Source organism: Pinus tabuliformis, chromosome 2_2 (genome assembly GCF_031772625.1).
Source record: "Pinus tabuliformis cultivar Carrire ecotype Pingquan chromosome 2_2, CPIR1, whole genome shotgun sequence".
NCBI lineage: Eukaryota > Viridiplantae > Streptophyta > Pinopsida > Pinales > Pinaceae > Pinus > Pinus tabuliformis.
Window position 1 is genome coordinate 1,227,521,203 of NC_142300.1, and position 72,089 is coordinate 1,227,593,291.

The following is a 72,089-nucleotide window of genomic DNA, read 5'->3' on the forward strand; positions in this document are numbered from 1 at the left end:
TGCAGGAGAATATTACTGCAGATGATGAGACAAGGATAGCTCTGGAAGAAGAGTTACAGAGGAGGAAAGAGCAAATGATGAATGCTCAACTGAAGGAAGAATTACTTAGAATAAGTGGAACATGTAAGGAAGGAAAATTTGCTGACATTGTCATCAAGGAGGAAGGAGACATGCAAAATCTAAACTCTGTTCTGAAAGAAGTTGGGATAGCTAGGTCTCATATAAATGTTCATACACAGTTGGGGAAAAGTATTGCTTTTCAGCATATTGTAAGGGGTAAGAGTAAAGAAAGTTTGGCTTATGGTAATGGCCAAAAGAAATAAGAAGTGGAGAAGGATATGAAGCAGCAAGTGGAAGTTGCAGAAGAAGAAGTTCACTATTGTGAACCAGAGCGAGGAGACATCCTTGGAACAGATGGTATGGAGGAGAGACTAACTCGCAGTCTCATGAATTCTTTTGAGAATTCAAATCAGCAGACTGATATGCTGATAGAGGAGGAGAAAATAGAGTAGCATACTAATGTGTTGCCAAAGGAAGAAGAGGCACTAAGGCCTTATGTTTTCTATTTTAATAATTATTTTGTGAGTGCAGGTATGGTTGCAGATGCTGGAGGAAATTTGGCATAGATGAGTAGCCAAATAAAAATGAAAGAATAATATTCTATGGAAGAATTTAATCCATGGAACAGAGGTGTTCAATTGCTGGAGAGAATGCTAGAAAGTTGGAATTTAGTGCAGACAGAGATAACTATGAAAGAGGGTAAGGATGAAAGGGAGGCATCAAGAACAAGTGAGGAACAAGTAAGGAACCAAGAACTACATGGTGGAAGTAACCAACAACAATTTGAAGAGTTAGTGGACAGCAGCAACAACCTAAAGCAGAGAGAAAGAGGTAACAGTGAATGGCAGAATATGGACCAGCCCAAAGATATGCTAGAGATGGAGATTGAAGAGTTATGACAGTTAATGATGAAGCATTCCATATGGAGGAGGTTGACAGCAACAGGAAGGATGATCAATCAGAGCATGAACCTGATTGACAAGGAGAGAAAGATAAAGCAAAAGATAGTAGACATGCAGTAGCAACAAAGGAGCAAAGCATTTGGGCGGTTGCAAACTAAAGTTTGGGACCTTGGAGGTTTTTCTAACAACATATGAAGAAACATGATCATGAGATCATGAATATTTTCTACCTTGGGAGTCTGATGCAGGAGCATTCAGCCCAACAATATCATTGTATTTTAGTAGACATTGGGGGTTTTGTGTTTTAGGGAAGTTGGTTTCGTAAGTATTGAATTAATGTAAAAATTTAGGCCTTTGAGCGCTTTTCAATGAGAATAGGAATTAATTAGATATTGTGAGACATATTTGTAAATTTTCTTGAATGTAGGAGAGCATGAGAGGATTAGGATTAGTTAGGAACTAGTTTGAAGAAACTATTGAGCAACTGAAAAGTAACTGAGGAACAGTTCCTCAACTGTAAGGAAACTGCTAATAATGTATTGAAAAGAAAAAAAGAGAGAGGTTGGATAGGGGAGCGAGCCAGCCATCCAGCCAGTTAGAGTGTGATTGTAAGCCTACGGGAAAGGGAGTAACATAGGCCACTGATATTGAAGATTAGGCCTGAGATATAGAGAGTCTCAATATGTAATCAGTTGTTCATATTTATATATATAAAGGGTTTATTCGAGAACTGTATAGATGTGTGAAATGAATATTGAATGATTGAATTACGTGAACATTGTGTATTTTGTAACAGAGGTTGCAGGAAAAGTTCTGTAGAACTACACAGAAGTGAAGAATGATTCGGAGGAATCATAATGGATCATCGAATCCAATTGAAGGATCAGAGTGGAGCTCTGGAGAGGTAGCGAAGTGAGAATTCACAGAGTTAAGCTTAGAGAGAGTTGAGCAGTGGAAGAGCGGAACCTGAAGAAACCCAAAACCATAGGAAAACATTGAAGAAATAGTGAAATCAAGAAAAGGGACGAACGAAGAAGTGAGCTATCAGTACACAGGAACCATTGGATCTCGGAGATCAACGGACGAGGTTGTCAGATGATAAGCGGTTAAGATTAAATCACATAGATTGGAATCAAGGAATGAACGGTGGAGATTAACCAGAAATGATGGTGGAAGAGGAATCTAGAGGAACCACAGTCGTAGATGGTCGAAGATCTATGGTCATCGAGCGTGAACAAGTCCAGACGTTAACTAAGAAGAAAGGTAGGTCTATAAGTAGAAGTGGTATTTTCGGGCGAGGTAGAAACCATAAGTGGTAAAAAGGAGCATTCACCTGATTCCACTAACCTAGTGACACGTAGTAGCGAAGGAGAGAAAGAAAACTGCTTTTTCGGGTGGGTATTCTCCATGCTTGTTCTCTACTCGAAATCAATGTCAACTGTTGGATCAAAAGGAGTTGATCGACGGTGGAGGAATGTCGCACAAGCTTGATTGAGCAAGATAAGGTACAATCATCGAATCGAGCGCCAAATCAACAATCCTGATTTGATCGAAGATCGAAGAAAGGAAGGAGCAGCACTGCGGAAATGGCTTGGGAGTGCAAACCTGACGATAATTATAGCTGTGGATGAATGTTTATTGATGTCCGGTTATTGCATATCATATGTGGAGGAGGAGTGTGTAGTGTGACCGTGGAGAACCCTGATGGCGATTGGCGATAAAGGCCTACATCGAAAAATGAGTAAAGACCATATAAAAGTAGAAAGGCATGTTTACAAAGGATTTCTATTATAAATGGTTTGTAATAGAATAAAGTGTGATATGAGGTTGTTTAAGGGTATGTCCAACATTATCAAAGTAAAGTGTGGGCTTTTAGTTATATATGCAGGCTTAAGGGTTAATTAAGGATTAATGAAGGGTTAAGAGGAGTTATAGAGTCTCGATGGAAAGAAGGATTAATTAAGGGAAATATTAGGCTATTATAATGAATCTTTCCAAAGAGATATTAATAAAGGGGGCTTTAATCATTCCTTAAATAATGAAGGTTTAACTCGGTAGAGAGTTAACAATTCCTGGGAAGAATGTGATTATGCATTGTACATGCATACTATGGGTATACGCGGGGTCGCCCTTGTGTTAGTAAACATAGTTTTCATTAAAAATAAATGGTGCATCCTAATATCTATGGTTTTCAATTCGAGACAAAGAAACGAGGTTTTTTGAAGTTCCTTCATGAAAGCCCAGTTAATTTTCCTTGACTAGCGGAGGTATTACCTCTCAACACTTGTCTGAGGGTTTGGTTAAATTTTTTCAACACAAGAAACTATCCCATATGTCTCCCAATTGATTGATCCTAAATTCAAGCAACATGTGAAGCAAGAAATAATGAAAGAGATTGCACTCAAGGTTTTTCAAACGCCTCTCATAGAATTTAGCTATTTTTGTGAGGCTCTTGTGAAAGTAAAAGGGAAAATGGAGCTTATAGCCTAAGAACATCATTAAAAATCTAAAGTGATAAAAAAACACTTAGCCATATCAGCCTTTTCATGTCACATATATTTTAACAAACAATAATAAATCACATCACTTAGGTTTGAGTAGGCTTAAAAGAGTATCTTTTATGTTATATGTTGTTTTCTTTGACAAAAGGAACTTATCCCACATGAAATCCTTCACTATGCAATTATTTAACCAACGTTCACCCTCGACAGAAAAAATTTGTAACCTCCACAATGAAGACTTCATTCATTGCAAACTCAATATCTCCAATCTACACAATTTTCCCATTAAAATAATGTGCAAATTATTTTTCTACTTCTAACTTTGGTGCCCTAAATGACTGAATGAAATCCCATCAACTAACTTTCTTGAATAGCGCAAGGTACTCTTTGTATTCCTCAACAATTTTCCCTCAAATTGGCTCAATTCCCAAAATGGGAGACATGAAAAATGCATCAAATTATTTGTAGGGGAATGGAAATGGTTCGAAATAGGATATTAGCAACAAAGCCATAGAAAACTTAGTTAGGGTTTAATTGAATGTAATTTGGAAGGAAAACATACCAAGAGCCTCAACTAAACAAGAAGGGTTTCAAAATAAATGACAATAAACAATCTCTTATAGGTTTTTGTGAAATGATTTTAGATGACTAGATGGAATGGTGCGCATGGAACATGGTAACCATTCAAAAACAAAAAAGAAATAGAAGAGAAAGTAAATTGCAACTAGGAATCGACCTTGATGTTTAGAAAAATCCAAAGGTAAGAAGGTTGAATTATTACTACGTGAGAAGAAAAGGGAGTGGGACCAACAAGACAATTTACTTACAATGATGGAAAAGGAAGAATTTCATCTATGTTGAATTCCTCCTCAATTTACATATTGGATGTAGGTTGAATACCTAACTTCCAAAAATGTTTATGAGTCATTTTGAAGTCAATTAACCTTTTAGAGCATCTTTGAGCCATTATTCATGGTAATATTGTAATGGTGTAATAATCACTTCTTGCTTTACTAGGGCATCAAGTAATTCATCTTGAGTCTCCTTTAAATCATAGTTCTCCTAGTGTACTATTTCGGATTAGACTTCACTTCTATTTATGAAATGAATTAACCATTTATTAATTTCTTCTTTGGAAGAATCAACAAGCCCATTCAAGTCATTTTCCCATGTGATATTTAGTACATTAACACATTCTTGCATTTTATCTTAGGTTAATAACATTCTATCCATAATTAAATTGGGACCTTTCATCTAGGCTTATCCGCCTCAATTAACTTAAAAATAGGTCACTCCTTCTTGTCATAATGTTGTGGCATTTGGAAATTAATTCTCAAAGAGTATTAAAATTTTCCTTTCATCAATCCTTTAATTACTTCATTCTACTTTGGGATGGAAAATAGTGTTTTTTTATTTGGGCTTCATTCATATCTGACACTTTGATAATAAATGTAGTTAAATCCTTCTTATATAACATATAATCATTCTCTAAGACATTTTGCAAATATTCAATGAGATAATTAATTATGATAGACAAGTTGGATGAACTCATAGCCACTTTTCACACTTCTAAGATTATGTCAATCCTTCCATTTCTATTATTTTCTATGTATTCCCTTATTTCAATTAACAGAATTGAAGTTATTATGAACAAATATTTGGGGTCGCAATGGGTTCCCCTGTATCACCAATTGTTGCCAATTTATACATGGGGTATTTTGAGAAAAAGGCCCATGACTCATACCCTTTGAAACCAGCATGGTGGAAGAAATTTGTTGATGATACCAACTTAAAATGGACCCATGGTAGGATTGAACTTGAGAATTTTTTTAATCATCTTAACTCTATCTCATCAAAAATTATGTTTACTATGGAGCTTGAAGAAAAAGGTAAAATTTCATTTTTAGATGTCCTTGTTATCTAAAAATAGGATGGTACTTTGGGACACCAGGTCTTCAGGAAGGAAACACACACTGAAAGCTATCTTCATTCTTATTCATACCATCATCCATCCCAAAAATTTGGGGTCCTTAACACTCTTGCTACTAGTCCCCTTAAATCCGATGCTGATCACCTTAATGAGAAAATTAAGCACTCAACTTCTATTTTTAACGATATGGGATACAAGGAAAAGGATATTAAGAAAGCGAGAAAAGAGTTGAAGGAAAGGTCCTCTCCAAGCGCCCTCAAGAGAATTGCAGAAAAGTTTACCTCCCATTCATTCAAGGAGTCACGGATAAGATCACCAATATTTTAAGAAAGAAAGACATATTCACTCAATTTACGACATGTGGAATAATTAAACAAAGAATTAGGTCTGTTAAGGATAGCATCAATCATCAATAGCTTTAAGGAATTTATAAGGTTGATTGGTCTTGCAAAAAAAGTTATAGTGGAGAGATAGTGCACTCTTTAAAAACAAGACTTAAAGAGCATGGAGTACATATCAAGAATGGGAGATCGTGCACTTCAGCCCTTGCAGAGAACTCGAAGACCAAGCATCATGTTTGTCTAGATAACACCAAAATTATCGCCAAGGAAGATCATTATCAAAAGAGGAAAATCAGAGAGGTGCTTGAGATTAGGAAATATCTGCATAACCTCAACAGGGATGGTGAGAATGAGATCAGTGGAAACTCGCTTCCCCTGATTAAGCATATCAACACTTCCAAGTCTTCTGAGGTATAGTATCCCAAGTATAACCCTCTCTCCTTACCTTGTATCTCTTAAAGTTTATAAAATTTATGAATTATATATAAGCTTTTTTAACTAACATCCATTAATAAATTGATTAAATTATTAATTATTAATGAATAATAATTAATTTTTAATGATTATTTATTTATTCATTAAGAATAAATAAATTATTATTATTAATAAATATTAGTAATTATTTTTTAAATTAACATTATTAATTATTTTTTTATTTATAAAATAAAAATAAATAAATTTACTATTACAAATTAAAGGAAATATTAGGTCCCTAAATTTTTTCATAAAAAATTATAAATGAACTTTTTATAAATAAATAAATTTCTCATTATTAATTGACATTGATATTAATATCAATTTATTAATAGTAATAAAAAAATTATATATTTCAATAATAAAAATAGAATTTATTAATTTTATTTAATGAACTAGGTTTTAGCTTTTTTATTAAAATTTTTATAAATCATTATTAATTTTATTTATAAATAAAATTATTAATTACTTATATAAAAATAAAATATTTAATTAATTATTAAATATTAATTATTTTATATTCATTTTATTAATGTAGGCTTAGTTTTACTTTGGAATCAGTTGGCTTTTTTATTTTTGTTCATGCATTAGGTTTTTATTTATTTATTTTGGTCGGATAACTCTTCCTTCAATCTATCTCTCAAATTTCTGTCTTGAAGATGGATCCCCTTTGGGGTTCGAAACGTCGATAAGATGTACATAATATTGTGGATAATCTGAATCACAATTTTCCAAAACAAGGTCACAGAAGCTTAAAATCTAACAAAATTGAAGTTGATCTAATCCTTGAACTACTTTCTATTTTAGAAAATCTACCTTTTATTGATCGTGGATATTTGTTTAATGATCTATAAACTATCATGGATATTCCACTTGACAATTTGTCACAATAGATCTATTAATATAAACCAGTATTTATACTATGAAGAGTTAATTCCTTTACATTGCATATTTATTATTACTATTGTGTTTTTTATGAGCGCAATAGGTAATATGTGGAAAATAGAGAACCAGTAACTACAATAACTCACAAGCCATGATGAACACCAAGATATGCTCTCGGAAACCATTACTAGAATGTGAGGCTACTTCACTCTCTTTTATCCATAATGAAAATGATGCAAGTATAGAGAATAAGGCACTCTCTATAGAGTTACATGAGACCTATGGCCTATGAGTTGCTATGGAATGCAAGCCCCATCTAGTACGATATTTTTTTTTCTACACTTAGCTACTTTGCTTTGTTTTTTTTCTTCTCGTTAAGACTATGCTATTCTATTATATACATTAAAAGGAAAACAATTACAGTCATGAGGTCATGTTGCCAGAGGCCGAGGATGGCACTCTAGACTGACAGTTATCAAAAAAAACCACCCATACAGGGTCCACACCACTAAGACCGATTACCCGCGCAGGGGCCCTATCATGGAGACAAGTCACCCGCACAGGGGCAGCATCACTAAGACAAAACACCCACGCAGGGGCGCCACCACTGAGACAGATAACCCACGCAGGGGCTTTAAACCATTGAGGAACAGTGAGAGCAAAAATAGTCATCCCACGCAGGGGCATAGAAGAGAAAAAGAGAACCTTCATCAAGATCCCTCGTAGGGGCGTAGACAGACATTGAACTATATAATTCTCGAACCAAACAAAGACATTCAAAACATACAGTAAGCCATTGTAGCGGACGTAGCGATTCATAAAAAAACCTGAGCATCGTCTGAAGGGTAGAGTCTGAGCGAGCGGACGATTATTCGTCCGGCTCCTCTTCATAGATCCAGCACATACCTTCCGGGGGGTTCCCCAATCGACCTTGGCTTTCTCTGACGAAGGCGCTTCCTGAGTCGAAGGTGGGACGAAGTCCAGATTTGGGCGATCCTCTGGCAGACCCTCAGCAGCCCTGGAGCTTTCAGCCTGATGAAACTGAGTGCGGGGTTGCTCCCTGACTTCCTCCTTCGGTTCTTCCAAAAAAAGGACCGAGACATGGGCGTTAATACGAGAATTGCCCTGGCCATTGCTGAAGGAGAAGACCGTGGTTCCAAACGCAGGAAGTGGTTTCGAGCCCGAATCAGGATTACCGGAATCCATGAACTGGATCGACTGGATGGGATGAGCCTCTGCAACTTGGTGGCATAGACAACGGCAGCAACGAGAGGGGGGATTAGCGACTGAGGGGCGTGAGGATCCACCTCTACCAGAGCCTCGACGGCTGATGAGGCGCTGTCGAGGCTTGACCATGATGTCCCTGAAAGCAGGAAAGCAGAACAGAGCAGGGTAGGAGGAGATGGAAGGCGTGAAACAACCGTCGCCCACCCTTGCAGACCTAATACCACCTTCAATTGCCAAAGGGGCGACTTGAACCTTAGCTCTGAGAGCCGACGACCATGATCCCAGTTCCAATATCTGAACTCGACCCAATGCATGACTTTCCATACCCTCATCATTCTTATGCTCCTCTACTCTTTCTCGATCCTCGTATGCCATAACTGCACACTGAAATCGTGATTGAAGCCCGGACAAGGCAATGAATTGTCGTCCCTTCTCGCACCAGCACCCACGCTTGCAATCCCTGACGGCCGATCGCAGTAAATGCTCTTCTTATGCTTGGGGCCGCCCATGGTAACCAGGTGGCATTCCACTCTCCGCGGTCGTGTCACCCGCATCCGGGGAGCTACTTTGCTTTGTTATGGAACAAAATGAAAGCAAATATATTGTAACCCATTTTCATCCTAGTGGTTCGATTATAACATAGCCTAATACATAACTAGGTGTTAAGTTTGACCCATTTAACCCTCAACACGAGTTATAACCAAGCCTTCATAGATTCTTCTTCATATTCCACGTGTGGCTATCTAATATTCCATGAGTAATAAGGGTTGACATTGCATCCTTTCGAACTCTTATGGTAAATAATGATAGGTCAACTTCAGAGATGCATAAATTTTTCATTTGAACTTCGATTAACACATTTATTGCAACATTGTAAATATTTTTAACTGTAGAATAGTGCCATGGGATTCAACACCTAAAATAGAAATCATTAGCCCCAAAAAATGTCATTTAAGAACTAAAACTAGCTCCAAAATGTTTCAGACCCACATTCTCTAAACTGGGTCCCATAGATAAAAATTATCCTCTAAGATAATTCCTCATATTTTCCAGATCAAAAGCATTGATATGGATGGAAAATTATATGTTGATCCAATATAGGTCATACCTCCCCATTTTGTGAGGATATTTGTCCCTAAAATCTTTACTGAATGAGGTGAGGAGATTTTTCCTTTTCCTTCTCCATGGAGTACCATTTAGCACTCCCTGGAAGCTTTCCTTTCAATTCATTTTACCATTATTTATGATGCCTCTGTCTTGTAGTTGTATACATCCTTTGAAAATTGTATCCTTTGTTAACTATGCCTAAGCATTTGGTGCTAAATCATTTATGTAGGGTTGGACCTTCCACTCTTCTTAGTCTAACATGGAGGATCATATAATTTTTCATTTCCACATTCACCATTGAGTAAATGTACATATATAGGTAGATTGAGTATGTAGGAATTATCTCCCTCCTTTTCTAGTATCTCAAAAGGACCATATCATATTTCCTTTACTTTATTAATAGGACCCTATAACCTTTCATTTTTAAACTATATACATACTATGTGTCCCATACTAAATGACTCACTATCTTGTGTTGATTATGCATGGCCTTGTATATTTCTTATGACCTCTTGAGATCCTCTTGTACCTATAAATGGATTTGTCTAATCTTATAAACATTTGTTTCTACTCTTAAATAATCCCCTATGAGATCCTCTCTTATTCCTCCTTAATTTACATGTAACACATCCAAAGGTGAAGATGGAAAAGGTCTAAAACAAGTCTCAAATGGTGACCTACCAGTTGAAGTGTGAATTTCTCTATTGTAGGAATGATGTAAATAAACCATATTTTCATCACAGATCTTGATATACTTTTGAGTTTAACCCCTCAAAATACACATCAATCTTGTTGACTACTATGTTTTCCCATCTTTCCATGTATGGAGTGTTTTACACTTCTTCAATTTCATGTCTATATTATCCCATAATGCATTCCAAAATGCACAAATAAATCTAGTGTCCCAATATGAATTGATGCTCCTTAGCATCCCAAAATGCACCCAAACCTATCGAAAAAATAAGTTTGTTATTTCTTTCCCCTAATACTCTTTTTACAAGGCATGCAAATGCACATCTTAATGAACCTATAACCTACTATAAACAAGTAGTCATGTCCCTTCCTCTATGTTGCTAAACCTCTCATAAAGTCCATGGAAATTATCTCCTATGGATGAGTGGGCATAGGTAATGGGTGATATAGACCCTATTTCCTATTTTTTTCCTTGATGGTATAATAGAGTATACATCTGCTAGTGAACATAACTACATATTATTGCATCTAAGGCTAATACACATACCTCTCCAATTTGGAAAAAATATTCCCAGTGCCAAAATTCCCTAGAGCCATGAAGTTGTGGTCCTCCCTGTTTAGCTACAGTCACTAACATTTAGGAACACATAGCTTGGTGAGCTTGAAGAGTCACCCATTTTGGAGATGGAATTTAACTATGTTATCAACATTATTCACATGAATATAGCCTTATAGTTTTTGATAAACCTCCCAAAGTCCTCATATTCTATATACGCCTCTCTATATCCATCATGGGTGGAAGGATCCATATGCACTAGAGTTCCCAAAAACATGAATTTTGATGTGGGTGGCCATTAAATCATGTTACTCAACTTGTTTGTGCTTCCATCCTTATACTTGATCACTAAATTATTTTTTTGTAAAGCCCCCATCAACTTGTCATTCCTGGTATGTTGTAACTTACTCTAGGCCTATAGGTACTATAGGAACTAGTGATCATTATGGATGGCTATCTCCTTTCCCATATGATAGTGTTATTATTTTTCATAGCATCCATCGGGGCATATATCTCCTTGTTGTAAGCAGGGTAATTTTGATTGACCCCATAAAATACTTAAGAATGGTAACACACAAGCCTTCCTCCTTACATCAATACCTCTTCGATGTCATTACCCATTCACAATTTTCTCTACGTCGAAGAGATGCTACAAGTTCAATAAGGGTTTTTGCCATATTTCATGGACTCATGTGGTTAATATGCAGACAAAAGAAGAGTTTTGTGAGATATTTACTATGCAGAGGCACGTTGGAGGCATCTAGAGAGAATATAGGAGTCTTGACCACTACATTAACTCTCCAACTCGTCTCGAGTCCCAAGATTCCTCACCAACAGCTCAAATACCACTTGAAGCCAAGGAACCCAAGTGCATGTGAAGATCCAAGGGAACCGGATCCACAAATTTCAAGATTTTGGGGGGAAGCAATCCTCCTCTCAAGGGAGCTACCGCTCAGTCACTTTTTGTATAAATAAGCAAGCCTAAGGGCTCATTAGGATTCAAAATTTTCTTGGATGTAGGGATAGATATTGAGAGACAAGAGCTTAACATTGTTATTATCATCTTTCATATGATGTATGTGACTCTTATTTTTTGTTTATGGAAAGCTTATTGTTGGTCTAAATTTGAGTTAACTTTGGAGTGTTGAAACCCTTAGGTTTGCGACCAACCCAGAGGCTTTTGTCCCTCTCATGCATTATTTCCTTGTTCTTGTTCAATTTATTGTGTTTCTTTCCTTGTTTAGGTAGGAATTGTATTGCAAAAATTGTAGTTTCAAGTTGGACCACCACCTCTTTTGCGGGAAGTGCGGTTGAATAATCTACAACAACAAGCCAAAAACATGTGTTTATGATTTCTTGGAAATTACTAAGTTTTGGATTGAGATTCATTTGCATGCTTGGTTTCTAAAACTTATAAATTAGAAGCATTGATTTGAAAATTAGATTAGATGCATGTTGTAGGACAGAATAGATCTTGAAGAAATAAAATTAAACTCATCCTTTCCACTTTGATTAATTTCACTACAATATTGATGTATGTCCTTAATTGCTAATCTACAGGTGTTTTTAGTGATTTTCAGGGGTTGGTACACTCATTCACATTCACTTATACAATCCCATCTTCCTCCTGGAAACCTTATCATGCTCTCAAGTCTACCACCGAAATCATCTTTTCAAGGTTAATGAGGGACACCGTGGGCATGAAAGTTTGTGCAAGATAGGCCTCTGAGGGGTGCTAGGCTTGGAAAAATTCCTCACACATCCTTCATAAATATTCATCCACCTTCGTCCAACCTTCCCCACCTTCATAACACCATACTTTCCCTTAAAAAGCTCTCTGATCTAGTCCTATAACAAAACAGGGTTTCCTGTTGCAATCATGTAGCACTAGCTAAATTTAACCAAATTCACCCTAGGACACTAACTCTTTCATTATGAAGTTGAATAATAGCCCCCATGAATCAATTCCATGATTAGGGAGACTCCAGGACCACTCCAAACCTATCCTTCATCCTCTGCAAACATAAAATAACAAGTAGATTAGACTTAGTTTTGTAATTCCATAGTTGTGTTGAAGATTGAATTCCTTCTTCTCAAGCAAGTTTCAATTAGATTAATGATTCCTGCAAGTAGAACATTGATTTAATTAGTGTGAAAATAGAATAGCATATGTTTACTTATGCAAAGTTGTATAGTGTGTCCCTTTCATGAAGTTACAATTAATCTTTACATTTAATGAATGGTATTTTTATCTCGACAAATATAATAATATTCATTCCCTTGCAAACATGATATGCTTTAATATAAATTCTCTTTGTAGTTAGTTGAGGTAGTGGTATTTGTATGCCTTGATCTGATCTAATGACTAAGGGTGACATGAGTAGAACCTAACCTATTATGGATATAGCATTGTCACCTCTAAGTTTTTACAAACCTTGGGTTGATAATTTAAGTTGAGATCCTTTGGAGTTGCAACATCCTTGATGCAATACAGGGCTCATCACCTGGATTAGAATACAGTTGTAGTTCCTTAATCAAAACTACAAAATGGTGGGATAAACCACCATGCACCATAAAAAAACACTGAAGGAAAAAATTATGTACTAAAACATTCCAAAAATGGATGCAAAAAACCACCTAAAATAGTTTCTTCAAGGCCACCACATGAACCTCCCAAGTAGGGGGATATTCCCCCCATGACCTACTTTCTATGTTCAACACAACATATATTGCATGGCGGTAGTCATGCAAGGAATATGACAAATACCCAACACATTGTATAAACCATATCGCAGGACCAATGACTCATAAAAATCTTGTTTGCTTTAAAACGAAGTCTTTGAGGTATCTTATTTTCTAACCCTAACTTGGTGAAACCCAAATTTTAAATCTAGCTGGGTAAAATACTTCGCTTGTTGCAACTAATGAAACTAATCTTCTACCATAGGCAAGGGTAACTATTCTTAAGAATAATTTTGTTTAATTCCATATAATGAATGCACATTCACCAAGTCTTGTTCTTCTTTGGCATAATCATGATGGGTGACCCATGTGGTAAGGTACTCAATTGAATAGCACCATGGTCTAATAACTACTCCTACTATGTATTCACTTCATTCACTTCTAGGTCAAACTACTCTTATAGCTTGATATTTGGAAATGGGGAGTGTAGCAACATTTGGATCTTGTGCTTCACTTCCCTCTTAGGCAATAGCCCTTTAGACTCCTAAAACACTCCCTTGTGTGCTTGTAGAAAATATTCCAATCGTTGTCTTTATTCCTTAGTACACTCCTCTAGGATTACATTGCTCTCATTGACTCTTTTATGGACTAATTTTAATTTAATAATAATAAAGCATACTTCTTTCTAGAATTAATCAATTTCTTAGCTTGGTTGGTAGTTACTAGTGAAATATTTGTCTTTCCCTCATGCATGTTGATGATGGATGATTTTCCAACCTGGATAAGGATATATTGGTTGGGTATTTTCCCGAATATTGAATCTTTCATATAAATATAGGGTCTAAATCGAAAGACATAGTTCTACTCTACTATGTAGAAATTAATTCACAATTTAGAACAACATTCGCAAACATGCATCAATCACATATACAAGTACACAAATTTATCTAAGGGAAACCAACTGGTAAAATCCCCTTAAGCTTGCTTTCATTAAAACAATGAATATAGAATGTATTACAATTGCTTGCTCGCTCTCGGGTCAACATACAAGTGAATAATTGTTCTCTCTGCTCAATGAGAAGCTCTAACCGAGACTTACTCAATTTCTAGTTCTTAGTAAGTCAATTTGCTATTAACAATATTTTAAATTATAATACAAAGCTTTCGTTTATATGTGTGTGTGTATATATATATATATATATACACACACATATCTATATCTATATATATATATATATATATATATATATATATGTATGTATATATATATATATATATATAAATAAACCTGGGAGGAATATTTCTCAATAGAAATACCTTTTATGACATATGTTTGAATAGGAATATAATGATATATCATGGATTTTTAAATAACCTTTTAATTCTATGATGAAATATTTTGATTAATTAATGTGTTAGATTATAATAGTTCCTTTGATATTCATTATGGAAGATTGCATTCATTGGTAGCGTGTTGATGTTCAATATCCCACTTCCTTTCATGTAATGAACAATCGTATAAAAAATCGAAAGAACCATGTGGCCATGGTGGCGTGAATGAGGTGAAGTCAAGATTATTTGCTAATAAATATTTCTTGTAGATGTGATGATGAATTTTTTTTGGTTAATTAATGTTGTAGGTCCGTTTTATGGCATATGTTTGATTTGGAAGATAATGATATATCATGATTTTTTTTTAAACATTAAATTTATTTTTGATTAACTAATGTGGTAGATTATAATTAGTTTCTTTGATGCCTATTATGAAATATTGCATTGATTGGTGGTGTGTTCGCATTCAATATCCTACTTCCCGTCATGTAATGAACCATCATATCAAAAATGAAAAGGATCATGTGCCCATGGTGGTGTGAATGAGGTGAAGTCAATATTATTTGCTAATAAATATTTCCCATAGTTGTGATGATGAATTTTTTTGATTAATCAATGTGTTAGATCCTGCTCATGGAATATGTTTGAATTGGAATATAATGATATATCATGATTTTTTAAATAACTTTATAATAGTTCCTTTGGTATCCATTATAAAATATTTCATTGATTGGTGTTGGTTCACGCTCAATATCCCATTTCATGTCATCTAATGAACGATCGTATCAAAAATGGAAAGGACCATGTGGCCATGGTGGCATGAATAAGGTGAAGTCAAGATTATTTGCTAATAAATATTTCCTATAGTTGTAATGGTGAGCAAAGACATACACACCCTAAGTATGTTGTTGTTCCATCATTTAGTGTTGTTATAGAATAGTGACAAGCTATAGGTATGTAGACCATTGTTACATCAATTAGTTCTGAACCAGTGACATGCTAGAGAAGTTTTAATGGATTATATTTTATTTTTATTTTCTTACATTTCTTTTTAAAAGATTGAGAGGGATTTGTAACTCATTATTATGACTTAAAGGATTGGTAACTTATTATTTGGGTGAATTTTTTTGTTTAAATTCAATTGGCTACCACCATAATCTTATGTGATGCAGGAGCATCTGGTCGACAGGGCACAGACCGAGGAGAGGCAGAACAGGTTTCTGAAGAAGATTGGGAGAAGTGAATATTTCTACAGAAGGACAGCAAGACTGTCTTAGTTTTTTTTATTATTATCATTTTTGTTCTTTAAGGATTAGACTACAGCATTTAGTTTATTAACTTAAGTGACTTGTTAACTTGTTTCTGTTTCAGTTGTAATAACAGGGCCTAACTATAATTGTTAAGGGCTTGTAGTTATAGGTTTTGAATTAAGATTATTAGAAAATTAGACAAAAGACCATATATCATTGTAAAGCATCAAACTCTTACGAGACAGCAAGAACAGATAAACTAACAATAGCCAAATCATGTAACTGGAGTAACTGTCAGGTAACTGTAATCTGGAACTAACTAACAGTTACCTAACCACTGAGCTATTGTATAAGAAGATAGGAAAAATACATGAAAAGGGTTCTGGAGTGCGACATTGAAACAAGAGAAATAGCAGAATACCATTCTTTTCCTTCATACATATTGTTCAGTGCATCCTAAATAAATTTACAGATTATGATTTTATGTCCTCGAAAATACATCTTGCATCTACAGTGAATTCTTATCATTGTATCTATTATAAATACGAACCGTGACAAAGTTTCACACAGCATCCACGCACAGTTCATCTATTTCCATTTACTGTTTGCATACACCCATTACAAAGTAGTATTGTAACCAAATTTCATTAATCCGAGAGACAAACGCACACATACATCAAGTTCTGTTCATGAAAATAAATTGCAGGCCAACACAGTGACAGGGTAATCAAATTACAAGCGTCACACAACCAGCTGAAGCCGAAGTCAAGTGAAGAACGAAAGGAGTCGGGCTATCAAGCAAGAAGAATCATGGTCCTCAAACCACAGGTAAGCAACAACACCGAAGTCCCACAAAAAAATAATTACATTTGCTGTGTATAACTATTACCGGGCATAACATTGCCAACGGCCAAGCAAGTGAGAGCTCATAAGGCTATCCAAGCACGGTTGTAGAATGACCAAGTGACAAAAAAGCAAAGGACCGAAACATTCATCGACAAATACCACAGAAACCCTCTGAAGATTACAAAGTGGGTCGAATCCCCACACAGACTTGACTCATCAACGAAATACAGACAACCATGGCAAACAAATACCGTGCAGACCAAAAGCCACAGAAAAAGGTGAAATAGAAACAGAGCTACCCGGAAGATAGGCGGTCGAATCCCCTGCAAGGCCACGGAACCAGTTACCTGCAATCACCGTGACAAACAATGTTAGGGTCGCGGATGTAACAAACTCATGCAACAGCAAATAACCAGTGAACGACGAATATACAGAACCGAGGGAGAAAAAACCAGCGTAGAGCCACGGTGTGGAACCTTACCAGTTGTAACCAGGTCCATAAGTCGCAGAATGCTCAGTGACAACCTAACCACAGAGGAGCTGTGAAGGGTTAGGCGAAAATTCGAGTCGAGGATAAGAACATATAGCATGCAACGAAACCCTTACCTGAGTAGACGGAGTTGGACGATGGTTTGAAACCAGAGACGGAGCTGCAACTTTGAGCTTCCCACCGAGACGGAGCCGAACCTCTGAACAGAACCCATAAGCAGAATCGAATACCAGAACAGAGCCACAGAGGGCGGAGCATTGCAGAGAGTAACCAAACTCATGCACAGAGCTGAACACCAGAGCATAACCACAGAGAACAAACAAACAGTGAAAATGACCGAATGACCGCGAACAATCCGGAGAAAAGGGCAAGTGAGGATTAGGGTTTTGCCAAATCCCGAGACGGACAGGTGGAGCGTGGAGAGGCGGAGAGGTACAGGCAGGTGATTAAATATCACCTAATCCATAAATACACAATCAACAAATATCTCATTACAACATAATCACACAAGTCCACGTAAGGTGCGGGAGTGAGGGCCACGTGGGCTGGGTCCCCATCAATTGGTATCAGAGCAGTTTTCTTTAGTTAAGAGAAGATGGCAGAAGGACAAGTGCCAAGACGAGGACGTGGAAGAGGTGCACGTAGAGGAGCAGATGAAGGATTGCGAGAGCAAATTAGAGTTCTTACAGCTCGCTTGGAAGCAGTAGAAGCGGGTAGACGAAGAGACCCAGAACTGGGAGACACCAGTGAAGAGGAGGTGATGACAGCTGCAGAAGGGTCTGATGAGGAAGCTCCAGAATTGAGGTTGCTGCGACAGGTTTTGATGGCCAGCAGCAAACCAAAAACAGAAATCTCAAATTATGATGGCAGTCTGTCTGCAGAAGTCCTGTTGGACTGGATAAGCGAACTGGATAAATATTTTGAAAATGAAGAAGTCAGTGAGGATAAGAGGGTTAAGTTCGCTGCTACTAAGTTGAAGGGGCACGCACTATTATGGTGGGACAGTGTCCAAGCAGACAGAAAGAAGATGAACAAGACGCCGATACGACTATGGTCCAGGATGATAGCGAAGTTGAAGGGTAGATTTCTGCCGAAAGATTACCAGGTGGAATTATATCGGCGAGTGCAGAGTCTAAGACAAAAAGGGATGACAGTTAGAGAGTATACCGAAGAATTTTACAGGGTAAATTTACGTGCTGGTTATACTGATGATAACCCAGAAAAGACAGCAAGGTACGTAAATGGATTAAGGATGGAGATACTAGATGAAATTAGTATTCTTTCTCCCCGGAATATTGAAGAAGCCTTTCAGAGCGCTGTTAAGGCGGAGGAAAAGATTAACCGAAAACAGAACAGCAGAAGAGGGAGAGGAAGTAGCAGAGGACGAGGACAGTCCTATGGAAGAGGTAAGAGTGCTGCAAACAGCGAAGAAAGCAGCAGTTCAAAAGCTTCAGGGACAGCCGAAAAAGGAGATAGCACCAGAGGAGGTCGGTCATACCAGAGAGGACGAGGGAATGGCCGCGGAAGAGGGGCGAATGTCCAGTGCTACAGGTGCCACAAATGGGGGCACAGAGCCTTTGAGTGTCCAGAAGCTGAACAAGCTGGTCAAAGGGGAACGCTAATGGCACAGCCTGAAGAAGCTGAAGCACAACCCTGGGAAGTGGAAGACATGGCAGAAACGGGGGAGGCTTTAATTTTGAATAAAGTGTTGATAAAGCCAACCAAGGAAGTGGCTGAAACAACCCAGAGGAAAGCACTATTCCGGACAGTTTGTAAGTCGCATGGAAAGTGCTGTAAGGTAATTATAGACAGCGGAAGTACTGACAACTTGGTAGCCACGGAGATGGTGGAAAAGTTGGGGTTGAAGTGGCTGAAGCACCCCACACCTTACAAGGTGTCGTGGCTGCAGAAAGGCCACCAGTTGTTGGTCGATGAACAATGTGAAGTGGAGTTCCGCATTGGCAAGTATCACGATACAGTGGTCTGTGATGTCATGCCAATGGACGTGTGTCACATACTGCTCGGAAGGCCATGGCAGTATGACAGGAAGGTGACACACGATGGCAAAACAAATTGTTATAAATTTACGAAGGATGGGGTCAAACATACTCTTGTACCCATCAAGGAGGAAGATACAGCTGAATCCAGTGGGACAAAAGCATTATTACTTGGAGGAAAGCAGTATATAAAACAGATTGAAGAAAATGAGATTAATTTTGCAGTGGTAAGGAGGATGAAGCCAGTTTTACTGAGCGTGGAAAGGTCAGAATTGCCTAAGGAGATCCAGGAGCTATTAGAAGAATTCAATGATATTGCGGCTGAGGAGTTACCTGATAAGTTACCTCCCAAGAGGAGCATCAGCCACCATATTGACTTTATACCCGGATCAAGTTTACCGAACAAGGCAGCGTACAGAATGAGCCCCAAGGACAACGAAGAGGTACGTAAACAAGTGCAGGAATTGTTAGACAAGGGACTGATCAGAGAGAGTTTAAGCCCCTGTGCGGTACCTACAGTCCTTGCACCCAAGAAGGGGGGAGAATGGCGAATGTGCACAGATTCGCGGGCCATAAACAAGATCACCATTCGATACAGGTTTCCCTTGCCTAGAATGGATGATATGATGGACTGTCTTAGTGGGGCAGCGTATTTTACTAAGATCGATCTGAAAAGTGGGTACCATCAGATCAGGATAAGAGAGGGAGATGAGTGGAAGACAGCCTTCAAGACCAACGAAGGACTGTACGAATGGCTGGTCATGCCATTTGGATTGAGTAATGCTCCAAGCACTTTTATGAGATTGATGAATGAGATGTTAAAAGAGTTTATAGGAAAATTTGTAATAGTCTATCTGGATGATATTTTGATTTTCAGGAGGACGAAAAGAGAACACCTTCAGCATATCCGAAGGGTGTTCGAAAAGCTGCAGCAGAACAAACTGCTGGTAAATTTAAAGAAATGCACTTTCTTGCAGAAGGAGTTGATTTATCTGGGATTCGTGGTAGCAGAGAATGAGTTGAAGATGGACCCAGAAAAGATTGAAGCAATCATGAGTTGGCCGTCACCCAAGAGTTTATTCGAGGTACGTAGTTTTCACGGTTTAGCAAGTTTTTACCGGAAGTTTATCAGGAATTTTAGTGAAATCTGCGCGCCCATGTTGGAAACCATCAAGAAGGCCAGCCAACCTTTTTGCTGGACTAAGGCGGCAGAAAACAGTTTCCAACTCCTGAAGCGTAAGATAACAGAAAGGCCAATCTTGAGACTGCTCGATTTCAGCAAACCTTTTCAGGTTCGGTGTGATGCCAGCGGGACAGCTATTGGCGTTGTACTCAGTCAAGAGGACAGACCAGTGGCATTCTTTAGTGAGAAGCTGAATGGGAGTCGGCAGAAGTATTCGTCATATGATAAGGAATTTTATGCAGTGGTTCAAGCCTTGAAACATTGGAGGCACTACTTACTGGGAAATGAGTTCGTTTTGTTCTCTGATAATTCTGCTTTGCAGTACATAACTCAGCAGCACAAACTGAACCATAAACATGCCAAGTGGGTGGAGTACCTACAGAGTTTCACCTTTGTGTTGAAACACATAAGTGGGCAAGCCAACAAAGTGGCGGACGCTTTGAGTAGAAGAGCCCTGCTCTTACAGGAAAGTGGCATACAGGTGATGGGATTTGAATACTTGAAAGATTTATACCAGATGGACGCGGATTTCAAGGAAGCTTTTGAAGCATGCCAGAATCCCGTATTGAGGAATACAAGCTCATGGCTAGATTACAATCTACAGGAAGGATTGTTGTTTCGAGGGGGACAGCTGTGTGTTCCAGATTGTTCGATGAGGGAAAATCTGGTGAGAGAGAAACACAGTGGCGGACTAGCGGGACATTTTGGCGTCAATAAGACAGTGGAGCAGCTCGCGCATTTTTATTACTGGCCAAGGATGAATCGAGACGTGCAGCGGTATATAACCAGGTGTAAAATCTGCCAACTAGCAAAGGGACACAGCCAGAACACGGGGCTGTATACACCCCTACCTGTTCCAAGCAGGCCGTGGGATTCAGTCAGCATTGATTTTGTCCTAGGATTGCCTAGAACACAGAGGGGGTATGATTCGGTGATGGTAGTGGTGGACAGGTTTTCAAAGATGGCTCATTTCATTCCTTGCCGGAAGACAAGCGACGCCACGAACGTGGCACATCTTTTTTTTACGGAAGTAGTTCGACTACATGGCTTACCAAAAACTATTGTTTCAGACAGGGATGTGAAATTTACAGGACATTTTTGGCGCACCCTGTGGAAAAAGCTGGGCACACAACTAAACTTCAGCTCTGTGTATCACCCGCAGACTGATGGACAGACAGAGGTGGTAAACAGGAGTTTGGGAAACTTATTACGCAGCTTGACGGGAGAGAACTCACGATTGTGGGACCGAGCTCTTGCCCAGGCAGAATTCGCTTATAACGATTCGCCAAATAGGAGCACCGGTCTTAGCCCATTTCAAATCTTGTATGGTATGCATCCGCGAGGAGTACATGAATTACGAGATTTGGGACAGCTAGAAAGAAGGAGTGCAGACGGGGAAGATTTTGCAGAAGCAATGAGTGAGCTGCATGAAAAGGTCAAGACAAGACTACAGGACAGCACGCAGAAATATAAGCAACATGCAGACATAAGGCGGCGAGAGGTAAACTTCGAAATTGGGGACGAGGTCCTTGCACATTTGCGCCGGGAACGGTTTCCTAAGGGCACGTACAACAAACTGAAGTTTAAAAAAATCGGCCCATGCAAAATTCTGCGAAAATTCTCAGCAAATGCATATGAAATTCAGTTGCCACCTGATATAGGCATATCACCCATATTCAATGTGGCAGACCTGTTTCCATACCATGCCCAAGCAGAGGAAGGACGAGTGGTACAGCCACAACGGGACACCCAGTTCGAGGACAATCTTTGGAAGAAACAGTTACCATCGGTCAAGACTCATGAGATAGAAGGAATCATCAGCACGCAGGTGGCCAAAAAGACACGCAGAAAGGAATATCTGCGTTATCTCGTTAAATGGAAGGACCGTCCAATGGAGGACAGTTCTTGGCTTGACGAGATGCAGATCCGAAAGGTAGGTTACTCGGTGGAAGAACTCATGGAACGGAGCCATGAGAACTCTCTTTTACCCCGGCAGCCTGATGCAGGAGCATCTGGTCGACAGGGCACAGACCGAGGAGAGGCAGAACAGGTTTCTGAAGAAGATTGGGAGAAGTGAATATTTCTACAGAAGGACAGCAAGACTGTCTTAGTTTTTTTTATTATTATCATTTTTGTTCTTTAAGGATTAGACTACAGCATTTAGTTTATTAACTTAAGTGACTTGTTAACTTGTTTCTGTTTCAGTTGTAATAATAGGTCCTAACTATAATTGTTAAGGGCTTGTAGTTATAGGTTTTGAATTAAGATTATTAGAAAATTAGACAAAAGACCATATATCATTGTAAAGCATCAAACTCTTACGAGACAGCAAGAACAGATAAACTAACAATAGCCAAATCATGTAACTGGAGTAACTGTCAGGTAACTGTAATCTGGAACTAACTAACAGTTACCTAACCACTGAGCTATTGTATAAGAAGATAGGAAAAATACATGAAAAGGGTTCTGGAGTGCGACATTGAAACAAGAGAAATAGCAGAATACCATTCTTTTCCTTCATACATATTGTTCAGTGCATCCTAAATAAATTTACAGATTGTGATTTTATGTCCTCGAAAATACATCTTTCATCTACAGTGAATTCTTATCATTGTATCTATTATAAATACGAACCGTGACAGAGTTTCACACAGCATCCACGCACAGTTCATCTATTTCCATTTACTGTTTGCATACACCCATTACAAAGTAGTATTGTAACCAAATTTCATTAATCCGAGAGACAAACGCACACATACATCAAGTTCTGTTCATGAAAATAAATTGCAGGCCAACACAGTGACAGGGTAATCAAATTACAAGCGTCACACAACCAGCTGAAGCCGAAGTCAAGTGAAGAACGAAAGGAGTCGGGCTATCAAGCAAGAAGAATCACGGTCCTCAAACCACAGGTAAGCAACAACATCGAAGTCCCACAAAAAAATAATTACATTTGCTGTGTATAACTATTACCGGGCATAACATTGCCAACGGCCAAGCAAGCGAGAGCTCATAAGGCTATCCAAGCACGGCTGTAGAATGACCAAGTGACAAAAAAGCAAAGGACCGAAACATTCATCGACAAATACCACAGAAACCCTCTGAAGATTACAAAGTGGGTCGAATCCCCACACAGACTTGACTCATCAACGAAATACAGACAACCATGGCAAACAAATACCGTGCAGACCAAAAGCCACAGAAAAAGGTGAAATAGAAACAGAGCTACCCGGAAGATAGGCGGTCGAATCCCCTGCAAGGCCACGGAACCAGTTACCTGCAATCACCGTGACAAACAATGTTAGGGTCGCGGATGTAACAAACTCATGCAACATCAAATAACCAGTGAACGACGAATATACAGAACCGAGGGAGAAAAAACCAGCGTAGAGCCACGGTGTGGAACCTTACTAGTTGTAACCAGGTCCATAAGTCGCAGAATGCTCAGTGACAACCTAACCACAGAGGAGCTGTGAAGGGTTAGGCGAAAATTCGAGTCGAGGATAAGAACATATAGCATGCAACGAAACCCTTACCTGAGTAGACGGAGTTGGACGATGGTTTGAAACCAGAGACGGAGCTGCAACTTTGAGCTTCCCACCGAGACGGAGCCGAACCTCTGAACAGAACCCATAAGCAGAACCGAATACCAGAACAGAGCCACAGAGGGCGGAGCATTGCAGAGAGTAACCAAAACTCATGCACAGAGACGAACACCAGAGCATAACCACAGAGAAAAAACAAATAGTGAAAATGACCGAATGACCGCGAACAATCCGGAGAAAAGGGTCAAGTGAGGATTAGGGTTTTGCCAAATCCCGAGACGGACAGGTGGAGCGTGGAGAGGCGGAGAGGTACAGGCGGGTGATTAAATATCACCTAATCCATAAATACACAATCAACAAATATCTCATTACAACATAATCACACAAGTCCACGTAAGGTGCGGGAGTGAGGGCCACGTGGGCTGGGTCCCCATCATTATGTTAGTGCTAGCAACTAATAATCCAATGCCTAGCAGGAAACTTAAGACTTAAATGGAGCTAAGATGTCCAAAGACACACCTGCAAAAAGGACCCCATTCATGAGGGGGTTTCTATCCTTACAAACTTACCAGAATGAGTGAACAAAAGTCAACAATAACTACTAAGGTGAGCTACAACATCACTTCAACGATATCTCTAGCGTGGTTTGGAGTGATTTTTTGAATAAATGGAAGTAGATGCAATCAATTCTACCATCCTGTTAAATTTGACAAATGTGATTTTAATGGTGGTTAATGCAGTGGGTATAGAAGATTTCTTCTCCTCATATGGTTTACTATTCCATGAATTAAATATTTTTTTCTTCCTCAAATTAAAAAGTTAATGATGTTATACCAATTTTTAGATATCAATATTATTTATATGGCAATAATTTTAATATTTATACTCCTTAATATTTTGTAGTGAAAATATTGTCTCTTTAATAGCTCAAAGATTTGATATGTTGTGATCAAAAACTTAAAAAATGGAAGAATCATTTTAAAAATTTGACATAGTCAAAACTATATATATATATATATAATGGTAGCAATTTTTTAACCAAATTTCTTTTAAAATGTGTTGCCAAAAGATAGGATCAATATCCACGAATAATATATGACGAGGATTAGATTTGACTATAATATATTGAAATGAACAAAATTCATTCATTGAGTATGAAATGAACAACTTAGTTTATAAATTAAATATCCACAAGAAATAAAATAACATATAAGAATCCATAGCTCACAAGGGAAGCTGAAATGGCCATCGCCATAATATGAAGCATATGGAAACAATGAGATTCAAGGCTAAAATCCCCATGGGCCAAGTCAACACACACACACACATATAACAATCCATGAAACATAAAGCAATGTGTTGAATAAGTGATATGAAAGATATGATTTTCAATGAGTCATTCCCCTATTAACAGTATATACACATTGATGCTTCAGAAGAAAAAATAATATAATGAAGGGTTAGAACGTACATTTTTAATATGATTATATTATTAGTAGTATTATTCATGTTTATTTATATACTTATGTTTATTACAATCACTCAATACATTTTAAGTGATTAGATGCTTGTTGTTGAACAGTTGTTGGATGGCGCCCTATATGTATGTTTTTATAAGGTATGGGTGGCAATATTAGATTACGTGGCCTTTTGGTTTTGATGGACTATGGGGATTTCATCTTAAAATTCCTATTGTGCATATTTTTCTATGACGGCATGCCTCCCCTTTATCCTAACATTTGGATATCAGCTAAAGGCCAATGTAAACTAAGAATCTGCCACTAGGGTGATTTGATGGTGCATGTGGGTTGTGACAAGGTAGGTTGCTACTTTACACTAGGATTTTTCTTAGGATGAGAGAAACACCACTAATTATTCTAGATTATCCATATGCTTACATGTAATTCCAAGTTGATCCAGAGATTCTATCCCCTCTAGGAATGGTTGGGGTCCTATGAATGAATGATTATGTTTATTATTTTAAAATAAGTAGTTTGATTCATTTAAAATATTTATTGGAATGTTGACATGTAAGTGACAATAAGTTTTCATATTCTTGTGCCTAGAGATGGAACATATGGAGTAGTCAAAGCTTTCAATATCATTCAAAACAACAACTAATCTTTGATATGATTATTTGTAGACACAAACCATATGCAATAGTCGAAGCTTTAACTTACATTCACAGAACCATTGAAGCCCCCAGAATGGTAATGTATGATTATGTTCAAGCTTGTTTTTAACATTTCATTTCTTCCAATATGTGATCTCCATAATAATGCCACATCGTTAGAGATATTGATGTTGATGATGATAACAACAAAAATGACAACAACAATAAAAATAATCTAATATTAAGGTCAGGGCCAAGCTAGACATTGAATTAGTGAATGAGAGTGTTTCTATTTCAACTATGTTCTAACATTACACCTCTTCAATAATAACTTAATGATAATTAAATGACCCCAAATAATAATACTAACATTATCTCTATCCTTGAGACTAATGATCTTGTCCATGTATCTGCTAGATATCTCCTCCTTTCTTTGTAAATTTTTCCATTTGTTTATCAAAATTTGGAAACTTATTCTCTCCTTCATTTTCAAAATGAAACTAGAGCTTCGTTTTGGTTAAAATGTTTCGTCCTCATTTGATAAACTTAGTTAATCCCAAAAATGCTACTAGAAATAAGCTACTTTATAAGTAGTGTCATAGTGTCTCTTTTTTTAAGAGATTTTGTATCCATTCACTAAGTTGCATTGTGGTTGTCGAGTAAATACTGTTGTTGTAGTATTTTAGTCAATCTCTTTATTTGGTTTTGTATGTCTTTGCATTTTCTTCCATTTCTTCCAGATCTGTGGATCTGTATGGGTTATTGTTAATGTGTTTTCATTTCACACATCAAATTGAGTGATTCTAAAACAAAAAGCTTTTATTCAATCTGCATGGGTTATTGTTAATGTGTTTTCATTTCACACATCAAATTGAGTGATTCTAAAACAAGAAACTTTTATTCAATTTTAATGTTCCAAATCTTCTTGATGCAATGCTAGTGAGGATGCCATTGTCTGATATTAGAACAAAAGAAATTGATGGAAAGATATTAGAACAAAATAAATTGATCTTTCTCATATTCCCAACCAATGTCACTATACCTTAGGTTCATTCAACAATTTAAAGAATAAAAAATAAAGGTCATATGCCAAAGATATCATTATTTTCCACACTTATCTCTATTACTTACTTTTGCATCATTATTTATATTATTCATGTCATTTATATATTTATAAGTGTTCATTAAGTTTTGTAGGTTCTTATTTCCCTTGTCTCTATAAGGGAATATTTGGCATTTTCTGTTACAATTGCATTTTATTCCATATTTGAACAATGTTGGATTTGGGTAATCATTTGTTGCATTAATGTGGGAGATTTCTTTCTTATTAGTGTGGTTATGGTTCAACCATTGATTTTCATTTTGTCTTTATTGGGTGAATCGACTTTTATTTTCTATATTTTTCTACTTGATTCTTGCTCATGTTAAATTGAGAGTTGGGATGTAGCTCTACTGTTAATTTTAAGAGTGAATATTCCTTTTTCACAATGGATCTTTTGGTCTTCTTCAATTGTTGAATAAGTTTTCGTTAGTTGATTACAAAATCGTATTAGATACCTATTTGATAAGATATGGCTCTATGACAATCTTCTCAACAATAATGTTACTTTTCAACATTTTACTATTTATGTATCCACCCATTCCTCTTACACTATTTTTTATGCTTTTAGAAAAGGTGATGTAATATGCTTTATTTTATAACAAGTAATCTTATTTCTATATCTTTCAACATTAAATTTCTTATTTTTTAACATCTTTGACTTAAATCCATTTCCATAATTATCTTCACGTAATTGGTTAGAAAATTTTGGGTTGAAATATTTTTTTACTCCTAGAATTGAGCCTAAACCTTGAAAATTTATAAGATTTATACTCAATTTGGAAGTTGCACCACGTAACCGTCCTTAGAAGAGGAAACTAAGGATAACAAGAAAATGTTATATACGAATCTTCATATTCATACCACCGAACGATGTTATATACTAATCTTGATATTCATACCACCGAATGAGTTGATGCTACTCCTGCAGTTTGAACAGATATATCTCCAATTTCATGATGTCCATCGACCACTCTTTATAACCGCTGATTATGCGTGTCCATTAAGGGACCTTTTATGGAACTATAATTAAGACCTCTGGATATTCACTCACTAGGTGATACTGTCGCTACCCGGATTTGGCCCTGAAGGTGCTTCCACCTCCTCGATAAGAAGATTGGGATGATCATATGGATTTTTATGAGTTTTCGCGCTTATACTATCCCCTAAGGGACCTTTCTGCGACTGTAAATTAAGACCTTCGGATATTGTTGACCGGGTGACACTGTTGCCACCCGGATTCGGCCTTGAAGGTGCGACTTCCACCTGCTCGATAAGAAGATTAGAATGATCAGATGGATTTTTATGAGATTTCACGCTTATACTATCCCCTAAGGGACCTGTCTGGAACTGTAAATTAAGACCTTGGGATATTGACTGGGTGACATTGTTGCCACCCGGATTCGGCCCAGAGGGTGCGACTTCCACCTCCTCGATAAGAAGATTGGGATTATTTTATGGCTTATTCTATCCCCCTTCAGGACTCTGCCTGCGTGAACTGGACCCTCGTTCAATATTATCGCTGCTACTGAAATAAAGAAGGGTACCAACAATCTGGCTACTATCTTCATGATTGAAGGTTAATGATAATATCACTACAGGTCACTCAAATCGAATGTAACAATGAACCTAATATGTTATGTTGATCTGGTATTCAAAACAAAACAGAACAAGAAAGTTATAAATTGCAATAGGAATGCAACCAGAGCATTGTATATATACGCAGGGGTGAGGGCAGGTCTGGGAAAGGACAGGTCATCAGTGAGAAAATATTTTCAGCTTGAATAGCGGACCAAATCAACAACCACAGTTAAGTCAAATCCTAAGAAAACCTTAAATCTTTGCTACAGAAATTATGATACTTGACCGATTCCTTAAATTCAAATTCATGGATTCACATAGTTGTAAGAGTTGGCTATCCACAGCCAGCGACTTGGGTGATCTTTTGCATTCTTTGATTGCAGAGTTTGACGAGGATGAGTCAAATGCACGGGCGTGTCATGTGGCCATGTCAAAGATTTGGAAGTCGAAGGTTGCCTTTCTACAACATTCACACCTACCCCTCCAAGCTCATCTTAAACTTTTGTAAATCTGTCGAGATACTATGGAATAGTATTATTCTTCTGCATCTTAATGTTTCGAAGTTTTTATTTGAGGACAAATTTTCTATGATCACTCTTATTCTCGAATAGCTTAGTGAGTGCCTTCCACATTGCGAAAGGATTTTCATTCCCATGGATATTTGATATAATGTAATCTCACATTCCCTCCAATATTATTCTCCTCACCTTGGCTACATCTTTCTTCCATTGGGCTAGGTTTTGGGCATCAACTGATCCTAGTTTTGGAATATATGTCTTGACATATTCTAGATATCTATTGTCATCAAGCACTGCCTCCATGCCATCCTTCTAGGAAATGAAATTCAAGCTAACTTCCAAGGCGTACTCTAATCTCATCTCATTGAAGGTCATTCTACGAACTCTAAAGAAATCTTGCTACACTTAAGCTGTAAATTCAAATCTCCTAAGGAATAACTTTGAAATTATTGTTCTAATATGCATATTACTTTGATACCAGGTTGGAATATGGTGATAGAATTACAACTTCTCAAGAAACTTCATCTAAATCAAGAGACATAATTCTACTCTACTACTCCGTAGAAATTAATTCACAATTTAGAACAACACTCGCAAACATGCATCAGCACATATACAAGTATACAAATTTATCTAAGGGAAACCAACTAGTAAAATCCCCTTAATCTTGTTTTCATTAATCCGATGAATATAGAATTTATTACAATTGCTTGCTCGCTCTGAGGTCAACCTGCAAGTGAATAATTGTTCTCTCTGCTCAATGAGAAGCTCTGACCCAGACTTAATCAATTTCTTCCCCCACCTGAGGTCCTGTTTCCTTGAAAAAATGTTGAGGAAATTGGCCCCTATGTTTTAGGATTTTCCTCCAAACTCATGGTGCAATTCCCAAGGATTGATCATTAATTGCATGCAACAATTGTACACTCAAGACTAGTCTACAACTGATGTTACACTACCTTGGAATCTCCACCACAACTGAGCAATTTGAATTCCTTGCATGCATGGGATATTTTTGGTTGATTGATCAGCTAACTGCATGATCTCTGAGTTAGACTATTGTCCCACTGTACAACTGACCTCCAACAAGTTCTATCAACAGTTAGAATTAGTTTAACTGAATACAAATAGAAATAACTAAACTGGTATGCTACAAATTAGCAATCACACATTTAAAACTGAATTCCAAGCCCTCTAACTCGAATTTTCTTAACTAACTAAGTGACAAGATATGTGTCACCTCAGTTAACTGCCTCCAAGGTATCTTCTAATGTGGAAATTTCAAATTTACTCAATTTGACAAAGATTAAGTCAAATTGAGCTTATCTTGCTACACTTCTCAACACCTTAATTCTCTTAATAACTACAATACTTTTTTTGAAAAAAAATTATTGAAATACAAAGTATAATTTTACTAGACTCTCACTTGAAGATATAAACCTTTTTCTCTTAAATTGATCTTGATCATATAGATAAAAACAATTTCCTAAAAACAACTTTAACAAAAATTTTGATAGAAAAATATCTTTCCCTTTACTAGTTCTTAGTAAGTCTTTTACTATTAATAATATTTTAATGTATAATTTAATATATACAACCAATATTAACCTCGAAGGAATATTTCTCAATAGAAATACCATTTATGACATATGCTTGAATAAGAATATAATGATATATCATGTTTTTTTAATAACCTTTTAATTGTGTGATGAAATATTTTGATTAATTAATGTGTTAGATTATAATAGTTCCTTTGATATTCATTATGGAAGATTGAATTCATTGGTAGTGTGTTCATGTTAAATATCTCACTTCCTTTCATGTAATTCCTTTGATATTTATTATGGAAGATTGCATTATGGAAGACTGCATTCATTGGTGGTGTATTCACGTTCAATATCCCACTTCTTTTCATGTAATGAACCATCGTATAGAAAATCGAAAGGACCATGTGGCCATGGTGGTGTGAATTAGGTGAAGTCAATAATATTTGCTAATAAATATTTGATAGTTTTTTTTTTTTTCTAAGCAACATTACCTACTTTGTATTAATATTTACAGCGGAAACTTTACATACGAGATTTCTTGCTGCCCATGTCCGAGTGTGGCGCCATGGCAGCTGTGACATAGTCCCAAAACCCATTACAACTGTGTGAAACCCCCCACCAGAAGGTACCTAGATATCTCCCTAAAAACCGCCAACAAAAAGACTCAAAACATCTCTGTGAAACCCACGCAGGGGCAGAGTTTGACAGATGGATACCGGGCATGTTGTTATGGCCCATACCAAAAAAACTACTTTCCATTACGGAAGAGAAACCAAGAGACAGCAGTAGATACATAAGACCCAGAAACACAGTTCGACAGAAAAAACTAGAAAGACACGAGACAGGAGAGATAACAAAACCGACCACGATCCCACACGCGTCCAGGCATCCTGCGAGAGAGCCACCTGGGCTTAGCCCTCTTCCGCGTCGTCCCCCGGCTCGTCCTCTGGCTGAGCTTCACGAATCCAGGCCCAACCTTGTCCTTCTGGTATGCCGTCCAAGAAGGCCGGCAATTCAGGTTCGCGCTCCCGCAGTGCAGCATCCCTCGAGCTTGAGGCCTCTCCCAATGGCCTCTTACCTTTGTCCACAACCCGACATTCTTCCGCCAGAGCTTGAGGCAGGCCTCCTTCTTGCACCAGGGGAATTCCCCCTTCGTTATCCAAGGGATTCTCCATTGCAGGTGGCCGAGGCAAGCCATCTTCATTCTCATCCGTGATCCTGGTGAATAACACAGAAATATGGGCATTGATGCCCGAATTTTCTCCGGAATTGCGCAGTGTAAAGATGACAGAGCCAAACGCAGGTAGGCATGGCTCGCCATTGTTAGACCCTCCAGCTTCCACAAATTGGCTGGCCTGCACCTGAGGAGCTCCCACACGTCGATGACAGTAAACACAGCAGCAGTGGTGATGTAGGTCAGCTGCAGGCCCGCGGGAGGATCTGGCTCGCCCTGAGCCTCTGCCTCGCCGACATGGCATTCGCTCCCGCACCATTCTTCCAGATACCTCTTCCTCAGACGGAGTTTCCTTCCAATTCGGCTCACGATAACAAACAAATGACTGCAAGCATGAACCAGGGAGGACCAGCAGTCGGCCAGCCTCCCCCAATTCCACGATAACCCCAGAATTCGCAGAACGCAGAGCATGAACACCATTGCAATGGGTTTCAACTGCCCCCAAATCGGATTTCTTAACGAACCCTTCATTCCTTCGATTTGTCCCCGCATTGAATGCGGCCATCAACCTCCGCTGTGGTTCCTGCGCCTTCATAAAGGCTTGTGTGCTGCTTTGCTGGTCGATGGGAGGTGGCGGCGAGGAGCCTTAAAGCCCTCCGTCCGTCGCGTGTCCTGTCGACCGTGGCAAGTGGCCTTACCTGGTCATGCGAGGTGGCACCCGCATCCGGGGAAATATTTGATAGTTGTGATGATGAACTTTTTTGCTTAATTAATGTTTTAGGTCCTTTTATGGCATATGTTTGAATTGGAAGATAATGATATATCATGATTTTTTTTTTAAACCTTACCATTTATGTTTGATTAATTAATGTGATAGATTATAATTAGTTTCTTTGATGTCCATTATGAAATATTGCATTGATTGGTGGTGTGTTCACATTCAATATCCCACTTCCTGTTATGTAATGAACCATCATATCAAAAATGAAAAGGACCATGTGCCCATGGTGGTGTGAATGAGGTGAAGTTAAGATTATTTGCTAATAAATATTTCCCATAGTTTTCATTAATTAATGGGTTAGATCCCTCTTATGGAATATGTTTGAATTGGAATATAATGATATATCATGATTTTTTAAATAACCTTATAATCATTCCTTTGATATCCATTATAAAATATTATATTGATTGGTGTTGGTTCACATTCAATATCCCATTTCCTGTCATGTAATGAACCATCATATAAAAAATGGAAAGGACCATGTGGCCATGGTGGCATGAATGAGGTGAAGTCAAGATTATTTGCTTATAAATATTTCCTATAGTTGTAATGGTGAGAAAATACATACACACCCTAAGTATGTTGTTGTTCCATCATTTAGTGTTGTTGTTCCATCATTTAGTGTTGTTATAGAATAGTCATGAGCTATAGGTATGTAGACCATTTCTACATTAATTAGCTTTCGACCAGTGACATGCTAGAGAAGTTTTTAGTTGATTATATTTTATTTTTAATTTCTTAGGTTTCTTTTTAAAAAATTTAGAGGGATTTGTAACTCTTTATTACGACTTAAAGGATTGGTAACTTATTATTTGGGTGAATTTTTTAATTTAAATTCGATTGGCTACCACCATAATCTTATGTTAGTGCTAACAACTAATAATCCAATGCCTAGCAGGAAACTTAAGACTTAAAAGGAGCTAAGATGTCCAAAGACACACCTGCAAAAATGACCCCATTCATGAGGGGGTGTCTATCCTTACAGGCTTACCAGAATGAGCCAACAAAAGTCAACAATAACTACTAAGGTGAGCTACAACATCACTTCAATGATATATCCAGCTTGGTTTGGAGCAATTTTTTGAATAAATGGAAGTAGATGGAATCAATTCTACCATCCTCTTAAATTTGAAAAATGTGATTTTAATGGTGGTTAATGGAGTGGGTATAGAAGATTTCTTCTCTTCATATGGTTTACTATTCCTTGAATTAAATGTTTGTTTCTTCCTCAAATTAAAAGGTGAATGATGTTATACCAATTTTTAGATAGTAATAGTATTTATATGTCAATAATTTAATATTTCTACTCCTTAATATTTTGTAGTGAAAATATTGGTTTTTTAATAGCTCAAAGCTTTGATATGTTGTGATCAAAACATAAAAAATGGAAGAATTTTTAAAACTTTGACATGGTTAAAACTATATATATATATATATATAATGTAGCAATTTTTTAACCAAATTTCCTTTAGAATGTGTTTCCAAATGATAGGATCAATCTCAGATAATAATATATGATAAAAGTCACGATTATATTTGAATATAATATATTGAAATGAACAAAAATCATTCATTGAGTATGAAATGAACAACTTAGTTTATAGATTAAATATCCACAAGAAATAAAATAACATATAAGAATCCATAGCCCATAAGGGAAGCTGAAATGGTCATCACCATAATATGAAGCATATGGAAACAATGAGATTCAAGGCTAAAATCCCCATGGGTCAAGTCAACCTATATATATATATATATATATATATATATATATATATATATATATATATATATATATATATATATATATATAATCCATGAAAAATAAAGCAGTGTGTTGGATAAGTGATATGAAAGATATGATTTACAATGAGTCATTCACCTATTAACAATATATACACATTGATTCTTCAAAAGCCAAAATCTTACAATGAAGAGTTAGAATGTACATTCTTATTATAATTATATTATTAGTAGTATTATTAATATTTATTTCTATATTTCTATTTATTACAATGAATCAATAGATTTTAAGTGATTAGATGCTTGTGGTTGAGCGGTTGTTGGATGGCACCCTATATGTACATTTTTATGTGGTATGGGGGGATATGTTAGAATACGTGGCCTATTGGTTTTGATGGACTATGGGGAATTCATTTTAAAATTCCTATTGTGCATATTTTTCTATGACGGGATGCTTCCCCTTCATCCTAGGATTTGAATATCACCTAAAGGCCAATGTAAACTAAGAATGTGCCACTAGGGTGATTTGATGGTGCATTGTAGGTTTTAACCCCATACAAAAATTACCTGCATACGGATTCTAAAACATAGAAAATAAACAATGCAAGAGCATAACACATAAAACACATATACACAGAGACTTTCTCCTGGATCCCAAAACCGGGACTACTAGCTTTATTTTTCATTATATTCCTTTCAATGTTACAATACATATTTATATATGCCAAAGCATCCAATACCATGGACCGAAAACCTTCGCGTCCAAAACCATGGACCAAAAACCATAGGTAGGTTCACCCAACCTAATATAGAGTCCAAAAAAAATTTTCCCAGGGCGCTACCTCGAACCCCGTAGACGGGAGCTACCCACCCCCCTCAAACCCCCCGAACAGGGGGGCCTGCCACCCCGCCTGTGACCCCCCCCCCCTCGCTACGCAATCGGTGCAATGAAGGGGAGGCTCCGCGCCCCCTCTAACCCCCCAGTTCACTACATAGGTTAGTCATGGAAAGAATATAACACAACCCAACAATTTCCCACTTGTTGTTTTCTTTCCACAAGGGGCCACAGGAGAACTTAGTCATTTTTTTAGCCCTGAAATGCCCATTGTTTCTCTACACCAAGAGAACTTCTCAAACCTCATAGATTTTGTCAATGCATCTGCAGTATTCTTCAAAGTGTCCACCTTTACTAGCAACACCTTTTTGTCTTCTATCATATCCCTCACAAAGTGATACTGAACATCAATGTGCTTTGTTTTTGAATGATAAGCAGGGTTCTTTGCCAAGAAAATTGCACTTTGGCTATCACAGTCTATCCTTATAGCTCCCTAAACTAAACCCATACTTGAACACAATCTCTGCAACCAAACTACTTCCTTACTTGCATGAGTGGCTGCCATGTATTCTGCCTCTGTAGTTGATAATGCCACTACAGATTGTTTCTTACTCATCCAACTGACTGTACCTCCAAATAGGTTAACCCACTTGTAGATCTTCTCTGATCCAGACTTCCAACCCAGTCTGCATCAACAAAGCCACGAATATCCAACACTCTGTATAATCCTGGTCTTCCTTGGTAGCACAAACCATAATCACTAGTGCCACACAAATACCTGAAAACCCGCTTCACTGTTGTCCAATGCTCCTTCCCTAGTTTTGACATAAACCTACTCAATACTCCCACTGCATGTGCAATGTCTGGTCTAGTACAGGCCATTGCATACATCAGGCTATCGACTGCACTTGCATATGGAACACAAGACATATCCTTCCTCTTCTTGTGTCTTGGGACACTGTTCAACGAATAACTTTACACCTACAGGAATAGGAACCTTCACCGGTTTACTATCTTGCATATTAAACCTCTGCAATATTGTCTCAACATACTTCCTTTGGTTTAACTAGAGCTTCCTCTTTGCCCGATCTCTTTTAATTTCCATACCCAAAATATAGTTTGCAGCACCAAGATCTTTCATGTCAAATTTGGAGGACAATTGGGTCTTCAAATCCTGGATAATTTCTTTGTCATTTCCAACTAGCAACATTTCATCCACATACAAGACTAGATAAATAACACGGTCACCAATTAATTTAAAATACACACAGTGATCTGCTTGCTTCTGGTGAAGCCAAGTCCCCGTATACATGTATCAAATTTTTGATACCACATCCTTGGTGACTGTTTTAACCCATACAGAGACTTCTTTAACTTGCATACCAGTTCTTTCTTACCCTTCATTGCAAAGCCTTCAGGTTGCTTCATGTAGATTTCCTCTTCTAGATCCCCGTAAAGAAATGTTGTCTTCACATCCATTTGTTCTACCTCAAAATCAAAAGCAGCAACAACAGATAAAAGTAATCTAATAGAAGTTACCTTGGCAATAGGAGAAAAAATATCACCAAAATCAATTCCCGGCACCTGGGAATAACCTTTTGCTACCAACCGAGCTTTGTATTTCTCCACCTTTCCTTCTGCATTTTTCTTCTTCTTGAACACCCATTTGCTGCCAATGGGTTTCCTTCTAGCTAGCAACTCCACCAGATCCCAAGCCTCATTTTTGTGCAAAGATTCCATTTCATCAACCATGGCCTCTTTCCAAAGTTTTCCATCCTCTGAATGCACTGCTTCCTTCACAGTTCTAGGATCATCATCAGTGATATATAAAGTAAAATTTGAATAGAAAGCAAATGGACTATACCTTTCTGACTGCCTTGTTTCTTGAGCTGATCTTCGTACACTCGGAGTTCGTGGCTCTTCATCTTCTGATTCCTCCTCTACTGTAGAGTCTAATTCTTCCTCCTTTAGCTCAAACTCTATCTTCTCAGGTTCCTTTGGTTGGACTTCATGTTTAATAACATCTTTCACCTCTCTGAACACCACATCTCGGTTGTACACAACCTTCCTTGTTGCTGGGTTCCAAAACTTATAACCCTTTAAACCATCCTTATACCCAATAAAGATGCACTTTTCAGATTTACTATCCAACTTGGTTCGTTTCTCCTTTGGAACATGTACATATGCATCACATCCAAATACCCTCAGATGTGAAAGAGAGGATTTCTTACCAGTCCATACCTCTTGTGGAGTTTTATCCTCCAACGCTGATGAAGGTGACCTATTGACTAGGTAACATGCAGTATCCACCACCTCTGCCCAGAATTCATGTCCTAACTTGGCACCACTGAGCATGCTTCTTGCCCTTTCCATCAACGTCTTGTTCATTCTTTCTGCAACTCCATTTTGTTGAGGTGTATATGGAGTAGTCTTCTGCCGTGATATACCACACTTCTTATAGAATTCTTCAAATTCCTTGCTGCAAAACTCTCCACCATTATCTATCTTCAACACCTTTATCTTCTTCTCTATCTAGTTTTCCACCAGACCCTTGAATTCTTTAAACCTGTCAAAGACTTCAGATTTCTTCTTAAGGAAATATATCCATGTATTCCTTGAGAAGTCATCTATAAATGATACATAGTACATAGACTTACCTAGTGATGGAACCTTCACAAGTCCAAACACATCACTGTGCACAAGCTCTAATATCTATTTCGCCCTCTTACCACCAGAGGGTAAACTCACCCGATTCTGCTTCCCATATACACAATTTTCAAATAAATCAAAATCCAAAGAGCTATTACTCATACCTTTACCATCAAGTATTTGGAGGCCCTTATCTCCAATATGTCCAAGCCTTTGATGCCACAACATGGTCTTCTCTCCAGAGACCACTAGATTTTCTGCTCCACTTTCAAGAACCACAGAACTGTTGCACCCATCAACAAAAGTGCTACCTTGTAGCTTGTACAGAGTTCCAGTCTGAACTCCCCACATCAATACCAGTGCTTCTCGAACCATCCTGTTGGTATCCTTATCGAACATTGTTTTTACACCTGCATCATCTAGCTAGGTTACAAAAATCAGATTTCTCGCTAAAGCAGGAATATGCAAAACACTCGGAAGTGCTCTAACCCTTCCACCTTGCAAATTCAACTTTAATTTTCTGTGACCAACGATTCTAGCCTTCCTATCATCCCCTAAGAAGACATCACCACCGTCGTATTTATCATACTCACAGAACCACTCTCTATGGGGAGTGAAGTGAAAGGATGCACCTGAGTCAATTAACCATGCCTCATGATCTACATGTGTACTTGTTGGGTCCCTATAATACTAGTGATTACCCCACTGCTATTGTAGTTATACCCTTATTTATATTTTTGTACCCCTATTACCCCCATATTTTTATTTCTTTTCCCATAGAATCCCTCTATTGTTATTTTTGTGGCTTTATATTATTATTGTTAGGTCGGCTGGATTATATTATGACTCCTTAGACTCCTATATATAGAAAGGAGGTTTTGTCATTTGTATCATCCAAGAATTGTTCATTTATGTAATGTAAATGAGGTTGCCCCCTCGAAGAGGCTAAATTCTAAGGCGTGGATCTCTCTTTTCTATCTTTTTGTGAGCTGGTTTCATAACATTTGGTATCAGAGCTTTGGATTCTAGGGTTTCGCTGCTCCAAACAAGTCATCGTGGAATTTTCGCTATAACCTTTTTTCTGTGACGTTTCAGAAGTCGCAAAAAAAATCCATTTGAAAAGAATTGGCGTTGAACCTTGGGTCCGAAATTCAGAGCTTTTCGCGCGATATTGTCGGGGATATGATCTGAGGAAGTTGGCCTTTTTGCAGACTCCTGAATTACATTCAAAACAGGTGACCTGGGGAAAATCGTCATAACTCTCTCTCTGAGGATCAGATTGAAATTTCGTAAAAAGGTACAGAAAGAGGGAGGACTGTAGTTTCTTTTATGTGTGCTTCAGATTCAAAGGTTGAAACAGTGACTTGTGGCACGTCGTACAAGTTCGCTCTATTGAACCAGTTTAAAAGCAAGTCACTGTGGGAGATTTCACATAACTCTTACTTGGAGAATCCAATTTGGCTCAGACTTGTGGCATTGGAAAGAGGACGCAGAAGGCTACTACAGGTAGCAATTTCAGAACTAGATGATCTGAAATTACAGAGATACATCAGATTCAATATCAGGCTTCTATAAAGTGAAAAAAGGTGTGTAGTTTTTTTTTTAATTTTTTATCTAAGCTTGGTTTAACGGAATTCAAAGGGCATAGTAAAGCATTATTATCGGTAACTGATGCCCCGAGGAAAGAAAATGCAAACACCTAGTAAGGAACCTGAAAGCTCTAGCATGACTCATGAAGAAGAGGAAGAAATGCTACATGATATATCAAAATTACAAGAACAAGTGCAACAAATGTCACGCTCACAAAAGCTAACAGAAGCTAAGATAAGCGGCGTGGAATTTAAGATAAATGGTGTGGAATCTAAGATAAATGGCGTGGAATCTAAGATAAAGGGCATGGAAGCTAAGATTGAGGATTCGATGGTAAATTTGAAGATAGATTTGAAGACAGACATGGAAGAATTGAAGAACTTGCTACAAGAAAGGGTCACTAATGGTGAAAAGGTAGTAAAGGAAACTCATGATGAGAACAAAAGAAATGTTAATCATGATTCCATAGACTCTAATGTTGGATCAAAGACTCACCATGTTCCAAAAATCGATATGAGGAAGTTTGATGGCAAGGATCCCGCCACATGGATATTACAGATGGAGCAATTCTTCGATCTCAATAATGTGCAAAACACACAAAAGGTACGTATGGCAACTTTATATTTGGAACCAAATCAGTTTGTATGGTATCAATGGCTTTGTTCTCGTAAACAATTTATCACTTGGGCAATTTTTACGGAAGAATTGATAGCACATTATGAGGATACAAAAAGCAACACTTTTTTTAGCCAATTGATAAGTCTCAAACAAAAGGGTTCAATAATGGAGCACATTGAGGAGTTCCAAAAATTGAACATAAGGGTAAAAGATATTCCAGAGGAGCATAGGATTGATGTGTTCATAGGGTCTTTAAAGGATAATATCCAACATGATGTGCGCCTTTGGGAACCTGATTCATTAGAGAAGGCATTCAGGTTAGCAAGAAAAATGGAAAGCAAAATTATGGCAACTAGGAAGCATACCATTCACAACTATAAAGATGGAAGTGTTGTTGCCCATAGTCTTCCACAACCTACAAGGTTGACACCACAACAATTGGAAGAAAAAAGAGCAAAAGGGCTTTGTTACAATTGTGATAGCAAATACACAAAAGGTCATAAGTGTGCTGAGAAGAAATTATTCTACATAGATTGTGAAGAGGAAGAAGAAAAGGAGCAAGAAAGGTCAAAAGAAGAGGATATATTCCAGGAACAAAGCCTAGATGAAGAAAAAATAAATCCGACCATATCTTGTAATGCATTGGCGGGAATTACCACTCCTCAAACCATCAAGATAGAAGGACAAATCAAGAAGAAAAAGGTAATAGTGTTGATTGATTCAGGAAGCACCCACAATTTTATTCATTGTAGGGTAGCAAAAGAATTGAATTGCTTCCTATATCCAGCACCAGAGTGTCAAGTGATGATTGCAAATGGAGGAACAATAAATTGCTCTGGAAAGTGCCATAATATCAAGCTATCCATGGGAGAATATGTATTGACTAGCCCAATGCTTTCCATTCCAATGGGAGGTGCTGATGTTGTACTAGGAGTCCAATGGCTACAATCCTTGGGTACAATAGCTTTTAATTTTCAAGAACTTTTCATCAAATTTTCTACGGAAGGAAAGGAAGTTGAATTAAGGGGTATTGCAGGGAAACCAGGAAAGATAATCAGCTCTAATGGTATGACAAAGCTTCTAAAAAAGGAGCAAAGAGGTGTAATTGCACAATTATGCTCGCTAGATGTTTCCACATTGGAATCATCTATTTCTCCAGATCTCCAAAAAGTATTGGACAATCATTCCAAGGTATTTGAGACTCCCAAAGGTCTCCCACCTATGCGTGATCATGATCATGCTATTCATCTGATTCCAGGAAGTGTTCCTCCAAACATCAGGCCGTACAGATATCCCTATGTCCAAAAAAGTGAAATTGAACGTATGGTTGCAGAAATGCTAGAGGCTGGTATAATTCAACAGAGTCAAAGTTCTTTCTCAGCTCCAGTAGTATTGGTGCACAAGAAGGATGGATCATGGCGCATGTGTCCAGATTATAGGGAGCTCAACAAGCTCACTATTAAAGATAAGTTCCCCATTCCTGTTATTGATGAATTACTGGATGAATTGCATGGATCAATTTACTTCACCAAGTTGGATCTTCGTTCGGGATATCATCAAATCAGAATGAAGATTGAAGACATTCCAAAAACGGCATTTAGAACTCATGAGGGTCATTATGAATTTTTGGTCATGCCTTTTGGCCTTACCAATGCACCTTCAACATTTCAAGGTTTGATGAATTCAATTTTCAAACCATTCCTTAGAAAATTTGTGTTAGTATTTTTTGATGATATACTAATCTACAGCAAGTCTTGGAAGGATCATGTTGAACATGTTGACAGGGTGCTACAACTATTGGAGGAGAAACAATTATATGCAAAAAGATCTAAATGTTTCTTTGGAGTCCAGGAGGTGGAATATTTGGGTCATATTATATCTCATGAAGGAGTTAAGGTAGACCCTAGCAAAATTAAATCCATTAAGGAATGGAAAAGCCCCACATCCATAAAGCATCTGCGAGGATTTCTTGGGTTGACAGGGTATTATCGCAAGTTTGTTAAGAATTATGGGAGAATAGCAGCACCTCTAACAACATTATTGAAGAAAGATTCATTTTCATGGACTTCGGAAGCAACAAAGGCCTTTGAACATCTTAAAGAGGCAATGTTCCAAGCACCGGTCTTAGTTACACCGGACTTCACAAAAACCTTTATTGTGGAATGTGATGCTTCAGGAAATGGAATTGGTGCTGTTCTAATGCAAGATGAAAGACCCATTGCTTTTGAAAGTCGTTCAATCAAGGGAAAGTTTTTAAGAAAAGCTATTTATGAGAAGGAAATGTTGGCAATACTCCATGCACTTAAGAAATGGCGACCCTACCTAATGGGAAGACACTTCAAGGTAAAAACGGATCATGATAGCCTTAAATACTTTTTAGAACAAAGATTATCCTCTGAAGAGCAACAAAAGTGGGTCACAAAGATGTTGGGTTATGACTTTGAAATCATCTACAAAAAAGGGAAGCAAAATGTGGTGGCAGATGCACTCTCAAGAAAGGATGAGGATGTGGAAGCATTGTTGTGTGCCATTTCTGTTATCCAACCAGATTGGATAAACGAAGCAAGGGAGGAATGGAAGAATGACGAAGAAGTGTGGGCACTTATTCGAAAGCTACAACAAGATTCTAGTACTTCTGATACATTTAGCTGGCAAAATGATTCATTATGGTACAAAGATCGCTTATACCTCTGTAAGAATTCCCAGCTAAAACAAAAGATTCTTATGGAATTGCACACTTCTCCCTTAGGAGGGCACTCAGGATTTTTAAAAACTTACCACAGGGTTAAGAAGGAATTTTTTTGGGATGGCCTTAAATCAGATATTCAAAAGTTTGTGGCGGAATGTTTGGTTTGCCAGCAAAATAAAGTTGAAACAATTAAGACACCGGGTCTATTACAACCTTTATCCATTCCAAGCCAACGTTGGGAGGAGGTTTCAATGGATTTTATCACAGGTTTACCCAAGTCTGAGGGAAAGAGTGTCATCATGGTGGTAGTTGATAGACTTACCAAGTATGCACACTTTTGTGCATTATCACATCCATTTAAAGCTAGTATAGTTAAGCGCGCTTGAGCCAGAGGAGTTCTGGGATGGGTGACCTCTTGGGAAGTCCTGGTTACCGGGTGCAAGCCCCGGAAGTGATGATTGATGCTATGTGATTCGTTCTCCACATTTCACTAGTTTCAATCCCACTTCTTCACCCCTGTGAGCATCACCCGATGCAATGAGTGCTAAGTGAACTATTCAAAAATCATGAGAAATTAGTCAGTTACGACTACCTCTCATGGAAATGGTCATACGTTTGAATGACTTACTTAACGCAGTTGAATCCCAAAAATGATATCTAATATAATGCACTGCGTAAAGCCCCCATACTTAAATTCAAAAAGAGTCAAGGGATCTCTACTTGAATGGTTCATGAGGCACAATACTTGCTAAGGTTTTGCAAATGGGGTAGCAAGCTAAGTGGGCTTGATTGTGGGGAAAAACTCCACAGTTAAGCGCACTTGAGCCAGAGGAGTTCTGGGATGGGTGACCTCCTGGGAAGTCCTGGTTACCGGGTGCAAGCCCCGGAAGTGATGATTGATGCTATGTGATTCGTTCTCCACATTTCACTAGTTTCAATCCCACTTCTTCACCCCTGTGAGCATCACCCGATGCAATGAGTGCTAAGTGAACTATTCAAAAATCATGAGAAATTAGTCAGTTACGACTACCTCTCATGGAAATGGTCATACGTTTGAATGACTTACTTAACGCAGTTGAATCCCAAAAATGATATCTAATATAATGCACTGCGTAAATCCCCCATACTTAAATTCAAAAAGAGTCAAGGGATCTCTACTTGAATGGTTCATGAGGCACAATACTTGCTAAGGTTTTGCAAATGGGGTAGCAAGCTAAGTGGGCTTGATTGTGGGGAAAAACTCCACAGTTAAGCGCGCTTGAGCCAGAGGAGTTCTGGGATGGGTGACCTCCTGGGAAGTCCTGGTTACCGGGTGCAAGCCCCGGAAGTGATGATTGATGCTATGTGATTCGTTCTCCACATTTCACTAGTTTCAATCCCACTTCTTCACCCCTGTGAGCATCACCCGATGCAATGAGTGCTAAGTGAACTATTCAAAAATCATGAGAAATTAGTCAATTACGACTACCTCTCATGGAAATGGTCATACGTTTGAATGACTTACTTAACGCAGTTGAATCCCAAAAATGATATCTAATATAATGCACTGCGTAAATCCCCCATACTTAAATTCAAAAAGAGTCAAGGGATCTCTACTTGAATGGTTCATGAGGCACAATACTTGCTAAGGTTTTGCAAATGGGGTAGCAAGCTAAGTGGGCTTGATTGTGGGGAAAAACTCCACAGTTAAGCGCGCTTGAGCCAGAGGAGTTCTGGGATGGGTGACCTCCTGAGAAGTCCTGGTTACCGGGTGCAAGCCCCGGAAGTGATGATTGATGCTATGTGATTCGTTCTCCACATTTCACTAGTTTCAATCCCACTTCTTCACCCCTGTGAGCATCACTCGATGCAATGAGTGCTAAGTGAACTATTCAAAAATCATGAGAAATTAGTCAGTTACGACTACCTCTCATGGAAATGGTCATACGTTTGAATGACTTACTTAACGCAGTTGAATCCCAAAAATGATGTTTTCTTTAGTTGATTCCAAAATCATATTAGGCACCTCTTTAATAAGATATGGCTCTATTACAATCTTCTCAACAATATTATTCCTTTTCACCATCTCACAATCTTCTCAAGAATATTATTCCTTTCACCATCTCACTATTTATGTATCCACCCATTCCTCCTACACTATTTCTTATGCTTTTAGAAAAAGTGATGTAATATGCTTTATTTTATAACAAGTAATCGTATTTGTGTATTTTTTAACATATTTTACTTAAATCCATTTTCATAATTATCTTCACATAATTGGTTAGAAAATTTTCAGTTGAAATATTTTTTTACTCCTAGAATTGAGCCTAAACGTTGAAAATTTATACAATTTATACTCAATTTAGAAGTTGCACCCACGTAATCGTCCTTAGAAAAGGAAACTACTTAGGATAAAAAGAAAATATAAAATTAGAAAATGCAGAAAGAGTCCTTGAAAAAGGGAACTACTAGGAGAAGAAAAAAATGTAAAAATAGAGAATACAAAAAGAATCAAAGCACCCAGGATCCATAGCATCCACCTATCGGTAAAAACGAGCCATTAAATATAAAAAAACAAAACACATTGATTTTATCCTATTTTATATATCTTTTGTTTATGTGTAATTAATTGAATCATGTAAACAGTTTTGTCATTTTATTGTCATGTGAATGGCTATGATTGGAGCTGTATGGTTTGAAAGAAGATACGTCTGAAATCGTACGTGTAAAAACAAGTCATTTAATTAATCATGGAAATGCTCAATCCATATTTCCACACCACGGAAGAAGAAAGAAACAATCTAATGTGGAAAACTGAAAGGCGTCAGACATTCTATCTAGAAGGCAAAAATAAAGTGCCATTATATCTAGAAGTGCCATCTTTCTTAGCACACCTTAATCCATTATCAAGAATATCCCTTTACTTCTTCATGAAAGATATCGAAGTAGCGCTTTACGTTCAACGTCCTCGGAACTGATTTGATCTTCATTCCATTGTATTGGTTAGCTTTTGAATCGACTATTTATGGGTATGTTTTGAACGAGGTTATCAATCAGTTACATTATTGTGTCCTACTCCATGACTCGACCTGATGGAAGTTTGTTGAAGGAAGATATAATTGTGTACTAATTAATCTTTGAGCCAGAAGGAAGTTTGTTGATTTTCAATGTTTCCCATATACTTTATGATGTGATGTTATTGCTACCGCCGAATGATGTTATATACTAATCTTCATATTCATACCTCCGAATGAATTGATGCTACTCCTGCACTTTGAACAGATATATCTCCAATTTGATGATCTCCATCAACCACTCTTGATAACCTTTTGTGAACCTGCAAATTAAGACCTCCGGATATTCACTGGGTGATACTGTTGCCACCCGGATTCGGCCCAGAAGGTGCGGCTTCCACCTCCTGGATAAGAAGATTGGGATGATCATATGGATTTTTATGAGTTTGAGCGCATATACTATCCCCTAAGGGACCTTTCAGGAACTGTAAATTAAGACCTTCGGATATTGACTGGGTGACACTGTTGCCACCCGGATTCGGCGCAGAAGGTGCGGTTTCCAACTCCTCGATAAGAAGATTGGGATGATCAGATAGATTTTTATGAGTTTTCGCGCTTATACTAACCCCTAAGGGACCTTTCTGGAACTGTAAATTAAGCCCTTCGGATATTGTTGACTGGGTGACATTGTTGCCACCCGGATTCCGCCCAGAAGGTGTGACTTCCACCTGCTCGATAAGAAGATTAGAATGATCAGATGAATTTTTATGAGATTTCGCGCTTATACTATCCCCTAAGGGACCTTTCTGGAACTGTAAATTAAGACCTTGGGATATTGACTGGGTGACACTGTTGCCACTCGGATTCAGCCCAGAGGGTGCGACTTCCACCTCCTCGATAAGAAGATTGGGATGATTTTTATGAGTTTGCGCGCTTATACTATCCCCATTCAGGACTCTGCCTGCGTGAACTGGACCCTCATTCAATACTAGTGCTGCTACTGAAATAAAGAAGAAGGGTACCAACAATCTAGCTACTGTCTTCATGATTGAAGGTTAATGATAATATCAATTCAGGTCACGCAAATCGAATGTATTCAAAACAAAACAGAACAAGAAGGTTAATGATAATATGTTATGTTGTGTTGATCTGGTATTCAAAACAAAACAGAACAAGAAGGTTATAAATTGCAATAGGAATGCAACTAGAGCGTTGTATATATATACGAAGAGGCGAGGGCAGGTCTGGGAAAGGAGAGATCATTACTAAAAATATTTTCAGCTTGAATAGCGGACCAAATCAACAACCATGGTTAAGTCAAATCCTAAGAAAACCTGAAATTTGCTACAGAAATTATGATACTTGACCGATTCCTTAAATTCAAATTCATTGATTCGCATAGTTGTAAGAGTTTGCTATCCACAGCCAGCGACTTGGGCGACCTTTTGCATTATTTGATTGCAGAGTTTGACGAGGATGAGTCAAATGCAAGGGTGTCTCATGGGGCCGTGTCAAAGATTTGGATGTCAAAGGTTGCCTTTACGCACCTACGCAGATGATGCGGGGTACATTTGGATAGTTATTTTGATAATTTTATGTGAATGTAGATTTAGAATTCGGAAATTTGACTTTTTACATTAGATTGGATTGTGAACATTTCGCTGCTTTGAATTAAGTCTTTTCATAAACAATAGTCAATACTTTAGTCCCGGGCCACCCGCCAGTGGCTATGTAAGGTAGCGTTCAAGTTTGTTTTGACCTTTCATTCATTCCAGAATTCGTACTTTTATAATATCATCCTTTAATTGACCACTCCTTTATTACTTTTGCCCCTTTTCGATAATAGCTTAATGGTAATCACTTGAACCTTGATCCCATAAATATAATATTAATAATATCTCAGTCCATGTGAGGCTAATTGTCACGCCCCTACACCTGCAGTGATCTTCCAACCGTTTGTAGCGAGGTGCGGCACCACCGAACGCCTTCTTTTTAACAATACTAACGCTTGTGGACTATGCCTATTCCAACATGAACATACTTAGTTTATGTTTACAACCAAATAAAAGCATTATCCTTTATACTTTAGTGAAAACCATTCTTATTTTTCATTCATGTGCAATTAACCGAGAACAACAATTGCAATAATCAAGTACAAAGGGAGGGGCAACTCCCAGAAAGTCTGCCCAACAATATATATTATAACAGCTTCTTCAAATTTACAATACAAGTGTGCTTGACAAACTTCAAGCCAACACTTAGAATATTTTTACAACCAAGACATAGAACAGCCTTTACAATCATGTGCACCCTTGCACAAGGAAGAATGCCCACCCGGGCCACCTATCTTACTCTTTCAAGTCCTGCACATAATCTACACATAATCTGAACCTCGGCGCGCTGGTTTCACCCAAACCGACACTTAGAAACCCAAACTGCACTTACAACTGAACTCCAACACCTCAAACCGCATGAATACACCTACCTCGCATTTGGGCTGAACCACGCATGAGATATGCATTTTCCCTTCCAAAACTGCGCAGGTATTTACCCCTTATGCGCAAGAGATATGAGCGAAGTTACTTGGTGGAAATGGCCTCCTCACGTGCCATATATATACACATGCCATCACGTTTTAAAAAGGGTGTGTACAGCCATAAGGCCGACCCCCAAATCATAATAATATGCCCCCAAATGATGTCGGCTTTGTTAAATGTTCTCACCCACCGTTCTTCGCATATAAATGCGCCATCGCACATCTACAATATGCGTGCCCAAGTGTAAGTTCGAACACTTAGCCATTTTTCATGTACTCCATAACGTAGCATGGTTACGTCGCATGTCCAAGTCTTCGTCGCATGTGGAACGCCCGCTCGTCGCAAGTCTGCTCGCCCGTCGCACCAATGTGCACCCGCCGTGCCCGTGCGCCCGTTGCACTCGACGCTCAACCGCCCGAGTTTGCGAAGACCTTACATTCTCCTCCACCTGAAATCGTTGTCGTCCTCGACAACATATCATCATCCATGATGTTGTCTCCTCCACATAAGGCAAACATCACCGCAACATATGTAGAACCACTGTCATCTGCAATATGTTGTCCATGTGTGTGTCTCCTCCAAGTGAAGAGATCATCTCATCAAACCGACTCTCGATGTGCCCCATCCAGGTCCATGAAGCCCTCTACATCATCTGCAACGTGCCATCCTCAAGTCTTCATAGAAACAAGTATGCACTTGTCTCACCTATCCATGTGCTGTCCATGATCCTTGATCAAATCAGCTCTCATGTATAGAAAGTCGTTGAGTCTCGGCTCAACCCATGCTCAAGTGTATCACCAAAGCATCATCATCATCATTGTAACTTTATCACCTCAAAGTGCCTCTTATTGATCCTCTACATCAAGTCACTCTTCCAAGTCATGCCCAAACATGCACTTCGAAAGTATATACTACATCAAAGTCATCTGACCTCAGCTCCTCAATGTATTAGATCCCTAAGTCCACCATACATGAAGTCCCTAAAAGTTACAACAACCTCATGTCATCATGAGCTCCATAAGCCATCCCTAATCAACACCTCAGCAAGCATACAATATGCTTCAGCTCCCCCATGTAGTAGGAATGCTCCATAGCTGCTCACAAGTTCATCAATCTTATCAACTCTTGATGTGCCCCATTCAGGTCCATGAAGTCCTCTTCATCATCTGCAATGTGCCATCCTCAAGTTCCCATGTCACACTAGCAAGTCCATCTACATAACATTCCCGCCTTAGCACCCCTCATTGGATGTCCATGAGTGACACCTCTACATGTGCTTTCACACAATGTTCCTTGCATAGGTCTGCCATGCTCCATGTCTTCATGTCTCCAACCTGATGTCCATGACTAAGTTGCCCATGTAGTCCAACCAAGTAGACACATCACAACGTCGGTCATCCTCATCCAAGTATTCAATCTTCGGTTTAGTGAACTCGGTCACTCAACCATCTCATCAACATATCATCATGTCATGAGTCTCTTCATCATAGCTCCTCCACCAAAGTGTCCATCAAGACTGTCTCTTGGTCTCGGCCATGAGCAGTCCACCCAAAACATCACAAGTGTGTGCCCTCCTCAATCTGTCCATGAGTCATGCCAGGCACTTAGCCAATTCTCCATGTGGCTAAAGCATGACACAATCCTTCACAACGATCATCAAGTTCCACCCTTGTCACGGGCCATTGCACCTTCCATCACAAGGTCACAAGTAACCCCAACAAGTCCTGCAACAATCGACAATCCTTGCTCTTCCATACAAGGTTCCATCATAGACATCCATGGTAAGATGCTCCCTTGCCTTGGAAAACTGGCTTTGCCCTCTCCTGCACATGGTTCATCTCCCAAATGCCCAAATGAAACACAAGTATCAATACTTACTTCATCATCATGAGGCTCCTCCTCATTCATCCATGTTGACAAACTGCACGATCCTGGTTCAACTTGATCATCCTCAAGTTCATCCTCCATCGTAGTCATGTCTGCAACATCTTCATCTATCACGGCTTCCTCTTCCTTGTTAGCACAATCTGCAACTTCATCTTGCTCCATTGTCCAACCGAGTTGAAGAAGCTTGCCTTCAACATCCTTTTCCAAGGCTTCAAGTTCTTCACGGATTCAGGGCCTCTCTTCCTTCAACCTCTTCAACCTGTCCAAGGTAAGCAAGAGCTTCCTTCCACCTTCACCCAAACTTGCCATGCCTTGTTGTCCACTGTCATGAGCAACCCAGCTCATCAGCTTCAAACCTGTACTTTGTCACGAGCAACCTTTGCTCACCAGCTCCAACTGAGCTCTGATACCAACTGACACGCCCCTACACCTGCGGTGATCTTCCAACCGTTTGTAGCGAGGTGCGGCACCACCGAACGCTTTCTTTTTAACAATACTAACGCTTGTGGACTACGCCTATTCCATCATGAACATACTTAGTTTATGTTTACAACCGAATAAATGCATTATCCTTTATACTTTAGTGAAAACCATTCTTATTTGTCATTCATGTGCAATTAACCGAGAACAACAATTGCAATAATCAAGTACAAAGGGAGGGGCAACTCCCAGAAAGTCTGCCCAACAATATATATTATAACAGCTTCTTCAAATTTACAATACAAGTGTGCTTGACAAACTTCAAGCCAACACTTAGAATATTTTTACAACCAGGACATAGAACAGCCTTTACAATCATGTGCACCCTTGCACAAGGAAGAATGCCCACCCGGGCCACCTATCTTACTCTGTCAAGTCCTGCACATAATCTGCACATAATCTGAACCTCGACGCGCTGGTTTCACCCAAACCGGCACTTAAAAACCCAAACTGCACTTACAACTGATCCAACACCTCAAACCGCACGAATACACCTACCTCGCATTTGGGCTGAACCACGCATGAGATATGTGTTTTCCCTTCCAAAATTGCGCAGGTATTTACCCCTTATCCGCAAGAGATATGATCGAAGTTACTTGGTGCAAATGGCCTCCTCACGTGCCATATATATACACATGCCATCACGTTTTAAAAACGGTGTGTACAGCCATAAGGCCGACCCCCAAATCATAATAATATGCCCCCAAATGATGTCGGCTTTGTTAAATGTTCTCACCCACTGTTCTTCGCATATAAATGCGCCATCGCACATCTACAATACGCGTGCCCAAGTGTAAGTTTGAACACTTAGCCATTTTTCATGTACTCCATAATGTAGCATGGTTACGTCGCATGTCCAAGTCTTCGTCGCATGTGGAACACCCGCTCGTCGCAAGTCTGCTCGCCCGTCGCACCAATGTGCGCCCGCCGTGCCCGTGCGCCCGTCGCACTCGACGCTCAACCGCCCGAGTTTGCAAAGACCTTACATTCTCCTCCACCTGAAATCGTTGTCGTCCTCGACAACATATCATCATCCATGATGTTGTCTCCTCCACATAAGGCAAACATCACTGCAACATATGTAGAACCACTGTCATCCGCAATATGTTGTCCATGTGTGTGTCTCCTCCAAGTGAAGAGATCATCTCATCAAACCGACTCTCGATGTGCCCCATCCAGGTCCATGAAGCCCTCTCCATCATCTGCAACGTGCCATCCTCAAGTCTTCATAGAAACAAGTATGCACTTGTCTCACCTATCCATGTGCTGTCCATGATCCTTGATCAAATCAGCTCTCATGTATAGAAAGTCGTTGAGTCTCGGCTCAACCCATCCTCAAGTGTATCACCAAAGCATCATCATCATCATTGTAACTTTATCACCTCAAAGTGCCTCTTATTGATCCTCTACATCAAGTCACTCTTCCAAGTCATGCCCATACATGCACTTTGAAAGTATATACTGCATCAAAGTCATCTGACCTCAACTCCTCAATGTATTAGATCCCTAAGTCCACCATACATGAAGTCCCTAAAAGTTACAACAACCTCATGTCATCATGAGCTCCATAAGCCATCCCTAATCAACACCTCAGCAAGCATACAATATGCTTCAGCTCCCCCATGTAGTAGGAATGCTCCATAGCTGCTCACAAGTTCATCAATCTTATCAACTCTTGCTGTGCCCCATTCAGGTCCATGAAGTCCTCTTCATCATCTGCAATGTGCCATCCTCAAGTTCCCATGTCACACTAGCAAGTCCATCTACATAACATTCCCGCCTTAGCACCCCTCATTGGATGTCCATGAGTGACACCTCTACAAGTGCTTTCACACAATGTTCCTTGCATAGGTCTGCCATGCTCCATGTCTTCATGTCTCCAACCTGATGTCCATGACTAAGTTGCCCATGTAGTCCAACCAAGTAGACACATCACAACATCGGTCATCCTCATCCAAGTCTTCAATCTTCGGTTTAGTGAACTCGGTCACTCAACCATCTCATCAACATATCATCATGTCATGAGTCTCTTCATCATAGCTCCTCCACCAAAGTGTCCATCAAGACTGTCTCTTGGTCTCGGCCATGAGCAGTCCACCCAAAACATCACAAGTGTGTGCCCTCCTCAATCTGTCCATTAGTCATGCCGGGCACTTAGCCAATTCTCCATGTGGCTAAAGCATGACACAATCCTTCACAACGATCATCAAGTTCCACCCTTGTCACGGGCCATTGCACCTTCCATCACAAGGTCACAAGTAACCCCAACAAGTCCTGCAACAATCGACAATCCTTGCTCTTCCATACAAGGTTCCATCATAGACATCCATGGTAAGATGCTCCCTTGCCTTGGCAAACTGGCTTTGCCCTCTCCTGCACATGGTTCATCTCCCAAATGCCCAAATGAAACACAAGTATCAATACTTACTTCATCATCATGAGGCTCCTCCTCATTCATCCATGTTGACAAACTGCATGATCCTGGTTCAACTTGATCATCCTGAAGTTCATCCTCCATCATAGTCATGTCTGCAACATCTTCATCTATCACGGCTTCCTCTTCCTTGTTAGCACAATCTGCAACTTCATCTTGCTCCATTGTCCAACCGAGTTGAAGAAGCTTGCCTTCAACATCCTTTTCCAAGGCTTCAAGTTCTTCACGAATTCGGGGCCTCTCTTCCTTCAACCTCTTCAACCTGTCCAAGGTAAGCAAGAGCTTCCTTCCACCTTCACCCAAACTTGCCATGCCTTGTTGTCCACTGTCATGAGCAACCCAGCTCATCAGCTTCAAACTTGTACTTTGTCACGAGCAACCTTTGCTCACCAGCTCCAACCGAGCTCTGATACCAACTGACACGCCCCTACACCTGCGGTGATCTTCCAACCGTTTGTAGCGAGGTGCAGCACCACCGAACGCTTTCTTTTTAACAATACTAACGCTTGTGGACTACGCCTATTCCAACATGAACATACTTAGTTTATGTTTACAACCAAATAAAAGCATTATCCTTTATACTTGATTGAAAACCACTCTTATTTGTCATTCATGTGCAATTAACCGAGAACAACAATTGCAATAATCAAGTACAAAGGGAGGGGCAACTCCCAGAAAGTCTGCCCAACAATATATATTATAACAGCTTCTTCAAATTTACAATACAAGTGTGCTTGACAAACTTCAAGCCAACACTTAGAATATTTTTACAACCAAGACATAGAACAACCTTTACAATCATGTGCACCCTTGCACAAGGAAGAATGCCCACCCGGGCCACCTATCTTACTCTGTCAAGTCCTGCACATAATCTGCACGTAATCTGGACCTCGGCACGCTGGTTTCACCCCAAACCGGCACTTAGAAACCCAAACTGCACTTACAACTGATCCCAAACACCTCAAACCGCACGAATACACCTACCTTGCATTTGGGCTGAACCACGCATGAGATATGCGTTTTCCCTTCCAAAACTGCACAGGTATTTACCCCTTATGCGCAAGAGATATGAGCGAAGTTACTTGGTGCAAATGGCCTCCTCACGTGCCATATATATACACATGCCATCACGTTTTAAAAAGGGTGTGTACAGCCATAAGGCCGACCCCCAAATCATAATACTATGCCCCCAAATGATGTCGGCTTTGTTAAATGTTCTCACCCACCATTCTTCGCATATAAATGCGCCATCGCACATCTACAATACGCGTGCCCAAGTGTAAGTTCGAACACTTAGCCATTTTTCATGTACTCCATAACGTAGCATGGTTACGTCGCATGTCCAAGTCTTCGTCGCATGTGGAACGCCCACTCGTCGCAAGTCTGCTCGCCCGTTGCACCATTGTGCGCCCGCCGTGCCCGTGCGCCCGTCACACTCGACGCTCAACCGCCCGAGTTTGCGAAGACCTTACACTAATGGTCTCGTTGATCTATTTGTTGGATATCCCTTCCATATCTTTGAATTCAAGGTAATATTTTAGGGTTTTGAGAACCACGGTTAGCAAAGTCCCGCCTGTCACGCCCCCAGGCCTGCGGTAGTCTTTCAACTGCTCTTGGCGAGGTGCGGCACCATCGAACACTTTCTTTTCACCAATACTTATGTTCATGGACTACGCCTAACCACTTGTCCTACTTAGTTTGTGTTTTTCAACCAAATATTATTATTATTCCTTTATACCAATGAACACCCATACACATTCATTATCCACAACAATTATAGATGACAAGACAATTGCAACAGTATAAAGGGAGGGGAAACTCCCTGAACAATGAGTATGCCCGAATATATTATATTAATCCGCTTTTACAAATGTCCACAAGTATACATGGAAACCCCAAGTTTCATACTTAGCCAAATTTTACAACTAGCCACACCACCGTGTGTCAACCGAGTTCCTTGCCCAAGTTGGATGGGTGTGCCCTCATACGAGCTGCCAACCGCACTCCTCAACCGAACTTTGTTTACCGCTGCATGACGAGCAGGCGACCTCGCCCGAGTCACCCTGTGTTTCCTCTTGCACGACGGGCGGGTGACCTCACCCGAGTCACCCGTTCACCACCACTATGCTTACTTCACACGATGGGCGGGCGACCTACCCGAGTCACCCGAAACACTTCCACCACATTTCCTTTGCACAACGGGCTGGCGACCTACCCGAGTCACCCGAGACACCCATGTCAACCGAACGCCGGCGCCTTCACCCGCGCCCTCACCCGATAACTGAAGCCTGTGCGATGTTACCGTGTATGCTTGCCCAAGAGCGAGCGCATTACAACCTACGCCTCCTTGCAACCTGCTCCAACCTTCACACTTTTCCTTGTCACCGTATGCTCCTCTTTCGCATTGCTTGTTGAATGCTTGAGTTCGAATGCCTCCAAATGCTCCACGCCTTTGTTTACTTATACAGATGGTAGGGTGAGTCGAGCTGCCCTGGCCCACTCGTCCACCATATGTTCAACACCCCTACATCACATCAGTTTGGCTTGTTTCTTGTTGGTCGGCCATCAATCTTTGCTTGAACTTCCATTCCATGTAAGGTCAGCCCGTGGGTTAGTTCACACGCTCCCCACGCTATATAACACCTTCGCTCCACCTCCTCATGCGCATTATACATGTGTCACCTCACACACTTCAGTCGCAACTTGCACGCACTTCATGTTTCCAACTCGCTCGCTCACCAAACGAGTCACACTTCGAACCGTTGGTCGTGGTAAGAACCACAAGTCCATACATCCTCCTCCACCTAAAGTCATTGTGGTCCTCGATAATAAGCCATCCCAGTAACCATCCTGCCACCAAGATCATCATCTCAACTATCTCATCCTCTGTCATGATATCAACCAATCCATAAACTGCAAACATCCCTACAACATATGTAAAACAACTATCTCCATCATGTGTCATCTCCATCCTATGAACTGTCGTCAGATACTCCCCAATGTTAACACACATTTGTACACTTCCAGACCTCATGATCTGAACTAGTCGGGTGATTAGTCCAACTATCACGTTCAAACCATAAGAATGCACATCTTTATGCCATCATCAGTCTTGCTCAGACTCTGCCACATCTTAGACTCACCAAGAATCTCTCCCATGCTCAGGTCCATGGAAACTCAATCCCATCTGTGACATGCCATGATGCTAATGCCAAACCATTCATGCACCATCTGTCATACTTGCTCAACCTATTTTAAGGACTCACTACCATGAGCAGCTAACAATGAGCCCCATCTTCTATTTCATCTAAGAAGTTGTAGAGAGAGTAGAGCTTGAAGGCTCACCCTCACTAATAAGCTCAATCCATCTGTCAGGATCCTCTATCTCCATCCTCTGCAGATATGCCACCCGATCCTCCTCATGGACATTCGGTCTCATGTAAACATCCTCGTCATCATCATCCTCAACTTCTTCTAGCCTTCTTGACAGATCCAAGATACTATCAGAAAGTGACCTGATAACCAATGACTGCTCGGCAAGCTTTGCCTTAGCAGTAGAAAACCGCTTACCCACATCATGAAAGCGCTTCTCATCCTCCATCTGCATCACTGCCAATTTACAATCAGGGTTTGTCACACCAATGGCTACATCTTCCCTTCCATCGTAAATGTATAGCTTCTTCAAATGAGGCACAATCACAACATCATATTGTTTCAAGAATTCCATCCCGAAAACAGCCTCATAGTCATCAATCCGCACTATAGTGAAGTCGACCTTCCCGGTCCACTCACCTAGTGTTGTGTCCACCCTTTCAGCTACACCAAGTATGAATCAGGAGGAGAATTCACCGTCTTCATTTGTGCCTTTAGCAGTACAATTTTTAGCCCAATCCTTCTCGCAACATCTTCACTCATGAAGTTATGAGTAGCTCCACTATCTACCATAGTAATTACCTCCATACCTCCAATATTCATCCAAACATACTCCAAGTTTTTCCTTTCAGGATCTCTCCGAGAGACCACTTCCGTAGCAGCAGTAGCTCTAAGAATATACATCATCCCCACAGAAGGTTCTTCTTTCTTTGCATTAGATTGTGCAATAGCAGCCACTTTCGGTCTACAAGGACAATTCTTCACCGTATGTGGTTTAACACAAATCCAACACTTCAATGGCTTCTCCGTCTTCGTCTTCTCATCCAATTTTTAAGCATCATCTTTCTTCTTTTCTTTCGGCTTATCGAACTTCTTCTTTCCATCAGAAGCTTCATCATAATGCTCCACCAATCGATCCACAGCAGCAAAAGCTTCTTCAAGTGTCTTTATCTCCTACCTCCTCACTTCATTGCATGCCCAAGGTTTCAATCTAATAATGAAGTTGAACACCTTGTCCCTCTCCGCCATGTCAGGAAGTTCGAGAACCGCACTTGCAAACTCCAGCTGATATGTCTGTAGGTTCCCTGTCTGCTTATTAACTTTAATCTTCATCCTTGCTTCCCACGTTTCATCCTAAGGACTGAAATGAGCCTGCAAAGCTTTCTTCATGTCATCCCAAGAAGTAATGTTACTAGCACTGCCATTAGCAATCTGATCCATTCGCCTTCTCCACCACATCTTAGCATCTTTTGTCAGCAATTGAGCAGCCACTTTCACCCTTATCTCTTCATCGGATAGACCCAAGCGTTCCAAGTATTGCTCCATATCCCAGAGAAAGTTACCAAGAGTCTTCGCACTTCTTGTACCATCATAAGATTCTGGTTCCTTGACTTTCACATGAGACACTCCTCCACCTGATTTATGTCTCACGACCTTCTTCAGCACCGCGATCTCATCCCTTGCATCATCAAGAGATTTCTGCAAGTTCAATATCTCTGACAGACCTTGATCCCTTGCTTCTCCAATCTCCTTGACTTCAATTTCAAGTTGTGTACACTTAAGATCAATGTACTCATGTAAAGTCCGGAGTTCATCAAGCTCTTCCCTCATCTACACATGATCCTCTAGTTCCTTCGTGACCAGATCCATCTTTGTAGTCCAGTAAGATTCCAATGCCTCCATTCTCTCTAGTATTCTTTCGATAAAGGCCTCGGTCACATTGTGGCTAGATTCACCCAATACCACATGAGTTTCACCTGCCATCTTTGCTTCCTTCTTCCTTCTTTGTGATCTCGTAGAGACCATCCACCAGCTTCACCTGTACCCTGCAAATTGAACCAGTTCTTGTTTCATTTGTGTGAAACCAACTTCCTTCACCTGCAAGTACCTGTAATTATCAATGGAAACAGGTATTGTTACCAACTGTCAAACTTCTTCAGCCCTGAATCAGCTTCAAAACCAACTACACTTCGTCACAACCAACCCTGCTCTTCGTTCACCAGCTCCAACCGTGAGCTCTGATACCACCTCACGATAGTGTAGTGGGATCAACACTTCTTCATCAACCCGGAGATCAACTCTGATACCACCTGTCATGCCCTCGGGCTTGCGGTAGTCTTTCAACTGCTCTTGGCGAGGTGCGGCACCACCGAACACTTTCTTTTCACCAATACTTATGTTCATGGACTAAGCCTAACCACTTGTCCTACTTATTCTGTGTTTCTCAACTAAGTATTATTATTATTCTTTTATACCAATGAACACCCATACACATTCATTATCCATAGCAATTATAGATGACAAGACAATTGCAACAGTATAAAGGGAGGGGCAACTCCCTGAACAATGAGTCTGCCGAATATATTATATTAATTCGCTTTTACAAATGTCCACAAGTATACTTGGAAACCCCAAGTTTTATACTTAGCCAAATTTTACAACTTGCCACACCATCGTGTGTCAACCGAGTTCCTTGCCTGATTTTGGCGGGTGCGCCCTCACACGAGCTGCGAACCACACTCCTCAACCGAACTTCATTTACAGCTACACGACGGGCAGGCAACCTCACGCGAGTCAACTTGCATTTCCTCTTGCACGATGGGTAGGCGACCTCACCCAAGTCACCCATTCACCACCACCACGTTTACTTCGCACAACAGGCAGGTGACCTACCTGGGTCACCCGAAACACTTCCACCGCGTTTCCTTCGCACGACGTGCAGGTGACCTACTCGAGTCACCCGAGACACCCGTGTTAACCAACGCTGGTGCTTTCACTCGCGCCCTCACCCAATAACCGAAACCTGTGCGATGTTACCGTGTATGCTTGCCCAAGAGCGGGCGCAGTACAACCTATGCCTCCTTGCGACCTGCTCCACCCTTCACACTTCTCCTTGTCACTGTATGCTCCTCATTCGCATTGCTTGTTGAATGCTTGAGTTCGAATGCCTCCAAATGCTCCATGCCTTTGTTTACTTATACGAATGGTAGGGCAAGTCGAGCTACCCAGGCCAACTTGTCCACCATATGTCCAACACCCCTACATCACGTCGATTCACATTGTTTCTTGTTGTTCGGCCAAAAATCTTCGCCCAAATGTCCATTCCATGTAAGGTCAGTCCATGGGTTAGTTCACATGCTCCCCACACTATATAACACCTTCGCTCCACCTCCTTATGCGCATTATACATGTGTCTCCTCACACACTTCGGTCGCAGCTTGCTCGCACTTCATGTTTCCAACTCGCTCGCTCACCAAACGAGTCGCACTTCGCACCGGTGGTCGTGGTAAGAACCGCAGGTCCTTACATCCTCCTCCACCTGAAGTCATTGTCGTCCTCGACAATAAGCCATCCCGGTAACCATCCTACCACCAAGATCATCATCTCAACTGTCTCATCCTCGGTCATGATATCAACCAGTCCATACACTGCAAACATCCCTGCAACATATGTAAAACAACTGTCTCCATCATGTGTCATCCCCATCCTGTGAACTGTCGTCAGATACTCCCCAATGCTAACACACATCTATACACTTCTGGACCTCATGATTTGAACTAGTCGGGTGATTAGTCCAACTGTCATGCTCAAACCATAAGAATGCACATCCTTATGCCATCATCAGTCTTTCTCAGACTCTGCCACATCCTGGACTCACCAAGAATCTCTCCCATGTTCAGGTCCATGGAAACTCCATCCCATCTGCAACATGTCATGATGCTAATGCCAAACCATTGTTGCACCATCTTTCATACCTGCTCAACCTATTTTAAGGACTCATTGCCATGAGCAGCGAACAATGAGCCCCATCTTCTTTGTCATCTGTGAAGATATAGAGGGAGTAGAGCCTGAAGGCTCACCCTCACTAATAAGCTCAATCCATCTGTCAGGATCCTCTATCTCCATCCTCTACAGATATGCCACCTGCTCCTCCTCATGGACATTTGATCTCACATAAACATCCTCGTCATCATCATCCTCAACTTCTTCTAGCCTTCTTGACAGATCCAAGATACTATCAGAAAGTGACCTGATAACCAATGACTGCTCGGTAAGCTTTTCCTCAGTAGTAGACAACTACTTACACACATCATCCAAGCGCTTCTCATCCTCCATCTAAATCACTGCTAGTTTACAATCAGGCTTTGTCACACCAATGGTTGGAACACCAATGGGTACATCTTCCCTTCCATCGTAAATGTATAGCTTCTTCAAATGAGGAACAATCATATCATCATATTGTTTCAAGAATTCCATCCCCAGCACAGCCTCATAGTCATCAATCTGCACTATAGTGAAGTCGACTTTCCCGGTCCACTCACCTAGTGTTGTGTCCACCCTTTCAGCTACACCAAGTATAGAATCAGGAGGAGAATTCACCATCTTCATTTGTGCCTTCACTAGTACAAATTTCAGCCCAATCCTTCTCGCAACATCTTCACTCATGAAGTTATGAGTAGCTCCACTATCTACCATAGTAAGTACCTCCATACCTCCAATCTTCATCCGAACATACTCCAAGTTGTTCCTTTCAGGATCTCTCCGAGAGACCACTTCCGTAGCAGCAGCAGCTCCAAGAATCTGCATCATCCCCACAAAAGGTTCTTCTTTCTTCGCATTAGATTGTGCAATAGTAGCCACTTTTGGTCTAGAAGGACAATTCTTCACCGTATGTGGTTCAGCACAAATCCAACACTTCAATGGCTTCTTCATCTTCGTCTTCTCATCTGATTTCGAAGCATCATATTTCTTCTTTTCTTTTCGCTTATTGAACTTCTTCTTTCCATCAAAAGCTTCGTCATAATGCTCCACCAACCGATCCACAGCAGCAAAAGCTTCTTCATGTGTCTTTATCTTTTGTCTCTTCACTTCATTGCGTGCCCAAGGTTTCCATCCAATAATGAAGTTGAACACCTTGTCCCTCTCCGCCATGTCAGGAAGTTCCAAAACCACACTTGCAAACTCCCGCTGATATGTTTGTAGGTTCCTTGTCTGCTTCATAAATTTAATCTTCATCCTTGCTTCCCACGTTTCATCCTAAGGATTGCAATGAGCCTGCAAATATTTCTTCATGCAATCACAAGAAGTAATGTCACCAGCACTGCCATTAGCAATCTGATCCATTTGCCTTCTCCACCACATCTTAGCATCAAGAATTGAGCAGCCACTTTCACCCTTGTCTCATCATCGTATAGACCCAAGCGTTCCAAGTATTGCTCCATATCCCAAAGAAAGTTACCAAGAGTCTTCGCACTTCTTGTACCATCATAAGATTCTGGTTCCTTGACGTTCACATGACACACTCCTCCACTTGAGTTATGTCTCACGGCCTTCTTCAACACCGCGATCTCATCCCTTGCATTGTCAAGAGATTTTTGCAAGTTCAAGATCTTTGCTAGACCTCGATCCCTTACTTCTCCAATCTCCTTTACTTCAATTTCAAGTTGTGTACACTTAAGATCAATGCACTCATGTCGAGTCTGGTGTTCATCAAACTCTTCCCTCATCTACACATGATCCTCTAGTTCCTTCATCACCAGATCCATCTTTGTAGTCCAGTAAGATTCCAAAGCCTGGATTCTCTCTAGTATTTTTCAATAAAGGCATCAGTCACATTGTGGCTAGATTCACCCGATACCACATGAGTTTCACCTGCCATCTCTGCTTCCTTCTTCCTTCTTTATGATCTCGTAGAGACCATCCACCAGCTTCACCTGTACCTTGCAAATTGAACCAATTCTTGTTTCACTTGTGTGAAACCAACTTCCTTCACCTCCAAGTACTTGTAATTATCAATGGAAACAGGTATTGTTACCAACTGTCAAGCTTCTTCAACCCTGAATCAACTTCAAAACCAACTGCACTTCGCCACAAGCAACCCTGCTCCTCACTCACCAGCTCCAACTGTGAGCTCGGATACCACCTCACGATAGTGTAGTGGGATCAACACTTCTTCATCAACCCAGACATCAGCTCTGATACCACCTGTCACGCCCCCAGACCTGCGGTAGTCTTTCAACCACTCTTCGCAAGGTGCGGCACCACCGAGCACTTTCTTTTCACCAATACTTATGTTCATGGACTACGCCTAACCACTTGTCCTACTTATTTTGTGTTTCTCAACCAAGTATTATTATTATTCCTTTATACCAATGAACACCCATACACATTCATTATCCACAACAATTATAGATGACAAGACAATTACAGCAGTATAAAGGGAGGTGCAACTCCCTGAATAATGAGTTTGCTCGAATATATTATATTAATCTACTTTTTGAAATGTCCACAAGTATACTTGGAAACCCCAAGTTTCATACTTAGCCAAATTTTACAACTTGCCACACCACCATGTGTCAGCCGAGTTCCTTGCCTGAGCTAGGCGGGCACACCCTCACACGAGCTGCCAACCACACTCCTCAACCGAACTTCATTTACCGCTGCACGACCGGCGGGCGACCTCACCCGAGTCACCACGCATTTCCTCTTGCATGACAGGCGGGCAACCTCACCCGAGTCAACAGTTCACCACCACCGTGTTTACTTCGCATGAAGGGCGGGCGACCTACCCAAGTCACTCAAAACACTTCCACCGCGTTTCCTTTGCACGACTGTCGGGCAACCTACCCGAATCAACCGAGACACCCGTGTCAACCAACGCTGGCGCCTTCACCCGCGCCCTCACCTGATGACCAAAACCTATGCAATGTTACCGTGTATGCTTGCCCAAGAGTGGATGCATTACAACCTACGCCTCCTTGCGACCTGCTCCACCCTTCGCACTTTTCCTTGTCATCGTATGCTCCTCATTCACATTACTTGTTGAATGCTTGAGTTCGAATGCCTCCAAATTCTCCATGCCTTTGTTTACTTATACGGATGGTAGGGTAAGTTTAGCTGCCCAGGCTGACTCGTCCACCATAGGTCCAACACCCCTACACCACGTCGGTTCACCTTGTTTCTTGCTGGTTGGCCAGCAATATTTGCCCAAACTTCAATTCCATGTAAGGTCATTCTGTGGGTTAGTTCACATGCTCCCCACGCTATATAACACCTTCAATCCACCTTGTCATGTGCATTATACATGTGTCACGTCACATACTTCGGTCATAGCTTGCTCGCACTTCATGTTTCCAACTCGCTTGCTCACCAAACTGGTCGCACTTCACATCGGTGGTCATGGTAAGAACTGCAGGTCCTTACATCCTCCTCCACCTGAAGTCATTGTCGTCCTCGACAATAAGCCGTCCCGGTAACCATCCTACAACCAAGATCATCATCTCAATTGTCTCATCCTCAGTCATGATATCAACTAGTCCATACACTGCAAACATCCCTGCAACATATGTAAAACAACTGTCTCCATCTTGTGCCGTCCCCATCCTGTGAACTGTCTTCAGATACTCCCCAATGCTAACACACATATGTACACTTCCAGACCTCATGATCTGAGGTAGTCGGGTGATTAGTCCAACTGTCATGCTCAAACCATAAGAATGCACATCCTTATGACATCATCAATCTTTCTCAGACTCTGCCACATCCTGGACTCACCAAGAATCTCTCACATGCTCAGGTCCATGGAAACTCCATCCCATCTGCAAGATGTCATGATCCTAATGCTAAACCATTCCTGCACCATCTGTCATACCTGCTCAACCTGTTTTAAGGACTCATTGCCATGAGCAGCTAATAATGAGCCCCATCTTCTATGTCATCTAAGAAGATGTAGAGGGAGTATAGCCTGAAGGCTCACCCTCACTAATAAGCTCAATCCATCTGTCAGGATCCTCTATCTTCATCCTCTACATATATGCCACTCGTTCCTCCTCATGGACATTTGGTATCACATAAACATCCTCGTCATCATCATCCTCAACTTCTTCTATCCTTCTTGACAAATCCAAGATACTATCAGAAAGTGACCTGATAACTAATGACTGCTCAGTAAGCTTTGCCTTAGCAGTAGACAACCGCTTACACACATCATCCAAGCGCTTCTCATCCTCCATCTACATCACTACCAATTTACAATCAGGCTTTGTCACACCAATGATTGGAACACCAATGGGTACATCTTCCCTTCCATCATAAATGTATAGCTTCTTAAAATGAGGAACTATCATAGCATCATATTGTTTTAAGAATTCCATCCCCAGCACAGCCTCATAGTCAGCAATCCAGACTATAGTGAAGTCGAATTTCCCAGTCCACTCACCTAGTGTTGTGTCCACCCTTTCAGCTACACCAAGTATAGAATCAGGAAGAGAATTCACCGTCTTCATTTGTGCCTTTAGCGGTACAATTTTCAGCCCAATCCTTCTCGCAACATCTTCACTCATGAAGTTATAAGTAGCTCCACTATCTACCATAGTAAGTACCTCCATACCTCCAATCTTCATCCGAACATACTCCAAGCTGTTTATTTCAGGATCTCTCCGAGAGACCACTTCCATAGCAGCAGCAGCTCCAAGAATCTGCATCATCCCCACCAAAGGTTCTTCTTTCTTCGCATTAGATTGTGCAATAGCAGCCACTTTCAGTCTAGAAGGATAATTCTTCACCGTATGTGGTTCAGCACAAATCCAACGTTTCAATGGCTTCTTTGTCTTCGTCTTCTCATCCAATTTCGAAGCATCATCTTTCTTCTTTTCTTTCGGCTTATCGAACTTCTTCTTTCCATCAGAATCTTCGTCATAATGCTCCACCAATCAATCCACAACAGCAAAAGCTTCTTCAAGTGTCTTTATCTTCTTCCTCTTCACTTCATTGCGTGCCCAAGGTTTCAATCCAATAATGAAGTTGAACACCTTGTCCCTCTCCGCCATGTCAGGAAGTTCCAAAACTGCACTTGCAAACTCCCGCTGATATGTCTGTAGGTTCCCTGTCTGCTTAATAAATTTAATCTTCATCCTTGCTTCCCAAGTTTCATCATGAGGACTGAAATGAGCTTGCAAAGCTTTCTTCATGTCATCCCAAGAAGTAATGTCACCAGTGCTGCCATTAGCAATCTGATCCATTTGCCTTCTCCACCACATCTTAGCATCAAGGATTGAGCAGCCACTTTCACCCTTGTCTCATCATCGGATAGACCCAAGCATTCCAAGTATTGGTCCATATCCCAGAGAAAGTTACCAAGAGTCTTTGCACTTCTTGTACCATCATAAGATTCCGGTTCCTTAACTTTCACATGAGACACTCCTCCGCCTAAGTTATGTCTCGCGGCCTTCTTCAACACCTTAATCTCATCCCTTGCATCGTCAAGAGATTTCTACAAGTTCAAGATCTCTGTCAGACCTCGATCCCTTACTTCTCTAATCTCCTTAACTTCAATTTCAAGTTGTGTACACTTAAGATTAGTGTACTCATGTCGAGTCCGGAGTTCATCAAACTCTTCCCTCATCTGCACATGATCCTCTAGTTCCTTCGTGACCAGACCCATCTTTGTAGTCTAGTAAGATTCCAATGCCTCCATTCTCTCTAGTATTCTTTCAATAAAGGACTCGGTCGCATTGTGGCTAGATTCAATCGATACCACATGAGTTTCACCTGCCATCTCTACTTCCTTCTTCCTTCTTTGTGATCTTGTAGAGACCATCCACCAGCTTCACCCGTACCTTGCAAATTGAACCAGTTCTTGTTTCACTTGTGTGAAACCAACTTCCTTCACCTACAAGTACCTGTAATTATCAATGGGTATTGTTACCAACTGTGAAGCTTCTTCAACCCTGAATCAGCTTCAAAACCAACTGCACTTCGTCACAAACAACCCTGCTCTTCATTCACCAGCTCCAACCATTAGCACTGATACCACCTCACAATAGTGTAGTGGGATCAGCACTTCTTCATCAACCTGGATATCAGCTCTGATACCACCTGTCACACCCCCAGGCCTGTAGTAGTCTTTCAACCACTCTTGGCGAGGTGTGGCACCATCAAACACTTTCTTTTCACCAATACTTATGTTCATGGACTACGCCTAACCACTTGTCCTACTTATTTTGTGTTTCTCAACCAAGTATTATTATTATTCCTTTACACCAATGAACACCCATACACATTCATTATCCACAACAATTATAGATGACAAGACAATTGCAACAGTATAATGGGAGGGGCAACTCCCTGATCAATGAGTATGCCCGAATATATTATATTAATCCGCTTTTAAAAATGTCCACAAGTATACTTGGAAACCCCAAGTTTCATACTTAACCAAATTCTACAACTTGCCACACCACCATGTGTCAACCGAGTTCCTTGCCCGAGTTGGGCGGGCACGCCCTCACACGAGTTGCCAACTGCACTCCTCAACCAAACTTTGTTTATTGCTGCACGACGGGTGGGCAACCTCACCCGAGTCACCCTGCATTTCCTCTTGCATGACAAGCGGGTGACCTCACCTGAGTCACCCATTCACCACCACCGTGTTTACTTCGCACGACGGGTGGGCGACTTAACCGAATCACCTAAAACACTTCCACCGTGTTTCCTTTACACGACGGGCGGGCGACCTACCCGAGTCACCTAAGACACCCGTGTTAACCAACTACGGCACCTTCACTAGCGCCCTCACACAATAACCGAAACCTGTGTGATTTTACCGTGTATGCTTGCCCAAGAGCGGGCGCATTACAACCTACACCTCCTTATGACCTGCTCCACCCTTCACACTTTTCCTTGTCACCGTATGCTCCTCATTCACATTGCTTGTTGAATGCTTGAGTTCAAATGCCTCCAAATGCTCCATGCCTTTGTTTACTTATACAGATGATAAGGCGAGTCGAGCTGCCCAAGCCAACTCGTCCACCATATGTCCAACGCCCCTACATCACGTCGGTTCACCTTGTTTCTTGTTGGTTAGCCAACAATCTTCGCCCGAACTTCCATTCCATGTAAGATCGGCCCGTGGGTTAGTTCACATGCTCCCCATGCTATATAACACCTTCGCTCCACCTCCTCATGCAGATTATACATGTGTCACCTCACACACTTCGGTCACAGCTTGCTCACACTTCATGTTTCCAACTCACTTGCTCACCAAATGAGTCGCACTTCACACCGATGGTCGTGGTAAGAACTGTAGGTCCTTACACCACTGGTAGAGGAAGTGTCGGAGTTGAGTGTTGGAAGGCTTGTTGGTAGAGGAGGTGTCGAAATTGAGTGTTAGGAATGAATAACAAGATCCCTCGTCGTCGCTCATCTCATCCTAGTAAGGGAAGAATTTAAAGGGTTTTTGGGAAAACTTGGGCTTAAGAACAAGAAGGCTTCACTTAAAATAGTTGTTGGTGAGTTGAGGAAAGTTCAAGCATAGCTAAAACTATTAGCTAAGGAAAAAGTTTGAAATTTTCATGTGATATAATGTTTATACTTTCAATATTTATTGAGAAGTGAAGGTTTATTGGACAACTAGCTCAAGTTGCAATAATAATAATAAAAATCTTCGTTGTGAGATAACAAACATATGGCTACAATTTTTTATGGTGTGATTTATTATATTATGGAAAATTGAAATGGGAAGGAAAGAAAGAAGTATGAGAAAGAAATTTGATTATCATATGAAAGGCAATTTGTTGAGGTGCAATGTTCACATCAAAATAAAGTTGGTGTCATACATTGGAAGGGAGAGTAACTTCTTTTGTGTTGGAGGTGAACTACTGAGAAGAAAAAATGTTGTAGGTTTTAATTCTGTACAATTAATTATTGCAAACAAATTCTTAGTAAAAAAAATGCAATGGAAAACACCCACATAAACACAAATTTTTTATCATGGAAACCCAAGAAAGGAAAAACCAACAAGATTTTCAATATATATTTTCATGTACAATGTTACAATACAACATATATATCCAATGGCATCCATGAATCATCAATCCATTTATTCTGGATTAGAATACAACCATAGAAGTTGACCTATTGTCATTAACTACTATAGCTTGAGACGATGTGACGTTAGGCCCTATAACTCATGGAAAAAGGACTATTCACATGAGGTTATGAAGAAGACTCTAGAAGTGTCAAATTGTAACTCATGTTTATGCTTGAATGGGTCCAATTTAACCCTGCTTAGCTATGGGGTTGTGCTATAACTAAGCCGCCAAATGGTAAATTGGTTCCATTCTATTTGCTTGCATTTTTTTGCATAGTGGAAGAAAGTAGCGAAGTGTGAATAAAGAAAGAGGATAATTGAGAGCATTTGTGTTTTGTACACTACTACACAAAGGCGGGTTTTAAGACAATATTTGAGACATTTTTTGGGTAATTTGTCTTAACTTGAGACAAAAAAAATATATTTGTATTGTATTAAATATTGTCTTCAAGCGGGTGTCTCAAATTATTATCTTAAACAACTGTCTCTATAAAGACGATATGTAACACTAGCATTATTGTCTCTTATGACACAATTTCATTTTTGTCTATCCAGAGACAATAGTCAAGATTAAAGACATATTGTCTTTATTTTGACAATATGTCTTTAATCTTAGCTATTATCTCTCTAGAGGAAATAAACATTTATATTTAAAGACAATACAGTATCTGTTTTGTCTCTTCAAAGACAACATAAAATAATGAATCTAGAAAAATATCTATCCATTGAAACAAATCAATATAAAAAACCATTTAATTAAAAAAAACTGCAATATCATTGTTAAATTCATGTTAGGGAACAGTGGAATCGAACCACCAACCCCATGCTTAGTAAGGTAGGTGCTCTTCCATTGAGCTAACACCTTCAAAGAATTATGTGAGTTATTTCAATGCTTGAAATTGCATATGTAGGCATTGATTTAAGAAAAATTATCAACACATAATGGCATGATTGTTGTAAAATCTATAATCATGTAGCCCCTATTGATCGGCAGATTTAATGGCATATGGCCCTAAGTAGATGTAGTGTCTTCGATACAAGTAAATTGGACCCAAGTTGTCATTATTAGTGTTTTTTCTATGAGGTTTTACATCATATAGTTCAAAAATATGATTTATAGAACACATCTTGAACTTTGAAGGATGGCCCCTAGTTTTGCGACAGGTCCTGTCTCTTTTTAAAACTTTGGTTTCTAGACTTTGACCCTAAAAATACACCTATCTCTGACATGCTTGTATAGGTGAAACTCCCTAATCTCTTTGAATATTTGTGAGAGCCAAAGCGGAATTTATTGGCAACAGTGGGTAACCTATTGAACAAATCCATTCTCTCAAACAAAGTTGGATGAGATCTTTATTTCCTAGTCGTTTGAAAAAAAGAGTGAATTATCATGTTGATATCTTGTTTTATTGTCCACTACATAAATAAATGGGTGGATATCTAGATTTACTATGATTTAACAATCAAGAATATTTCCTTTTCTAGCCAAAATAGATACACAAAAGTCACAAAATGTAAGACTGTCTATAACGTGTCATTTATTTGATGATGATTTAAGAATTGGACATATAGTTCAAATTTTTTAATACATAATCAAGGTAACCTCTCCACTATTGATTTATTCAACAAAATCATTTACAAGGAAGCAACGTAGTATAACATGAAAACTCTTCAAGCAAGTTGCAATATTATAGATAAATAGGCATTAAAAATTTTACATCCAACCCAAATCCACACTAAATGTATGTATCAACTTGATAGCAAAGACATAAAATTGCCAAGTATTAATACAATAAATTAAGCAGAGATTAAATGTACCTCAATGATACCCTTCACACACCAAACCACATGCTTTAGAATTACAATATCAGAGTCCTATGGTTGCAAAGGTCGTATCTCTTGCCTCACATTTTCAATACATGTATTATGCTTCATTGACAACTTCATGGAATTTTTTTCTCTTGTAGTCCCAAAACAACACGAGAATCTCCCATATTAGCAACATAAACTATCTCACCACAAAGAACACCTATTAAACAGCAAGACCCAACTGCTACAATTTGTGGATCTGTAGGCCATGCCTCTATAACAAGAGAAAAAAACCCCACTTCTGTTGCTAAAAAGAATTTTTGAAACACATCAGCAGACATCCCCTGTTGCAACCCCCACTTAGTATTGTAAAATGCATAAAATCAAAATAAATGTTGCACCATTACAGTCTACCATCTTTTGAAGTCATTCAACCAACAAGTTTAGCCCTTCACTAAATATTAGGAGAGGGATTAACCAAAGGGGATAACGAGAAATGTTGTTTAAGATCTATGCCCTTCTTTTGCAGCAGATTAGAAAGACCAACCAAGCTTGTGAATACGGTTTTTTGGATTGACTGTAGTTGTAATTCTCTCTTTCAAGTTTCTACTTTGTACATTAGTGTTTCAAATTAACATATATTATATTCACCAGAACAATTTGAAATGGACTCAAATGTCAGTTGAAACAATTACAGGAACCCTTGACCTAGAAATCAACAATGCTAGACAACTGAGTTGAACTGAAGGTGGACAAATTTAAATAATGGTGCATCTGGAATGATGGAGAACTCAACTCTAATGCACACTACCTACACATTCTGCAATTTTGGCCTTATCGCTTCTATGCTTATGGATGTCAGGAGTTTGTATTCATTTTGAGATTGAAATCATTTTAATGTCCACCATTCATCAATTAGCATTAATGATATAACAATGAACATTTATATTCTTTCCCTTTCTAGAGATAAGGTGAAAATGATAAAAATGAAAATCTGAAAGCTCACAACTTGCTAAAAATAAAATGTGAAGACTTGGGGAGTGAAGTATGTCAATAATTATGAAGAATGCTTATTTTTGAATAATTCCACACTACTTTCTTACAATAAAACAACAAGCAATGCACCTACTTCTCTTATTCTCTATTGGTGTCTTTCAAGCTCACATATCCAAACTAAAGATGCCAAAATGAACTTGAAATTAGGTATTAAAGGTTTAAAAATAGCGAAACACTTAATTGTTTTAGGGTTTCCTTGTGGGATCACATTAAATGCAACTTTAATAGCGCATTTTTAATATTATTCTTTTTTTTCTTTGCTAAAATCAGCACTGGCATTGTTGAAATCAATATGCATCCCCAAAGTCCCACGGGGCATTATTGAGTACGTGATCATGTTACAGGATACAACATGGTACAAGGATGGATATATTTCTAGCTTGTGTGTGGATGATACATGGTCGGGTACAAGTATGGGTATGGAAAATCCGATCCCTAAGAACATATACCCACACTACTTAGACATGACATAATTACATTACCACATCAAGATGAAAAAAAAATAATATATAAGATGTATAAATTCAAAAGATCCAATTTATCAACAAAGAAATGAGTATATCTTGAGTGAATTAAGCCTAGATTAATGAATTTAAGGTTTATAAATCCTTCGATTTAGTGCCATTATAAAAATAAATTATTCTTATATGGAAAATGAAGCACGTGAATTGATCTTATCAAGATTCAAGCTAGTGGTTATGATGGGGCTAGCATGAT